We start from the raw sequence: 72,089 nt of genomic DNA, 5'->3' as shown, positions 1-72,089 counted from the left end.
TTTTAGATAACGATGAAAGTTTACTGTTCAAACTCCTCTTGATAAAAAGCTATCCCCACCGCAGCTAACCTGCAGACTAGTTAAGACTAGTTAAATATATATATATATATATATATATATATATATATATATATATATATATATATATATATATATATATATATATACTAGAGATGTGCCCGTTCTACGCACGGGGATCTTGTAGTCAGTTGAAACAGTATCAGATTCGGAAGAGCAGTTGGTTTGCACATTTCCAGATATGCCGGCAAAACTACTGTAGGATATATAAACCTTCGCAAATACAATATCTGACAGTTTCAAGCCAAAACAAATGCTTCGCAATTAAATGTCAACCAGATTGTGTTGTTCCATGTTATATCCAATGATTCAACTAAAAAAAAAATGCTTTATAGATCTATGAGGTATAGCCCTAAGGTAGGCCTATAATTGAAAGTTACTTTCCACTCTGGTAAAAAGTAGTTAACATATTTCCTCAACCTCAATATTGATAACTTCATTCCGGTTGTCATTTTCACTAACAAAGGTGCTCTAATATTTTTCGTGAAACACTGAGAAGGACATTAATGCGTTACCAACAGACATACACACACAAACACAGAATTTAATTTGGGAATTTGCTACGCTTTAACTGTCGCAAAGTAAATATAATATTATTAGTATTTGAAATATTTGTTAGTGTGATCAAATTGTATCATAACAATTAATAATTGGTTAGTTCGAAGATAACCCGAAATGGTGTCAAAATGAAGGCATACTACGTGAAATGAAGTATTAAAGACGATTTAGATTGGTAATTTACAATAGGCCTACACAAGTACACAGGTCAAGAACATACTACAAAATACAACAACGTAAAGCGTAAACAATTCATGATGCTCAGCAAATGTTTTACTCAAATGTGTTTTAATTTTCATAGCATGAACTAACATTTTGGAGTCCATACAGAATACGCTAAACTTATACAGTAAGACATCAATTAAATTTAATACGGCTGTAATAAATAAGGTGCAACACCAACGATAGCTAATTTGTAAATAGTGACGTGTTGGTACGTAAAAATTATTCTTGCTACTACCACCGGTTCAAAGAAAAAGAACAAGTGCCAAAAACCAATATTTACAATTAAGAACTATAGTACATCCAACCAATTAAATGCGTTATTGAAGTCCCGAGGTTATTGATCTCCCTTGGATTTGGATTTTTTACACAAAAAGTTATCGGAAATCAAAGTTATTTCCCATTAATTGTATTATTTGTAAACATCTTTTAATGTAAACATATTGGTGACAGTTTGAAAAAAAAACATCCTTATCCAAACAACGGTTTGTCATTTAATATGTGACGTATTCCTTAAACAATGATTGGTTTATCTAGTAAACATTAGGAGATAATGTGACAAAAATCAAGCAAAGTTGGGTTCTTGGATGTTTGTAATGCTTTCAAAACATGATCGGGAATGTTTGCGGTATTTGTAAACAACATTTCATGTAAATATATCAGTGGAAATTCGAAAAAATAATCTTGATCCAGTAGCTGTTTGTTATTTAAAAGATGACGTATGTGATACACATGGGAAGAAAACTTGACACAAATTGCATAAATTTCGGTTTTTGAACGTCCGTTATTTTATTTGCAAAGTAGTGAGGCTATAATATAATGGCTAAAGACACTCTCGCCAATTCAGTGAACACATTAATATGAGGTGAATATTGATAGGTAATCTTGTTTCTCAGGAGAAGGCCGCGGGAAAATGCCTCTTGGGCCGTGACAGACAGACATACAGACAGACAAATTAAAAAAATTGAAATAAGACTTGTTTCGGCTTCTTTAATGTATAAAACGTAAAAATAACCTACATATATATAATTCTGTGCAATTTACAGACAAAACGCTATATTTATGTCAAAACTGAAAATGTTAATGGTATTGTATACATTATTTTACTCGATTTAAATACACCCATAAAAATTAAACTACAGCAGTGTTCTTTTTCCCATAAGTATAAAATCCAGTATATGCAATTAGGCATAAACAATATGAAATTTTTATTTCAAATCTCTATGACAAGCCGTCTCCATTACTTACTTGATTTTGCCGCGCCTACATATATATATCGTGTATTGACATGTATTGTATATGGCCTACGGTAATATCTTCTTCCCTATAGATTAAACTTACAAAAAAGGCCCAGAAAAAACTCATATCACTATGTTCTAGCTAAAATCTTGTTTTATGTTTATTTATTACACTTGAAGTTAAACTTTTTAAAGCCCGTATTTTTAATTTTAGAATAAAAATATTAAATGCACTCCTTGTTATTTGTACAATTTCATATCTTACTCACACGTAATCGTTGACATTACTTTTTGTTATTAAATAACACCTGTAAAAAAAAAAAAATAAAATTTTGATTTTTTTCAACAAGAAGAGTGGCTTTAGCTACAGGCGATGAAGCTATATATAACTGACACATTTATAACACACATCACTCGCAATACTAAAAATAAACAAAACATGTCCTAAGCTCTTAAGTTAGCTAGTGAAAAATAACAATCCAGCAGTTTAATAATTTCTCTGACAAGGTAGGATAATAGAAAACAAGAAACTTTAGGAACGTCAACCGCAAAATCCAACTTCATTCATCAGCAAATTATATTAATGATAAATTATAGAATAACTGAATCAAGTTTAAAGGTATTTTTTTGGAAAATGTAGTTTCAACAATTAGTTTAATTTTCACTCAAAGGCCTGTGAGACAGTTCCAATTAATAAAAATAAATGATCAACTGAAAGATAAAACTAGTGATTCTGACAATAGTCAAGTTTAACAATGGCTTTGAAGAGGCGTGTTTGAATACGGCCTTTCATCTATTGTGGCTTATTCATACAAGTTTGCTTTACTTATGATATAGGTGTATTTATTATTTGTTTGAATAACACCTCTTTGATTATATCTTGTTATTAGTGCTTTGTAGCTCACAAACTGTTAACGAATAAACACACTGTTTAGTATAACAAATAATTTGAAAAAATTATGTTACTGCTTTGATGAAAATAGGTAGTAAAATCTAATTAACTTTTCACTTTACCAAATTGAATGAGACCGCAATGGCAAGGTCGACAGATGTCAAGGAGACATTCTGTTGAGTGACCAGAAAACTGGTCGTGATCCTGCTTCTGTCGCTGACAGCCTCATTTCCGCCTCCGATCGAGGTCTATACTTTACTATGGCCCTGAGAAGTCAACATGAATCAAATGTGTGCACTATGTACTGAAAAATACCATATAATGAGTAATTAATTGTTTTTGACTGTCTGATTAAACGGAATCACATAGCTTAGGGTTCTATAAACTTGTTTGTAAGTGCGCCTACATACTTGGTATAAAACATAAACGTTTGGTAAATCTTAATTTGTGCTATATTGGAATTTGGATCAACTTTAGTTACCGTTATTAGATCAGTTGGTATAACAACTCTAATTACGTATGTATACTAATTATGTTTGTGGAAATGTTGCATGCATATATTTAGAATTAGTTTCATGTTAAACATTTTGTTGGGAGGGTTTCTACGAACGTTAATAGTGGTCAATTCTGACTGAGCTCGTGTTTCATGCGAGTTCTGCGTTAAGCTCCAAATTCACAACTCAAAACTTCCAAACTTCCCTCCTCTTGTTTGTTATTTCAGTTATATTAGGGACGCCTTTCTTGCAATTTAATAAATAGCTATAATAATGCAGTCATATTCATAGGCTCACATCAACCTGTGGCTTTGGATTGGAAGCAAATATGGGACAAAACAAAAACTGCGTTAAACAGTTGAAACAATAGATTTTGTTTATAAATTGTAACACATCGGTTGACTCTCTTCTACACTAACCTAATTATTTGGCTGATTTCGTGATTTGAATTACAATTTAACAAGTGTTTCCATATTGAGAATAAATTATTTGCTTTGATGTGACCTATTTCGGTGCCCAAATGTGATATCGGTGTATTACAATGTGGATTTCAGCGTATAATATGAATTGTTTATTAAAAACAGTTTTCTTCCATATAGAGTATTTTGAATATTCATAATTTAAGCAGAATATCAGCCCTAGGAAAACAGGGTAACCGGCTTAATGCATGTTTATGTTAAACCTAAGCCGCGAAGTGGAAAGTTGGTTGCGATCAATTCTATTTAACCTCTTTTCTAATTCGCTGTCTCGTTTTTCGCAAAGGAAAATGATACTTGTTTTATTTGATGATATGATATCTATATTTACGTAAAAAATAATATAACTTTCTTAAAGAGCAGATATTAACTCAAGATTAACATTTCCCCTAACTCTAAGCATTCAAATTATGCTCTTTGACACATAATGTACGTAGTTTATTGTTTATATTACATATTACATCCATTGCCTATAAAACCTATGTAAAATAAACGGGCAGCAAATAATACTGATGGAGTACGTCTGTTTATTGCTAAACATTATACAGCTTCGGGTTCTGTTAACCCCGCAAAGGGTTTACAGCCAGGTTATTCCAGAGATGATCTGTGGTCCCTCGGGTGCGATAAAAACTGAGAAGTGTTCACGGTCAGTCAGCAATCTCTTTTATGGTCATCTCTTTGACCTTTTTTGAAATGTAACAACTAATCGACTTTTTAATTTTAGTATGGTATAAATAACACTTACTTGTAATTATAAAGTAATTAGGTGCTAAATCTCACAAGATTTGCTAATTGTCTACCCAGTGTCATTGTGGTATATTTTTCAACACCTACTTACAACTTCAAAGTAGTTAGGTACTAAATCTTATAAGACAAGAGCTCCAAGGAGGTAATTATATGATTATGTAGAAGACAAATAAAAAGTGCGCAGTTTCTTAGGTTTACGTGAAAAAATCATACAACACTCAGTTTTCATTTAATTGTTCTACTCTATACTATATCAAATTTGAAAGGTTAAAGACGTGACTTGAAACATAGGCTTAGTGAATTTCGAGAAAGTGCAACGAAAGTGTATATAGGGTATTACTTATTACACCTAATAATAACATACTGTTACAAAATGTATTGTACCGATGAGTTGTATTTTGTATGATTTCATATACAATATATTTATGGCCTAAATGTTTTAGCTATTTTTATTTATATATTTTGTCATGTAATACTATTTTGAAAAAAAAAAATATTACGTAATTTTATTTTGCATTAATTTTTTTGTATGTATAAAACAGCATTAATAGTGTTAGATCCGCACTTTATACCTCTAAATAGTTTGTAAAATGTTACATAAATATTTTTAAATGTTTGAGACAAACATATTTTAAATATGTTTTTTAAGTAAACAAATTCCAAGAAATACTAAGATTTAATAATTAGGTATACAAGTTAATCTCCCCCTCATAGAACGACATCAAAATGTAATGTTTTTATACTACAGATATTTTGGCAATGCCTGGTCCTTGAAGTGTTACAACTACCCTATACTATAAGATGCTACAAAGAATTTAGTACAACCAACTGACTTCCTTTGCAGTTTTGTTTAAAACCCCTTTGTAAAAGTTTGGTTTTATGTATGAGCTCTATTGTATTACTCGTAGGTGTATAGTTTTGTAAAATATTCCTCTGATATTTTGAAGCGAGGAAAACAAGGGTAAAATTGTTGTCTTTGGTGCAATTAAGTATTATCTAGGGGAGACAGTTGGGTCCTAAGCCTCTTATCTAGAATTGCCACTCGACATCACCACACTCGACCACTGCAACAATCGTCTCATGTTTGCTCAGATACTCACACATTAGAAAGTGGGACATTTTCAAAGATACCTTCAAGAAGTGTATAAAAAACATTTTCTTATTTGCATTGCTTTCAATTTTGGGTACTCTAAATGGAATAAGATATGTACTATTTATATTTCAAAGTAAAAATAAATTGCAGTAGCATTGCTATGTGGGTAATTAAGATATAATAATAAAAATATCTTTACTCGAATGTCTATGCATTAAAATTTAAACTGTTGCAATTTATTAGTTATTTTGATTATAATATATTACAGATAAGCCTGTACGAGTTATTTATTAATTAACGGAACAAATGGAGGTAATTTGTGTGATGAAATACATAACATGTATTCAGTAAAACGTTATCTCAAACGTATCTCTGTTACGCCAACATTCTGCAGCTCGGCAAACTATTGGTGGAATATAATAACAATTTTAAATAAGTTTTTTTATTAAGGTAGGCCTAGCGGAAATTAATTGGATTCTTTTAAGACTTGCATCACTTGACAAAACTTTTGCCCTTCTTGACTATCCGAAATAGTATTACCTCAGAGTAAATCTGAGGTATTACTAAAACAATAGTTATATGTACATATATCAAAGATAAAATAACAGTTATGCCTATTAGTAATTGGAGCATGGAACCTCTAACGTAGAGGTGAAATCCTGTGAATGATGAGAGTTGTTTATTGGTGACGATATTTCCGTAAACCTTCGTTATAGACCCAACAAAAAAACGGTATCAGCAAACTGACACATACTTCCTCCTATAAGCTTGTAAACAACCTTTATCATGGGTAAGCAATGGGAGTAACTAAGATATTCTATAGGGATGAATGACAAAAGCTGCAATACATTTTGAACCGTAATTGTTACAGCAATTGGGGGTTGCACTATTTTTGTTTAGAATTATAAGGACCATAACACATTAATTTGAATGAAACCCAGATTTTTTTCTAAAATCCGATATTTTGTTATTTTATGGGGTTTTAATGGGAATATCATAAGTTACAATAGCTTTGGAACCATAATTTGTACCATTTCGTTAAGAATATGAATGACTATAACATACTTAATATTGTATCAAAATCGTTTTAGCCGTTTTTAATAAAATCCAATTTTTCCGTTATTTTATGGGGTTTTTGTGGTAAAACCACCGTTAAAAATAAAGATTTTGAAAAAATGATAAAAAAACGCCTAGAGATATAATGAATAAAGTACCTACTTTGGTACGTACGAAATTTTATCAAATCGGACGACAGGTGGGGGCTTTAACACTGTACACATCCACACACACACGCACAGACATCACTTCGAAAACCACTTTTTATTCAGGGGAGCCCAAAATGGATATATCCACTCAAAACTGAAACTCGGAAATATTAACGAAACCAATACTTTCTCCATATACTATGTATAGGGGAAGAAGGTAAAAGTGACTTTTTGTAGTGGAGAACCTTCTCTCTATTAAAAATTCCCTCCAATATAACAAACAATAGTACATTGATTATGAATTATATCTTATTTTTAACAGACAGAACTTGTACTACTAGTTTGTGTTCTGGTTGTTTATTCCATCGGTATGCACATATTTCCTATGGAATTATACAGTTTACTTTGGGCCAGGAAATACTCTGTTACCGAGGCACAATTAAGACCAGAATTGTTCGTCTGTATTTCAATCAAATGTCAAGATAAGTCTGGGTTAGCGTGTCAGCCCCTCCCTGTTATTTGCACCCTTCACGTCTTGGATATCTAGATTACCAACTTGCAGGATGAAGTTAAATATTACGAATATATATTTTTTTATTATATGTTTATATTTAGTATTTCCATCATACCCTCCATATTCCCTTTTATGCAAATAGACTCGGAAATTTCCTCTAGTATAACATATAGCTAATGAAGTTTAGTTTTTTTATTCTAATAATAATGACCAAAATGACGCAAACATAATGAAACCCAACCCAACCCATACAACCCATAGCTATTTGGAATTCAAGTATAATACATGTCCTATTTGAGATAGTAGTGGTTTGTTGTTGGAAGTATGGGTCGATTCATTGGATTGTCGTACTTTAAATAACAATTGAAACTCAACAACAATGAGCAAATCTAAAATGAAGTGTTACAAAATTGTAATTTCCTCATGTGAACACGTCGTAACTATTCTGGACTGACCGGGAAACAATAAACTTACATTATACACATAGGAATCTGACAATACATACTCGTAGCTCTACAGCATGTGTTTCCCCTACAGAAGCAAAGAGCGGGAGATGTAGGCAGATGTGACACGGATAAAACTGGCGGGATTGAATTAAACATCGGGCCGAGGATTACGTGCCGACCTTCCGACTGATCTCTACCTCGCAATATTGCTTTACTTACTATATCGATTACAGATTCATTACAATTTTTTTGAATTTTTTTCTAACAATATAACACTAAGTAAAAAATGTTATGTTATAACATAGGCCTACTGTTAAATCTAAAAGTCTGTAAATTAAAATCAAAACAAGAATGCATAATAATCCCTAATATATTGGAAATTTTGTAGACTGAGAAAATTTACAGTATTTCCTAGTCCTATAATTCCGTTTGTGAATTCATTATTACACGTAATATAGTTAGAGATTATTTGGATGATCTTTTTCTAAGTAAATTTTTTCAAACATTAATCGGTACTTTCGTATACGGAGGCCACTTATTTCACAGCGTGCTGTGGCGTTTGTGTTAGGTTGGGTTATCACAAATATGTTTGTAGGTCTTTCCTCGTTCCGTTGTAAATGGAACGATACCAGATGAGTAACAAATTTAGATGAGGGGTTAACAAATTTATGATAACCCAACCTAACACAACCGCTGCAGCGCGCTGTCTAAGAGTGGCCTCCGTGTAATACGAAAGTACCCATTAATCTTTGAATAATATTTTAGATAATCAAATAGAATCAATTCCAAAAGGATATAAGATTGGTTTGGTAGTTTAAGGATGCAGTTTTACGAGTTTCAAGTTAGCGTAAGACATAAATATACTAAACTATTATCATTAAGGAACAAATATACTCACTGCTAACAAACTAATCTACTAACATAAAATTTGGATAATTTTGAACCTGAATTGTCTTACACTTATATGAACAAATTTTATTTAAATTTTCCGATAACTCGAAGTTTTACATCTGAAATCATTGTTCTTACAGCACAGATAATTCAAAATTAATTTAGTCTACAGGTATGCTGCGGCAGGGGTATTTTTGCATTCACAAGCGAATCATGCTAAGATGTGGCTCACGTTTTATGGATGTAAATTACAAGCTTTTGGTGACGTGAGGGTTTAAATTTGCCAGCGGTGCCTTCGTCTCAATGGCTGTAATCTTACACTGCGCACGCCAATGTCAAAAATCACTATAATAATACGAGTTTTATAGCTGTGTATGCCATATATTTCGGGATTCCCCGATCATTAAAGTGCGGGATATACAAATTATTTAATTATATACCTGTATAACGGAATAAACTGCAGACAAAATGTTCTTTTATAGACAAGAAGATGGCGTTAAGGAATAATTTGAACATGTCATATAAATGACACTACGACTGTATCGTATACATATTTTATTGTATACATTGGGGCTTTTGTACTATAAAAAATACACGTGCAGTACAATAGTACCATTTCTCAGTGTACATTTTATTATTTTAAAACTAGTAAGGGCTCCTTTATATACACTAAATGTGGGAAACTAGGGTGATTTAATTTAAAAGACTTAACCACCAAAATAATGAATGTGAGATAACGCTTACTAAGAAGATAAAGCTTTGTAAAAAATCTCTAAAAATCTATGTTTATAATATAATATAATTTTCAAAACTGTAGTTACTAAAAATATATGTTTCTATCACTAAAAGCATGAATATAAGGGCTGTTTTTATTTTTATATCCGTGTAAAATTTGTACAAGTTAATTTCCCTACACCAAATGTGTTACACGTCCTTTTAAAACCTTTATGGTCCGTTGAAAACCCTTGGTGTCCAGTGTGAGATATTATCCTTTTATAAGTAGATAAAGTAGGTAGATAATAAGATAAATGTAATAAGATAAATGTAAATATAAGGAACTATTCGGGCTAAAAGAGAATCATACCCTGAAGGTTTACTGAAGCTCTTATAACTTTTTGATCAGTAAATATTCTTTTCTCTTGACTTGACGTTATTTTTCACGATAGAATGTACTCTCACGATTGGAGGTGTTGTCCAAACGATGTTAAACGCAAGTAAAGACTTTGCAATTAATGTAACAGAAATAATACAAACTTTTGTTACCATTGTTATATTGTGCAGCATGCTGTTTTTTTTTTTTTGTTTTTTTTTTTTTTTTAAACTTAATCATTGTTTTAAAACGGATATGTATTTATATTTTTCCTTGGAGTTTGTAATAAGTTTAGGACAGATTGAACACAAAAGTCATATTTAGTAAAGATAGGTAGTTTACGTTGGTCAAAGTAGAATATATTATGCTGAATCACAAATCCTTCTCAGTATGGTGGCTGAACACGAGCCGCCTCAGCAGTCGGTGCTAGATCTCTCGTTTATTTGAAGGACATTAAAATACTTCAAGAACTTAAAGAGCGTATGAAATGAGGTAAAGATTCTAGAAACACACAGTGTTTATGTTTATTAAATCGCTTGAAGTAAACACTCTGATCCCTATAGCAGCTCCCGTTCCTCATCAGTAACTGGGGTTACTTTTGAGGGAACACCATTACCGTGACGAGACGCTTAGTTTCCATCGGTGTTCGTGACGTAGTTGATAGCGTCTCAGACTGGTAATCGTACTGCCTCCGGTTCGAAGCTCGTCGGCGACACTAACTTTTTGTCCATGATTATGCTTATTTTTTTACTTTTATCTTTACAGTATTTTTAAGAACTTTTTTTTTAATTAGTAAACCTTTATTCGATTTTTATTTTATATTTTTTATATCATCAGCAAGTTTGGTTAGTTCGGTTAGGTTAGGTTATGACAGTGAATTTTTTCAATAAAAAAATATTTTTTTTTTATATAGTAAATTAAAAATTACAAGTAAACCTTCATTCGATTTTTATCTTAACTTATATTTTTTAAATTATCAGCAGGTTTGGTTGGTTAGGTTAGGTTGTGACAGTTGAATTTTATCAATGCAAATTTAATTTAAAATTAATTTTATAGTTAAAAATTTAAATTAAAATAATTTTCTATTTAAAAATTATTTTATAATTAAAAAGTTAATTTTCTAACAAAAAAAATATAAAATAAATTTAAAGGTTTTCTTTATTTGGCGAGAGGGGCTCTCCCACAATCCCCCACTCCTTCGCACAAGAGGTTTTCGCCAGTTACTGATGAGGAACGGGAGATGCTAGTCTCTGATCCATGCCTTATCTCATATGGGTGATAAATCATAAACGAAAGTTGATCAGCTGGGTCTTTGCAGTGTTGGTTTTCAGAAGGTTATCATCAAACCACTGATGCAAGGTATTTGCCTCGAGGAATGCCATTTGCTCGAGTGACTCTAGGTAAGGGCTGGGTAGTATCAGGAAGGCAACATCTGCAAAAAAGCACAGTTTAACTTGAGCTACACATGAGGGGAGGTCATTTATGAAGATCAGGAATAGCACAGGGCCAAGAACGGAAGATTTGAGATTTTCTAGTATACGTTATTTATACTTGGTGTTAAAATATATGACAGTTTCATAGTTTAGGCCAAGTCGTACATCCGCTTTCACAAAAGCATATAAACTTGTAAACTTCCTTCCCTGTTGTTTCAGCCCTATCTCTAAACTTCGAACTTTACTCAGTCTTACAACAAGAATGTCAAATGTTCCAAGTTTAAACTGCACCTAGCGCTATTCCCGTATAATGTGTTAATGCAGTAAACCTTAATTACCACATAGTAGCCACACTAAAGAACTGTATGGCATGTTTTAAAATTAAACTACAATTTAACAAATTATTTTACACGACTTTTTCTCTCTGTTTAACACGTAGGGACTTATAAAACCTGTGAGTAATGTATTAAAATATGTTTATAACAATAAATACAGGTAGGTAATACTAGCAAGGAAATTATCTGAGTATTAAGAAAGAAAGTAACTAAATAACACAACAGTCTTATTTTATTGACATGCATTATTATACTGCAATCGTGTAGAAACAGACGAAAATGCAGCTTAAAATTTAACAATTATAATGGCCTAATAACAAAGTTAACGTACTAAATGAAAAAAGTGAGGGAAATAATGGGACGTGTTACATCCTAAATGTCTATCTTTACTTATTTACTTAAATTTATTCTATAACTATTATCAGCTGGTTATAATGTTTACATGTTCACTTTGTTTTTAATATGTGTTGAATAAAGTTGGTTAAAATTGTACCTTGATAAATACATTTATTATTTGTTCTAAATACATACAGAACAATTTGGCGACGATGGAGGTGAGTACAAGTAATTCAAATACCTCTCAAAACATTCAAATGATTAACTCAGCATTGATTGGGCCCTTCAATGAAAGATATGAAACATGGGAAATGTATATGGAAAGACTAGAGATATCATTCATTTATAACAACATTTCGGAAGATAAAAAGAAAATTACGTTACTTCACTGTATTGGATCAGACACTTACAGTAAACTTAGGGATATATTGCATCCTGTATCACCTATAACTAAATCCTATGCTGAATTAGTTCAAACTCTTAATTCACATTTTACACCGAAACCAAATGAAGTATCAGAGACATTCAAATTTCATTGTAGACATCAATATGAAGGAGAAAACATTTCTGAATTTCCATTGGATCTTAGAAAGTTGTCTAGATATTGTAATTTCGGCACATTTCTGTCAAAAGCCCTGAGAAATCAATTCATACTCGGACTAAGGGATGAAAAAATACAGACAAGATTAATTACTCTAAGTGACAGTGATTTGAGTTTTGAAAAAGCTGTAGACATGGCTCAAGTAATTGAAAAGGCTCAAAACGATTCAATAACAATCCAATCAAAATTCAATCATGAAAACAATGAATTGCCGGTTAACTTAAATGTTGTACAACAGAAAAGTTTTCAAAAACCTAAAAACAGTACCAATATTAAACAATGTTACCGTTGTGGAGAGTTACATGAATACATATCTGAATGCAAACACAAAAATACAACATGTAACTTCTGTAAAAAAATAGGGCATCTAGCAAAGATTTGTTTTAGGAATCCTAATGCACCTATCAAATTGCAAAGACAAAATAAGACTACATTTAACACTACTTCAAGAAATGTAAAACAAATAACAGACTCGTTCGAAGATCAAAATGAAATATTTCTACAACAAAATATGAACAATTCTGTTGGATCCCTCTATAAGGAAACTAATGTTATTGACATTTGTTCTATGAATACCTCAGAAGATAAATTTAGGAAAATTATGTTAAACATAAAAATAAATGGGAAACCTATTCCGTTTGAACTAGATACAGGAGCAGGAGTATCTTTGATGTCAAAAAGTAACTTTTCCAAGTTTTTTCCTAAACACAGACCTTTAATGAATCCAGACATAATCTTAAGAGATTTCAACAAAAATTAATTTGTTCCATTGGGTAAAACCATTGTTCAGGTTGGTTACGGTAACCAAACCAAATATCTTCCATTGTATATAGTCGATGGTAATAGAGATACGATATTTGGTAGGGAATGGCTGAGATCCATTAAAATAAATTGGTCAGACATACATAACGTTCACGGAGCTGACTTGGATAGAGTTAAACACTCAAATCCCAAAGTACACAATATTTTAATGGAATTTAAATCCATATTTGAACCAAGAGTTGGACGTTTCAAAGGGGGAGAAGCAATTCTTAACTTAAAGCCTGACACTACACCAGTTTTTAAAAAAGCTAGACCACTACCTTATGCTTTGTTACCAAAAGTTAGTGCAGAAATCGACAGACTAGAAAAAGAAGGTATAATTACAAAGGTGAATCAGAGTTCTTGGGCTACTCCAGTTGTACCGATTATGAAGGCAAATGGGAATATCAGACTGTGTGGAGACTACAAAGTAACCCTCAATCCCCATTTGGTAATACCAGAACACAACATGCCCCGCATTGATGATATTTTGGCCAGAATGGGTAATTCGACTAAATTTACAAAGATTGATATATCTGAAGCTTACCTACACATGCCAGTGAAAGAAGAATACAGAGAATTACTCACAATCAATACACATAAAGGTCTATATCGAGTAAATCGTCTACCATTCGGAATTGCAAGTGCACGTGCTATTTGGCAATCAGCAATGGAAAATATTCTACAAGGTATTGATGGTGTTGATGTTTTCTTTGACGATGTCAAAATAACAGCCCACAGTGATGAAGAACATTTGAAAAGACTCCGTGCTGTATTAAATCGGTTCAAAGACAACGATTTACACATTAATGTTTCTAAATCTCAATTCCTTGTACCAGAGATTGACTTTCTTGGTTACCATGTCTCGTCAAAGGGAATAAGTAAAAGTAAACATATTACTGAAGCAATAAGAAACCTGAAGAGACCAAGTAATGTGAAAGAAGTTAGACAAATCCTTGGTTTGATAAGTTACTATCGAAAGTTTATTCCAAACTTAAGTGAAAAGATGCAAGCCATTATTAATCTCACAAGAGCTAATGTACCTTTTAATTGGACTGAAGAATGTGAACATGATTTTCAATTGGTGAAGGAGGAAATGATGTCAGAGAATATACTATGCCATTTTGACCCACACTTACCACTCATTCTAGCAACAGATGCTAGTCAATCTGGAATTTCGGCAATTCTTTCTCATGTGTTTCCGGATGGAAACGAAAGACCTGTTGCATTTGCTTCCAAAACACTATCACAAACACAAAAACAGTACAGTGTAATACAAAAAGAAGCCCTGGCAATTTATTTTGGAGTTAAACACTTTTACCAATACCTTTATGGACGTCATTTCACCCTAGTTACAGACCACAAACCCCTGGTATCTATATTTGGACCGAAAAATGGAATACCACTTATGGCCGCAACAAGACTACAACATTATGCTATATTCCTTCAGGCATTTTCATTTGACATAAAGTATAAATCAACCAAAGACAATGTTAATGCTGATGCACTTTCAAGACTACCTAAAAATGTTGAAGAAGCTGCTGTTATTGACTCAGCCGATGTTCATGAAATAGAACAAATCTACACTTTACCTGTCACAGCTGAAGAAATAGCAAAAAATACACAATCTGATCCAGATCTTAGAGATATTTATCAATCACTAATCAGAGGGGAGCCAATCCATCACCCGATGTCTTCTAACGAACAAGAATGGTCAATTCAGCTTGGATGCTTATTAAAAGGGAATCGTGTCGTGATTCCCAAACAACTTCGTGCAAGAATTTTGAAAGAACTTCATGAGGCTCATGTGGGTATAGTTCGCATGAAGGGACTAGCTCGTTCGTATGTTTGGTGACCTAAAATTGATGCAGACATTGAGAATATGACCTTAAACTGTTTGGGATGTCAACGAGTACAGCATGAATCACCCAAAGCACCAGTTCACCATTGGGAATATCCTTCAAGGCCTATGCAAAGAATTCATGTTGATTTTGCTGGACCATTTTATGGCCATTATTTTCTCCTAATTGTGGATGCCTACAGTAAATGGCCAGAAATTGTAACACTTACAACCATAAATTCACATAAAACTATTGAGGCTTTGCGTAAATTCTTCGGCTCCTTTGGAATCCCTGACATATTAGTGTCAGACAACGGAAGGCAATTTGTTTCATTAGAGTTTGAAAAATTTCTTAAATCAAATGGAATTAGACACAAGAGATCAGCACCTTACCATCCTGCTACTAATGGTCAAGTAGAACGCTATGTGCAAGACTTGAAAGATACCATCAGAGCCATGCACTTTGAGGAAGGCTCTATCGAAATAAAACTGCAGAGATATTTAATGGCCTATCGAAGAGCTCCACATAGTACTACAGGACAATCTCCTTCACATCTCTTTATTGGACGTCAAATTCGATCAAGACTTGACTTATTGTATCCTGATTTGTCACAAAAAATGAACCAGAAGTTTGACACAGACTGTGACAGGCAAAAGTCCTTTAAAGCTCAAGACCGTGACAGGCAAAAGTCCTTTAAAGCTCAAGACCGTGACAGGCAAAAGTCCTTTAAAGCTCAAGACCGTGACAGGCAAAAGTCCTTTAAAGCTCAAGACCCTGTCGCCTACCGCCTCTATGGAACCTGCAACAAATGGGGGTTTGGAAAGATCAACAAAAAAGAAGGACCAAGAAATTATGAAATAACCACAAGCAGTGGCCCAATCAGACGACATCAAGACCAAATTAGACGCTCAGGGAGGGACTTGTGTGAATTTTCATTAAGGAATGAGCAAAATCAAGTATTCATACCAACAAATTTTGGAGAAGTCAGAGAGGAACCAACCGAAAACCACGCAACAAATTATCACAACATTAATCCAGAGGCCAATGATCCCAACATACCAGATGATCCAGAGACCAGTAACAACATGTCAGATGTTCCAGTGGCACCAGAGACCAGTAACAACATGTCAGATGTTCCAGTGGCACCAGAGACCAGTAACAACATGTCAGATGTTCCAGTGGCACCAGCTTCCGCTATGACAGTGAGACGATCAAAACGGACACATAAACCCGTCGATAGACTTAACTTATGAAACTCACTAAGAAGGGGAGGTGTTACATCCTAAATGTCTATCTTTACTTATTTACTTAAATTTATTCTATAACTATTATCAGCTGGTTATAATGTTTACATGTTCACTTTGTTTTTAATATGTGTTGAATAAAGTTGGTTAAAATTGTACCTTGATAAATACATTTATTATTTGTTCTAAATACATACAGAACAGGACGTTAATAAGATAAGTTAGTTAAACAAAATTGTTTTTAATATAATAATGCACACTTTTGTAGGGTAGCAAACCTATCGGACGTGTTTATAGCATGAGAAAGAACACATTATCTTACAGGAGAATGCTACTAATATTATTTCTGCCTAAGGTAATATGTACTTGCCTTTAGTTATAATGTTGGTGACTTACAATGATTTTTTAAAAATCTAAGTCGATGGAAATTTTGTTTTTCCTAGATGACTTAATTGAATCAAGCTCCTTATAGTAACTTAGCATGCATATTTAGTGATTTAACTATAAAATACTGAAACTTATGGAAACGAAACGGTTTTAGCTTTCGTTAACTAAAAATGATAATACACATAATGACTTTATTGTAAACAATTAAGGGCATGTATTTACTATACGCACTGATAACACTTTGTTGTTCTGTAAAGTACTATTAGGTAGGCTAAGTAAAATTCATATAGACTAATCAAAGGTTGACAAATATTATAGTTTCTCTTCCACTTCAAATGATAAACATGTAACCCTAGATTATATCGTATATAAATCAACACTGAATTTTGCTACATACCTAAAACTTCCATCTGATGCGTTTGACTGTTAGTTGGCATGCTCTTATTTGTAAATGTTAGTCAGTAAAATAGTTCATTTAATATGTGTTCATGTTCATATGTGTTCATTCAAATAGTTAGTTATTCATGGCAATGTTCTTCTTGTTAACATGGATTACTCATTTTTATCTCTTAATTTTTCATTAATACTCACAAACACTCCACACAATAATGTATTCCATAACATTCAAAGAAAGGAATATACTACAACAAAAGAATATTTACAACCCCCCTGCCAGGTTTTCCGATCATTACGACTGTGAGGGAGGTGGACGGCTCAGTTATAAATATTCCTAAGACAATATACTGAACTGGGGCACGCAGTGCGGTCTGATTTAAGAATGATCTAACGATGACTTGTGTTGTCATTTTTGTTCTTAAATATAAACTCATAAACCATTGGTTACTTAAAGTAAAAATATCTTTCAGGTTTTTATAAATTTTCATGAAATGTTAAGATTAAAAAATGTATGTATTTCTGTTAGTTTAACAGTTATTACTATTTGGATGTTTTTATTTTAATTTAAATTACAAGTACATTCACAGATATAAACAAATCATATTTGTAAGGTTCGTTTTAAACGATCATCTACAATAAGTAAATTAAAAAAAAACCTATGAAACCCTACCTATGAATTTCTTAACTTCATTTCATAACAAATCCATTTTCGGAAGAGATAATAAGGAAAACATAAACATAAGCTAAATCTTTTTAGGTGTTGCTTTTATAAATAGTTAACAATTATATAAGTTATAAACTAAGAGTTTAAATATCTCGATTCCTTCGTAGTAGTAATCGATAGTTAAGTCATCTTTGATAGTTTGACCAGCTTTATGGTTTTGACACATTTATGCGGTCTGTCAAGCAATTTTGTACGGAATTTGCTTAAAGGAGGTCGTAAGAAATTACTTCAATTATTATGAATAAAAACGAATACAAACACATTTCTTAACGAAAAATCGCTTCATAGCCACGAAACTAATTACCTCAAGGAGACGGTCCCGAGTTCAGGGTGTAGGTCTAGACAGGCACACTGAGTCACCTGCAAGTGCTAAATATAACTGACATCATCAATGCATTCCGAGGACAAGAGTGCCTGGGACCAGAAGTCAAATAAATTTCTGGAAATCAATGTTTTTTCGTATTGATTATAACACGATCAGCGCAATGAAACGTACATCATTTTCGTTGGAATAGTGAAACTCAACCGCTTATGGTATTTTACGAAAAATATTCTTACATTTCGAGTCTCAATCACGTATACAACGACTAATAAGTTCGTTGATGAATTAATAGATTTTAATTTGTGTAATAAAATAAACATTAACAGTCAATATACTACTTCATTAAATTGAATTTTAGCCTCCTGATCACAGTTAAATACTAAATAATGGTGTAAATACATGCATTCATGTGATCAATTTGTTGCTAAATTGCAACCGGTTTCGACTCACAAAGGAGTCATCGTCGGGCCAGTACAGATGTCTTCTCGCTTCATTTGAAGGTCGTAAATTCATGATAAATAAATACATTTAACACGCACACGTACACGAACATAAAAACAAACATTTAATTACTTCAATAAATAGGAATAAAAACGAATACAAACACATTTATTTCATAACGAAAAATCGCTTCATAGCCACGAAACTAATTACCTCAAGGAGACGGTCCCGAGTTCAGGGTGTAGGTCTAGACAGGCACACTGAGTCGCCTGCAATAGCTAAATATAACTGACATCATCAATGCATTCCGAGGACAAGAGTGCCTTGACTACTTCCTTCACCACTTCCTACGTCACGAACCTGTTTTCCTTCCTTCCCATAGCATTTTAGGATTGGAAATACCTCAATCTAATCGTCATAAACAGTTCCCACACTCCGGCCAGCTCGCCTTGACTACTTCCTTCACCACTTCCTACGTCGCGGACCTGTTTTCTTCCCTCCCCATAGCATTTTAGGATTGCATATACCTTAATCTAATCGTCATAAACAGTTCCCACACTCCGGACAACTCGCCTTGACTACTTCCTTCACCACTTCCTACGTCGCGAACCTATTTCCCTCCCTTCCCATAGCATTTTAGGATTGCAGATACCCTAATCTTATCGTCATAAGCAGTTCCCACCCTACGGACCGCTTGCCATTACTACTTCCTTCACCACTTCCTACGTCGCAGACCTGTTTCCCTCCCTTTCTATGGCATTTTAGGATTGCAGATAGACCCACACTTCGTACTGATTGCCTTTACTAGGCCTACAATGTATCGAGCAATCTTCAGTATAATCTTTGCTCAATAGTAACAAGTGATGCATTCCCTGTTGTACTGTATTTGTAATTTGCTAGTATACTGTGGGTAGTTGACTTATTATGAACACATGCTACAACTTCAAGTCTTTTGTTTACTTTTTCCATGTTATTTAATTCAACCAATATGGTTACTTAGCAACCCATTAGACTAATGTAAAAAATGTTACTTTCAGTTTCGTTTTTCTACGTAATTATATTTTTGTTGGCAGTTCTAACTGCATGAAACTCGTTTTAAGGCCACAAATAAACTATTCACAAGATTTGAAGAAAATCGTCGGAGCCGTTTTCGAGATCTTTTTGCAAGCAAGCAAGCAAGCATACATACAAGCAAACATTGCCCATATTAGAGTATAGGATTAATATGTCAAATACCACTTCCATTAGGATTTTACTAAAATGTTGATACTCATGGGCTGCATTTCTGGGAGATTTGGTGATATCATATAAATGTAGGCTTTAATCATGTTAGTCTTTATAATCAAGCATTATTTTTTTAAACGATTGCTTCAGCCATACACGATGCTTCATATCATACATCTTTTAGAATTGGCAAAAAAACTGTTATCTCCAATTTTGTTTAAAATATATTTTGATTCGAAGGATGATGTGGATAGTCATTGTTAATTCATGTTTCCTTGAAGAATAAATCCATGGTCAATTGAAGAAATGTAATATGTGAGGTTTTTATGTTTTTTCATTGTAATGTACAGTAAGAAAAACCAACAGTAACAACCTTTCAAACACATCTAAAGGGACAAGATATTTCTTCCAATATATTAAAGTCGTGATGGAATTTGTTGGATAACAGAGTGGTCGTTACAACCTTTGACATAGAATCTGAGTGACATTTCCTTCCGATCAATTCCAATATTTTTTAATAGTCCGTTACTATAGTTCCTAGGAATCCTACTACCTTGATTCTAGATAATAAATTAAACGAATTATATTTTTGTGGTGCATTCTTTACCACTGATTGTTAAAATAACCACAATTACAAACAAAAAATCCAAATACAGTTTAAAGCGACTTATAGCTTAAGACACAGGTCAAAACATAAAGATTAATAGCGTTTTTATAAACCAGTGTCAAGCAATGAACCGCGCGAGACGGTTGCCGTGTTGCAGTGACAGCCAATAACGCGCATGAGCTCGCTGGCCAGTGAACCGACAACATGTATAAACACTTTGTTTGAATACTTAAATATAACTGTCGCTTACTATATCAGTTTTCAGTATATTATAAAGATCTAGAGACAAGTCAAAGCATGTTAAGCAGCCCTCGGTTGAGAGACTTACTCAAACTAATATTTGAATAAATTGTTTATGGTATATAAAACGAATGGAACTCATTAGGGGTTTAGGTTTATTTCAATTCCTTTTTATTATTCCTTTTTGTTATTTTATAATTTTCCCCTTTTTGATTCACGTACTTAAGATTATACTTTTTAATATACGTAGTTAGTTTTTTTATTGTTTAAGCAAATTTGATAACTACAGTTCTGAGATATGTTTCATTATATGTTGAAGCCATATTACTCATTTCAAGTGAATATCTTCTACAACTATCATGATTCACAAAACCTATGACCTTATAACAAATTAAAAACTGTAGGCCTACAGAATAGAAACCTAGATAAATTGACATTTCAATAATTTGTTAAATTTATGAAATTTTAATTAATTACCATATTCATAGTTTACAAAGCAAACAGATTTCTATTGTGAACATATAATTTATATAAAAATAAAACTTGATGAATATTGGTAATTCCTCTCGAATTAAAAGGGAGAATGTAAAAAGATATTTCATGTGTGTGCGCGTGTGTTTGTATATGTTTTCGTTTATATCTCTCACTCTTCTATTAAAAATCCACACTATCCCATTCCACCACAAAATGACTTAATTTTATTAAGAAATAATTCATTAAATAATCTAATTTGTATAGTAAAAGAACCGATATAAGAAATCAATCTCATCCATGTGTAATTAAGTGAATTTGACGTTTACTTATTAGTTTAACTAGAATGAATTGCTGCAATTTACAGCAACAGAAAGTTGGATGTCAAAATTACAGAGGAGAGGCTCACGCTAACTTTTTATCTATTTTATCGTTAGTGACGTATATCCTAGTATCGTGTCATTGGCCTTATCAATGAGGAAATATGATCGTCCATCTACATAGCTATACTAGTTTGTAAATACAAACCAATCAATTATCAAAAACTATACCTAGCAAATAAATAACTAACTATTGAAGGAGATTAAATTTACATTTACATACTGTTTGACTATTAATAACCCAAGAGTTTGACAAATCAATTCTTGCTGGGATTCCTCTGATGGTGTGTGTTGATTTATTCAATAATTGCTTACTCTACTACGTTTTAGACAAACAATTTCAATGCAAAAATGTATCATTTTCATCGAGGAAATAACATCAAAAATGAGAGCTAATAATTATCTCCAATTTTATGGAATTTTCTTATTTTATAAATAATTAACATAAATATGGAGAAAAGATTATTGGGGCCCTGATGTTATCTAGATATCTAATATTCATTTTGTCAATAGAAATATAAACAAAAAATGCGTTGTATGTATGTTGGTTGGGTCATTCTAACAGTATAGGACGAAGATTGCAGAACATTGAACAATATTGTTGCGTAATAATATATAAGACTTACCATCTTGAAGCAATCCAGTTTTGTACTCAGTGTACAGCTGTTTCGGCTTAATCAAGCCATCTTCAGCACTTTCTTAGAGGTCAAATCATAATAAATAAGCGAACATTCTGGTTCTTGTCGACTTTTTACAACACATTACACAACACAAAAGATGAAACATAAAGTTTAGGAGGCCTATTTGTATGTCGCGACATAACCTCACTTTTGACATGCACAGTTGACAGTTTTGACATGTCAAAAGTGAGGTTATGTCGCGACATACAAGTAGGCCTACTAAACTTTATGTTTCATCTTTTGTGTTGTGTAATGTGTTGTAAAAGTCGACAAGAACCAGAATGTTCGCTTATTTATTATGATTTGACCTCTAAGAAAGTGCTGAAGATGGCTTGATTAAGCCGAAACAACTATACACTGAGTACAAAACTGGATTGCTTCAAGACGGTAAGTATTATATATTATTACATTTAAAAAAGCAAATCCTGGCCAGCCAACTACAAAATATTGTTGTATCTATGATCCCAGAACTTGAAATAGTATATTTAAGTTTTGATATAATATAAGACGATAAGCAGGAACAAACTAATGTAGTTGATACCCAACAGAATATTTAATAGTGTGTAAATGTAAATTACAAGTGAAATGTTTATGTACATCTTTAGAGACTGTACCGGTAAGTTGTTGACTGGTTGCTCAAATAGACATAAGCAAACGAAATCTAATAGCCAGAGTAAACGGGAATCTATTGGACAAAATGCTACCTTTCCATATCCAAAGGACTAATTGTTAATATTTTCAATTTTAGTTAAGACACTGATAAAGCACAGGGTCAGTTCTTAGCAAGGGTTAAATTTTACCAGCTGGATATTACCTTCCCTATCACATTTCCATTTTATGTAGCTGAAAGTCTGAAAAAACCCCTCTAGAGAGTTTATGCTATTTTGTAAAACCCCATTGAACAAGGTCAGCCCCGAAAATTTATAAAATACTTACAATAGCCTAAATATTGTTTGAATAGTTTTATTAATAGAGTGAGTGCCTCTAAAAGATACTTCTTAATATTTTATATATAAAACATGAACAATTAATCTAAAATTATTCTGAAGTTATTAATTTTTAATTAACTCCATTTTTAAATAACCCCTTGTTTTCGAGCAATAGGTAAACTTAGGAGAAGTACAAACGAAACTACTCATTCTTACATAATGACATAAAAACAATACAATTCCTTAGTAGAGTCATACTTTTTTAAACATATGTAAAAATAGATAAATTCTTGATAACACATCAAGATAATCTGAGAAGAATTACCAAGGCAGATATTTAACCAATATTCCATTATTTCATATGCATAATAAATTCCTAAAAATATCGTATGATTTAAATTTAAAATATTACATGTTCCGTATCGTGAACATATAACATTCTAAAGAAGGTGAGCAAATATCTTGTAAACATAGTCAAATATTTCTCACCGGAGTTACACATGTTGTTAGCTTAAACCAACGTCAATACCAACTTGTTTACGACCCGCTGGAAAAATCTAAGCTTTAACAATTTGATCCTCAGTTAATATTTATATAACAATATTGTATTTGTCAGAGATGTGAACTGGAATTTTAAATAATTTTAAATAATGATGTTGGTAATAAACCGTGACGACATAAATTCTAAGATTGATAGAAGATTATTTGAAACTATTTTTATGATTTACTGTTAGTTTTTAGCGAATTTCCCATATAGGGAATAAGCTATTACCGTAGTACTCATGGTAAGACCTGGACCCGGGACCGATTTTTTTTTTTTCGTTTTGAGGTCCCTAGAGGCCAAAAACACCATCCGTTCAAATTCATATATATATATATATATATATATATATATATATATATATATATATATATTTATTTATTTATATATTTATTTATATATATATATATATATATGTGTCCGTTAGCGCGATAACTCGAGCAAAAATGATCCGATTTTGATGAAATTTGGTACAAACGTGTAAACCTACGTTTATTCGAACGAGTTCGCGAACCAGCATGATCGGACCATGTGGACAGGGGTTTATGGGTGCTTTTATGGGGTAAAAATGGGTTTTTCCTATTTTTGACCCAAAAAACATACAATTTTGAAATTTCTTTCCAAACTATTTTGTAGAGCTTAAAAAAACAAAAAAATTAGTATATTGAAGCGTTATAATGCGCCTAATGGTTACGGAGAAAATTCCAAAACATTGTTAATTTAAAATTCCCATGTTATTCTTATGGAGAATAAGTAAACCGTTGTAGTGTGCTTGTTTATTAACATATTTTGCCCAAATTTGGAAAATGTTTTTATTTCTTACTAACGATTAACTTTTTACATAAAAAACACTTTTACCCTCCCTGTTGCAGCAAACCTAAGTATGTGTTAAACTGATTCTATTTAAATAGGGAATAAATGTGATATTTTTAAGGAGACATTTTAGTCTAAATCCAATCAGGCAAATGGAAATTCGCTTAGTCAGCAGGTTTGCTGCGGCGGGGGTATTTTACATCTTGTATTATTAATTTCTTAAGTTTTTTTTATCTAACGTTAATGTTATCATAAAAGAATCTATAGTATAATTTTTAATATTTATTGTTTGAAAAGGAAAATAATTTACCAATTTAGTAATTTTAACCAAAGGAGCAAAAATATTGATAATTAAATATTTTTAGTACATGCTTGTGTTTATCTTTATTTATATTAACAAAGATTGAAAATATTTAAAACATCTATATTTAATTGCAAAAGTTCTTCAGTTTCATAGAAATAAAAAAAAACTGTCATTGGGTTTTAATTTGGATTCTTTATTTTAACCATTTTAATGTTATTGAAAACTTACCTTATTTTTAATGATTTCAAACTTTCAACCTCAAAAATATTCTGTTTTTTTTATTTGAGCCCTAACTTATGTAACTGCACTAACTTTTTTTCGGATAATTATGGTCCTCTCAAAATGTTTGAAAAAATGTTCAATATGTTTGAAATATATGTTATGGTTTAAGCATTTCAAATGTATTTACTTTCTAAGAGGATTTATAACTTCTTATAATCCTAAATGTAATCTTTAATGAAATAAGCTATTTGTCATAATATTACATTTATATACAAATCAATATTTCAATTTCCACTAGAATGAAATCAATATATATTTTTTACCTTAAAAGCAAAAGTGTAATGAAGTCACGAGATCAAGGGCTTCTTTTAAGATTTTGATCTTTAGAAATTTATACTCTTAAAGAAAGATATCCAGATGATAACACAGTAATCTAAATCAGAACATAAGGTATCCGTGTCGGAGGGACTATAGCTGAAAGTCACGCTACTGGAGAAGTAGCCTACCCGCCGTCACTGCACTGTGACTTGTGAGCTTGGAAAGTGACGATTATTATTATATTAATTTGAATATCATGTAACTATTTGTATAAGATAAGTCCATAATATACGAATACCTAATACACACTTAATAACTCATTAAAAATTTAATATTTTATTGGCATCCAATTTGTATATGTGTTATTCTATTATCTGAGGTAAGTCAAAAGAACGAAAGAATAAACATGACTTTTTTATGTTGACGCGTAGGCGTTCATGACCTTTTTGAACTATGAATATTTCTCCGCAATTTAGTATGAAGAATTAATCTCGTAAAAAATCATATTTAACAAATAACGAGCCAATATTTTAGCCAAAACAATTTATGCAGCAGATCAACAAAGCAGGAGATTATTTTACTAAACAGTAAAATGTAATCATAACTACTGGTGTACCTACACCAATTGTTTAACTTATCGTGAAATAATCTGATTTGAAAGTTTGTTCATGACATTTTTATGATTTGAACTACGTAGACAGATCTCCCTCCTGTACTTCAGCCTCTCACTGAGGTAATGAGGCTCTTCCAGCGTGAGCACTTTGTGGACCAGGCAGCAGGTCAGCTTTCTGCACATGTCATCCATTGGGATGAGCTTGGCAGCATCTCGGTAGGAGGACACGTGGTCAAAGCGACTAAGGCCAAAAATGAACCTTATGGCAGAATTTTGAATTCTCTGAAATCTTGCCATATCCTCCTTAGAGATGATGTTTCCATATGCAGGAAAGCAATATGTGAAGGCTGGAAGGACTAAGGACCGCATGAGTTGCGTTTTGGCATATTCTGGCAGGAGAGTTTTAAATCTGCTAAGACCTCTCAATCTTCCCACTGCACGTTGGACTGCAGATGTGACGTGGTCAGAAAAAGAGAGGCCCTTGTCAAGTACAACACCAAGCGTGTTGACAGTGTCACAAACAGACAATCCCATGCCATCAAGGGTGACTTCAATGTTAGATTTTCTCAACTCCTGCATTAGAATATGTGGTCCAGTATGCATGACAACACACTTGTCAACGTTCAGTCCAAGGCCAATCATGACAGACCATTGAAAAATGCTATGCAAATCAGCATTGATGAGTCCAATTGCTGCGGATGTCATGTCTGGCTTGTATGACAAGTGCAGTTGGCAGTCATCAGCATACAAGTGTGCTGTACAATAATTTACACTTCTGGGCAAGTCATACGTGTATAAATTGAACAGCACAAGGCCTAAACAACTACCTTGAGGAACACCTCGCAATTTGCAAATCGGATCTGATGTCCCACTCCCAATTTTAGTAACCTGCAGTCGGGACTCCAAATAGGACTGAAACCAACATACAACCTTTTCGCTGCAACCATAGTACTTCATTTTTGCCAATAATAATTCATGATCAATAGAGTCGAATGCTTGAGAATAATCTAATATAGCTAATGTGCTGTAGAGTCCTTTGTCTTTGGCTTCAAATAGATCGGCAAACATATTAGTCAGTGCAGTACACGTGCTGTGGTTTTTTCTAAACCCTGACTGTAGCTTAGGCAGTATATTATACTCGTCTATAAATAAAGCAATTTGTTCGGTTACTATCTTCTCTAGTATCTTTGAAATTGCAGGTAACACAGATATCGGTCTTAGCTGCTGGATGGTTTTTGGCACAGTAAATTTAGGCGAAGGTATCACGTAGGCAATCTTCCAACTGTTAGGAAAAACACCAGAAGACAGGCTCATATTTAATAAGTGTGTAATTGTTCCTATTGCATATGGGCAAACAGATTTTATCATTTCTATGGATATATCATCAGCACCTAGAGCTTTTGATTTTATAGAGTTCATTGCCTCCTTAACATCATTTTCTGTAATAAGTTTGAAATTAAACCTATCATTATTACCGTGTTTTTTATCTTTCTGTAAATATATTTAGTATTTCAATATCCATATCGTTTCCAGATCCCATATAGGTGAAATATTCATTTATTCTGTTAATATCTAAATCAGTGGGGAGCACACTATTTCTCTTACTACTTATAATTTCACAAATTTTTAAACAATTCCAGAACTCTGCAGGTTTTTCACATTTTGCAAGCTTGTTAGAGAAGAACCTTTTTTTTAGCCTCTAATATCTTGGAACTCAAACTATTTCTCGAAGTCTTGTACTCATACCAGTCTGATGAATCTCTAGTCTTCCAGTATTTGTTACGGTGCTTATTTTTTACCAGTGACAATTCTTTAATCTTTTCATTTATCCAAGGAGCTTTTTTCCGTGTTGCCTTCTTACAAACAACAGGAGCAACCTCATCAAACACCATCTTTATATTATCGGTAATGAATTTCTCAATCTCATCAGGAGACTCTAGTTTGTACACATAGTTCCAGTTAATATCAGCAATTATATTTAGTGCAGTATCAACATTCAATTTGGAATAATCTCTATATGTGATAAGCTTCGAACCCCTTTTGTCTTTCTGACAAGATATACAACAATATATTAGTTTATGATCAGTCATCCTCATTCCTCTGTGGTCAACTATGCTGGGGGTGTCTATGACTCCAACACTTTCAATCTCGGCAGATTTGTATAATATGGTCAATCAATTTTGCCGAGGCTTCTGTCACTCTTGTAGGCTCGTTGACAATTTGTATAGTGTTGTATTCTCTCATCAACCTACACAAGTAATTTGTTTCGCAGGTTTGTGACAGAATATCAATATTCGTGTCCAACAAATAAATGACTGATTTGACTTCGACCGCAAGGTCAATAAAGAGGGAGCGAAACAGATCCGAAAGGAGAGTGTACCTTATGTAGGAAGGCCGATAAACCACACATATACCAAACTTACTCCCTTTAAAACTCATCACCACATAGAGATGCTTAATACCAGGATCGATGAAATCAGGTAGGGGTAAGTCTGAAAGTCGATGCCGTCTTTCACATACAATGCCACACTCCTTCCTTGGTAACTATTTCCAGCATTGCGATCGCAACGAAGCATAGGTAATAGTTTAAATCAATTGGTTGGTAATCTACTTTTTCTACATCTTTCTAATTTGGTAAATGACATCTTCATATAGGTTTTTTGTATTGTTTACATAGCTCATATTTCAATTATAGACACACCTTTTTAAGATTTAAATTTTCATCAAGTACAATGTAAAAATAAAAATAAAATTTTTACCCTATAAACATGCAATGAAATATATTAGGACTAAATGACTTTTATGGTTGTAATGACTATATAGCATGTTAACATATGTTTTATCTACAATTTGTTCTAATATGTGTTCAAATTTTTATTTTGTTTACTTGTTGAATTGTTTATGCTGACTTACAGATTGTAATTCAATAAAAACCTATTTTCTACTTTCTTATACAAAATGTGAACTTTATTAGTAAAATTAGTGGAATCAACATAGCACCAATGATTCACTAAAGTAATACGGTAAAATGAAATACATTGAAGAACCAAATACGGGGAATCTTAGGTCAGCGAGATGAATATTAGCAATGATAGATGAAATGCTCTGTGAATCCGTCCGTGTTGACGTAAGTCTAGGATGTTTTAAAGCATTTTTAATAATTTCATTTACTACTAATAAAAAATACGGTGTTTATGTGTGTAAGACATTTGACTCTAATCTCAATCCGAAATGCATTATACATAATGTTTACAATTAGTTAGAGATTTTTACATTACAAGAACATAGGTGGTTTAAAACATTCAATATTTAAAACAGCAAACTGACGTACAGTAAAAATCCATTTGTTGAAAAAGTCATAAGGCACGTTAGCCGTTGAACGGAGAAAGCACGTAAATTCTCAAAGTGCAGCCATAAATAACATGGACCATCTGGTGAAGTCACTAGAGCATTGTTCATTTGATATGTCTCTCCCCCGTGTATTGAAACACTCACTTAGCTCGTGTACTGAACTGGATCGTGTTAGAATTAAGAACAAGTACCTGACATTGCACAAACACAGACAAAAAATAAATAACTTGAACGACATGTTGTGTTCAGAGCAACTTGTAAGGGAGTTATGGTTGTAAGTGAATTTCCTATACAATGGTCTTAGTAACCACTGGCCGTTATTGTAGGAAAGACGGCACTGTGCTTCTCGCGGCGACTTAGACTCGCAAAGAATTTAAAACCAAAAGTCACGCAGAGTCATTCTACTCTTCTAATCTTGATACAAAAAATGTTGGACACCATGAACACACAACTTCGAATACGCAACCAACAATCTGTTATATATGCACTCTAAATATTATTTTATATTTTTGGAAAAAAAAAATAGATGGAAAGAAATTACTGTGCAAAATATTAGCATACCAATCCATCCTATACCCCGTTACTCTTTCTATGATTTCATTGACTTCTTTCAAAGTGCTAGGGCAAGTAGGTGTCGATTTTCACTCTGAATCTTTAATGCTGTATTTCAAAGACTGTAAATTTATTATCCTATTTAAAAATACCCTTGTAAAAAGGAAGCCAAACGGATATACAGGGTTGAGCAAAAGTAAGGACACCCCCAAAAAAAATTGTTATGGGTTATACCAGGAAAAGCACATTATAAACATACATATTTGGCATAAAAGTACACTTTTTGTTGGCATATTAAACGTAAAGTCCCATTAACAATACCTAGATCCAACCTTAAAAGCCATTAGTTAAAAGGAATATTACCATAAAAAAGTGTACTTTTATGCCATATAGAGTTGTGCTGGGTTTGTGTTATCAGCTGGTGCCCATTAACCAGTTAGTGAGGGGTGTACATATTATTTGTTTGATCCTGTATATAAAAAGTTCTAATATTAAGTAAAAAAACTCTAAATTTAGGACTTTAAACTTATAAACAATACCGAATTGAATCTTTGATAGTATTTTCTTTTCGTCTACAATTAACAGAACAAAAGATTTCCTTTAATAGAGCTAGAGGTAGAAGTGACGTAAATTAACAACCCCATGTTTACATTTACCTGTTACATAGTCAACGAGCTATCAGAGCACAGGTTCATTACTCTGCTATCAAACAGTCCTGTATCCCTCCCGAAATTTGTTTCGCAAATAATCGGGTTTTAGTGATGGTTATGTGTTCACGAACACGCTTGAATTATTGAGGTAAAAAAAATTCTAATATTCCGTCGAAAATACAATCAACTTTAAGTAAATACAGGCTTCAATCTTGAAGGATATTTATATTTAATATACTGTCTTAATGATAAGGAAACAGAAAAATAATAAATCGTAGGAACGTTTTCGGAACCATACATAGTATTTGTAGGAACATTACGTTGGTAGGCAAACTGGTTTAATTTGTCATATTATATATCTTAAAGGAAACACATTCTTTTTGTTTTTCCTTGTTATGGAAATATAAAGAAATTTTAGGCGACATAACACTAGTCAAGCTATGTGTAAATGGTAATTACCTATTGAAGGGCATTTGTAGTTACTACACAATAAGGTTGTATGCATTAAAACGTTATTTTTTTTACTCCAAAGACATTGAATCAAGCAGTAGACAGATGTACTCAAGTATGTAAACAAGATGATTATTCTGTCAAAAGAAATATATATTTCAGAGGAAGGACATGCTATGATCATTATTTAGATTTTTGGTATTCAGTTTTATTTTTGACTAAGATTTCATTTCTTACGTCAAGCATTGTAGCTAATAATTTAATTTGGTTTTAACATTTGACGATCCAATGGTTTGACAAACAGCTGTTTCTGTGAAGAGGCTCACTTTTTAAACTCTCTTTTATTCCTTCAGTTTCGTTCATTTAATGGACCACCTGTTATGAATAAAATCATTGTGCAAACTTTCATTGTAATTCTGTTTATTATTTGTTACAATTTAAGTCAATTATACATTAAGTGTGCGGATTTGTTTAGCTTTCAACAGTTACAGGATTTACTTAGTAAACTGTCGCTAAATTGTTAAATTTATTAGTGGTTTAATGGTCAATATTTTATTTGTTTGAATTTAAATGTTGAGCTAATTCAAAATGTCAACTAATCAACCAATAAAAAACCAGCAACCAATTAATAAAAAACCTAAAAAAAAACATATACAGCAATGCAATTTAGGTATGTTGAATTTTCAATAAAAGTCTTTTGCATCATGGTAAAACTTTGACTTAATTAATCATGACAGTAATTTTTTGATAGTAGTGATTATCAGTTGTAAATCTGTTTACCCCAAAACTGACCTTCATCCATCACCATAGCTGGCCAAACACGGTGTTTTCGGTATGTCGGTAAAATTGTAACTAGAGTGTGCATGCAAATAATTGAGGAAGGAGCTACTATCCTACAAATCGTAGGCCGACCTTTATTGGCTACATTTTGCTAAAGATGTGTTCCGTATGTTTGTCATATTATCACTAAAGGAATCATAGGAGTAATTGAATCGTGTGCTACTATCCATCATGATTACTGTCTAGTGTCTGCTCTGAGGCCGACCTTAATCAGTCTTCTCTGCTGGCTAATATTCTCCCTATTGGTCTTCATTATATATCAAGACTGTATTCATTTTTTTATTTTGGTGAAATAAAATTTTTACTTTTCAAATAAATTACGTCTCTAAAGCTAAAGATAATATTACCACCTTTTGCTTGTTCTTAGGTCCAAACAAATAGACTAACGTAATAAGAATTGAGTAAATATATCTAAAACTAAATTCCATATCCAAGATATAAATAAATTTACGTTTTCTGATTGAGCGATTCAGGATATCTTTAACTTAACTGATTAAAACTATCAATATCTCAAGTGAAAGGCTTTGAAGTATTTTAAGACCAAGACATATAAAATAACTTAAATAAAATTTTAGTTACGTATCTTAGATTGCAGTTAAGTACCTAAACGATTATAATTATTGTTGATTCGTGATTCAGCAGTGTGCTTTAGGTAGGATTATTAAGATTGGAATCGTAATATTCAAAAGCTCAAATGAAAGCTGGTATGGATTTCACAACCATTATTTTACTAAAGACCGGTGTATTTAACCACAACGGGATCTGTAGCTAGTAGTTCAATATTTTTGGTAATCAAGATAATAAATAACAGATCCTAATCTTCAGAAACGTAAACCACAAACGCCAGTATATCATTAGTCAGTAAATTAGAAAAATAAAATTGGAAATAACTTTATTACTATTATTATTATTGTATTTACAACAATTAATAATATTTACTTTATTGCATTTTAGCCTTTTAGATATTGTGGCTGATCTGTGTACATTTGCTTTAGCATGGGAAAAATAATTATGTATTGTTATGAACTCTCTGTAATTATTATGCTTAAATAATTTAATATCTCGGCCCAGATAATATTAAATGTGTCGAATGACCTGAAGACTGGTCCGGCCTCTGTTGCTGACAGCCTCATTTCCGCTTGAGATTGAGGTATGTGCCTTAATTTGTCTCTGGAAGGTCGTCGTTTCTTAAAATTATGTGCCAGTACAAATTGTACAATACCAATAAAATTCAACGTACCTTAGGAATACTCAATTGTATTTACAACTCCCATGATTAAAAAGTAATCACAAAATGTACAGTTCTATGAATCCAAATCTATCCCTTTATAAGGTGTTAACATTAAATTATTGTAAATCTTAAGTTTTACGGTTCTTGAATGTTGAAGCATTTTAGTTACTAGTATTACTAATATATATTGGGTAACAAAAATTAAAACACGATGTACGTATGCTATTGTTTATTATGTTTCTAGAAATGTTCCATCTATAAACATTTAGCAACCCTGGTGCTGAGACAGTTTATACAAACGTTAATGGTGGTCAACTGCCTTGCCGAGCTCGTGTTTCATGGGAGTTTTGCGTTAAGCTCTGAATTCACAACTCAACACCTCTAAGCTCCCCTTCCTTCTAATTCTTAATGTTTATAATTTCAGTTATAGGGAGACCTTTCTCGTGCTATTAAAATTATTCGTACCTTATTAATTTATTTAGATTATCTCTGTTTTTATTTTGTTTTCATATTCATGATTCATGAGTTAATGATTGTGTCTATCACATACAATCAGCTTAAATATTGCTTAGGACATTAAAAATATATGAGTGGTGACGTATCATTAGGGTTAATAAAACCTTTCTCGTTTCTTTGTTTTGGAACAATTTTAAAATATAAAAATCCGTTAACAAGACTAAGGGGCGTGTGATATTATTATATTATGTACGCTTTTATAAAATAAACCTAAGAGTTTATTTTTTTACTGCTGCACTTGTTAAATGCTATACTAGAATGCAGGTAATTTATAAATTAATCAGTTCATAGTCAAACTATATTAAACTTATTAGGGAGTATTATTAATAAATGGATGCATACATACATGGTGTCCCACAAAAGGGACTATGGTATATCAATAACCCATTGATGTTCCAAATGCTTTAAACATTTATAAAATGTTTTGAAATAAGTTTTGAAATCATCCCGTGAAAATCGACGTTAAGGGTGGGTAAATCTTTTGGTTAAAGCTTGAATTTTCACATGTGCCTGACATTGGAAAATTAACTATTAAGCTACAACGTAGAAACAACTTTGAACGTCTTGCCTGTGTCCTCATACACTTCCTAATGATAAAACCTTAATAGATCCTATTCAAACAATATAGTATTAAAAAGAAAATCATTGATTACCATACAATGATGGTAAAAAGTGACATATTGCCCAAACTAAAATCGACTAATGGTAAAAAAAATACATTTTTTTGCAAAAGTTAATCTTTCACCAATTACTTATGAAGCGCTGGGTAACATTTAACTTAATTTGAAAATAAATGTTTTACTGAAATGAAATACCAAAGCCAATAATTTAACAGGCTCGCTCATATATAGCTCTGCTTACAGCATATCCTTAACTCCATGTCCTAACCATCATACATGTGCCACTTTTCATTCATCCCTGGAATTTCCCCCCAAAAATCCATAATTGAACCTTGTTATAAAAATGCAAACCCAGAGGAAATTGCATTACTTGCGTATCTCTTTATTTTGTTCATTGTTTGACATTTTGTTTCAGTTATACATTTACAACTTACAAAATTCTGAAAATCATAATTGTATGGATGAGTTGCGACTCTTCATTCGGCGTCACCGCACGTGTCTCTTGTGTCTTCCATATTCTTGTTGTGTGTGTGTGTTATGGGTGATCTACAATGTGAACTGCGGATCTAGACAAATCGGATTGATGTCTTGATTTTGTCTCACCTAATGTAGGCGAGGTGATTTGTAGGATTTCAACTTAAGTCTGCAACTATAGTATTTTACTACTAAAAAGGATCACGCGCAGCAAGGTAACCTGAACCATGACCTTAAATTCAGTGATCTTAAAGCTACCAAACTCTGATAATAACACTATCCTCTGTGAAGTAGTCTTAGGTTTCATTTAGGTTTTTTTGTTATTACAATGAATGGCACCATTCTGTACATAATTTTGAATATGAATTAAGTTAATTAATAAATTAATTGATTAATAGACTTAAAACAATTAAAAACATTTACGAATTTTTTTTATTATTAATTGCTTAGTCGAGTAATTGTTGGTAGTCACTGTTAAACCCAAGGTTTGGTATTTGTTGACCATTTCACATTGGTTTATTAGTAAATAATAATTAGAAAGTCAAATTCCAATTATTGAGAATAAGGTTACTAGAAGATTTTGAACGTAACAAATTCAGTTATTTGTAAAAAATAATTTCCGCATATTACTTTCAACAGTGGACTTTTTTTATAAGAAATATCACCAAAACAATAACCATAAGAACCGTATTTAATTAATCATTGTTATGAGAAGGTGTTGTATTAAATATGGCTTTAATTAACTGACACCAAGTCAGGCATTGTACGGAGCTGCTAAGCCTCTTATCTCGGATGGCCACTGCAGTCTCGCAAACAATTATAACTGTGTCATTTTTTAACAATTTTTCTTTCAAGTAAAGCAACTTTAGTATATGTACATTGCATTTATAAGCAAGCTCATTATTATTGAAATACACTCACTAAGCAACGATAAAGAAGGCGCATAACACAACAATGACCCAAATTTCGTTTATAAAACCGTTGTCAAGTATCGTTAAAGGTAATAGTTAAGTTTGAAATTAATTCAATGTATATGTAAAAGTAATTCAGTTTCGGTGGTTTATATAATTTATTATTTAACAAAAACATTATTGTAAATGACATTTAAGCTAGTTCCATGACAGGGCTATTATTTTATTGTATACGTTAAACAGATGTTAATTTGCGCGTTTACTTTTTAAGAGAACATTCTTACTCGGAGAAAGCTCATTCAGTGGGTACCTTAACTCAGAAATTAAGATCACTTAACGTTAACAACAACACTTTGATAACATTACGTCGTCATAAAACATCTGTTTGGCTAAGTGCAACATTTCCTGAACCTAGCAATGTGTATGAACATTTAAATTAGCTTGTTTTGAAAAGTGAATAACCTTGCGGGACAAAAAATTTTAAAATGGAATGATGCTTTAAAGCTTTTTCTAGTGAAACCAGTATTATTTTGAATACATAAGCTGTCCGTTCAATAAATTCGAAAACAGGTATTTTGTTAATGTATGTCAAAGTCAAAATAATTTTGTATGGCTGCATTGCAAAAAAAGTATGGTCTTGCTGATTCTGCCCTTAAGGTGGTCAACTCCTACCTAAGTGACAAGACAACAGATTGTTAATCTAAATGGATCCAAATCAGCCCCATTGCCTGTTAAGTATGGTGTGCCCCAGGGTTCCATATTGGGCCCCTTTCTGTTTATTGTTTGCATGAATGACATATATTTGAGACTTGACACAAAGGTGCTGTTGTACGCGATGATGCAACGCTGTTTGCCAGCCATGTTGACCCTGTGGTAGCCATTGAAACTGTTGACTCTAACTTTAAACTAGCCGCAGAGTGGTTTTCTAATAATAAGCTTGCTCTGAACAAAGATAAGACACAGTCAATAATTTTTGATCTAATTAGAACCGGATTGAACACACAGAGTGATACTGTTCCTGTAAAACTGCTTGGCTTTACTCTTGACTCTGTCCTAAGCTGGAGTGACCACATAGACTCACTTTGTTCAAAGATAAGTAGTCATTTTCTTGTTGCGTAGACTTAAAAGTGATATGCCTTTTGTTTTCCTTAAATATGCTTTCTTTGCTTTTTTCCAATCTCACATTGGGTATGGTGGGTGCTAGGCTGTGGGGTCATTCTAGCAGGACCCACAACGTTCTTCTGTTGCAGAAAATAGCAGTAAGAATTGCATGTAATGCCCAACACCGAGCCCATTGCAAACCATTGTTCAAACTGTGTGGTGCAATGACTATTTAATATTTACATTTTTCAGTGCCTAGTAGCAATCAAAGATAATGAGAGTGTATTTCTGACAAACAGCTACATAAATATGTATAATACAAGGAATAGTAATAACTTTCACATGAACAGATCTAGGTTAAGTTTGGTCTTGAATTGTTATCCTGTTTCAGGTATGAAATTTTTCAATCGCCTCCCAACATCTGTAAAAAACCTGTGTAAAACTAAGTTTGTGAAAACCATAAAATCATGGCTTTTGTCAAACCCACTATATAGCTTGAATGAGTTTTATGAAGCAGATCTCTCTAGCATGATTAAAGAAACAAGTAATGTATAGCTTGGTAAGATGTATGGTTTGCTGCTTTGCAGATGCCGTTTGCTTTGAGCTCTTGATTTATTTTTGTTTGCTTGCATGTTGCTTTATATTAATTGATGTTTTATTTGTGCATATTGAATTGTAATGCTTGATATGACTTAGCCTATTGTACAGTTTGTATTTAATGGCCAAATAAAATGATTTATGATTTATGATTGTTAAAATGTAGATAACACGTAATAAGGAAATACGTAAAAAACAATTTCTTGTTGCGCGATACATCACCAATTTCACGAGTAAGTGCTGCACAACTCTCACTGGGGGTGTTGTCTAGTCTTTAATGCAAAAGAGCTATTGAGAATGATTAGACAAAAGTTGTTTTTAATATAAGTAAGACAACCTACTAATTTAGACTACTTTTAGAGGTGATCCCAATGTATCTGTTCACTCGCCATCTAAACTATGACAATTATCATAGCGTATTAAGTACTATGAGCTTTCCGTCCACTCTTAAGAAATATACCATAAATGATTCTAACATGTTTCACCCCACCACCATGTAGCTCAATGTCAGTTTCAACGCGTTCCATACAAGACATCTTCTTGTCTTCTGCTGAGACAAGAAGTGGTTGCACGGTACCAAATTTGAAAAAAAAAAATAGAATTATTGACACATTCCTCACACTTGAGAAACTGTTGAGAAGACAGATCTTGTTGTATGATCACTATAAACAGTGTTTCTTCTATTCAAATCATCCAGTAACTACAATAATTAGGTTTGCCTAATGAGGTGGTATACTCAAGTCTAGTCTTAAGTTTCGATGGGTAACATAATAAAATTTCAAGAGATATCAATGCAGCAAAAAGCAATTTTTCCTTAAGACTTATAATAAATCCACGACTTCAAGATCAATACTTCGTGAAATACAAGGACAAGCATTGATGTTTTGTGTTCGTTGCACATTTTAACATCAACTCAACAGACATTAGACATAGCCTATCACAGTAATTCTCGATTCCAAAATTAGTGTTTTAGTAGCTTTTTAGGACTTTTCTTAAAAACTTATTCCTTTGGACTTTAAGGCAGTGATGCTATAGCTAGTATAGCAATCGCTCACTTTTCTTTGGCCGAACAAGTCACAAACCAGACGGTAAGTGTAGATAAGTTTGTAATAATTAGTTGGGGAATTCTTAAAATATTCTCTTCAGAGCTTGTAGGATCAACTGTTATGCTTTCAATTTTAAACCGCACTGTGTACAAGTAAAAAAAAATAATGCGCTAGTGGCGATGGATGATTGCGTACTGAATGTGTGATTGAACGTAGAAACATTATGATTATAAGAGATTGGTTAGATACTAAATAAGTTTACTATAGGACATTGCTTGCTCCCTATGGACCGATATTGCATGAGTGGTCAAGTTTGCTATTAGACCGACATATACGGGAACAATGGAAAAGCAATTTGGTAACTAATCATTGATAATTAATTAAGGTTATATTCAAAGTAAAATTATAACTTTTGTTTAAACAACTTGATTTAGACCTATTTACCTATTATGTGCTCAAGTTATGTAGGGAAGGTGACATTTTAGTAGAGGGAAGGACGGTTATTATCACATGACGTCATAATTAATGTGATTAGGTAAGTATCTAGAGATGGGGAGTATCGTAGTCAGGGCTGGGCATGTACTCTGGTGATGTGTGTGATCACAGATGTTGTAGATGGTATTGTTATTAGGTCAAGGTCGTTTGAATCTGTTTTAAAAAAATATTCTGCACTAATGGATAAATAGTGCAGAATATTTTTTATTTTTTCATTTATTTTTATTACAATCATAAATAGTAATAATAATGTACAGTAGTTATATCTAAGTTAAATCTAAGAAGTGTTGGAATCGTTCTTCGTCGTAGAGCTGCTTCCGTATAATATGTTGAATGCTGATGAATGGTCGGTATCAAATTTTCTTCGATTGGGGCATGGTGGTTTGTAAGCTCCGTAGTCTGGAAGCAGAGTGCTGTTAGCTGTTGTTGTTATTGTAATTGCATACCCACTTGCAATTAGAACTCTCAACTCTTCAGCAAAAACCTCAATGTCATGGTAGGTTGAAAGGTAAACATCGTCGTACTGGACAAACTTAACTTTGAGAGACATGATTGTTGTGTTGAGCTGAAGTTGCCTCTAGCAAGTCCTCAGAACGATTGAAAGCATGTAACTACCTTCATGTATTTATAGGTAAACTCACCCCCCCCCCTAGCTACCCCCACCACTAATCTTTTCGAAGGGGGCCTCGTATTACACCATAAATATTTTCATCACAGAAATAATGGGGGTTCTGCAATAAACACAATCGTCAACACTTAGAGCGCACATAATGCAGCTGCAAAAATGCTTGCAAGGTAAAAACACAATTTCCCTTTCTGCGGACAAACATACTATGCACTCCGAGCCTTGTTTTTGCACCGGTTCGTTTGTTCCCAAGCCTTTGGTTGAGCATCTCTTTTTAACTATCGCATTTTTATTTATTTGCTTGGAATGTTTGTCCACAAAGTCTTGTCCCTTGTTAACAATCACAAAGGGACATCTTGGAAACCATCGCGCATGTTCTTGCCATGGATCATCTTCTTCTTGCCAATCCTTTAATCCTCCTCCACAGTAGTAACATATAGTTTCATCATTTTTCCCCGTGTAAAAAAATCCAGCTTCGGATAATTCCCATTTGGAATTGTTTACGACAGAGTTAAGTAGACTTTTTTCAAAAGAATTCAACCTAGTTTGAAAGTGGGTATAGTTTGGAAAGGCAATCTTAATCTTCAAAATGGTTGCAGACATGTTAAGGTACTAGATGGCTTGCTACGATCCAAATGATTAAAGCCCAACTGTTAGCAACGTTTTATACGCAAATAAGAAGAGGGGTGGGGGTTAGCTCGTATGTAATCGTTTGTATAATTTTGTTTCTGATTTAGGCCAAGGTCATCCATATTAGTTTTTAAAAAATATCATGTTAGTATTTTAAACAAAATACTAACATCATACTTTATAACTTTTTATTTATATACAATCATATGTACAATATTCTAACAACAGTGCAGAGACAGTTCTGTAGAGTTGTTTCCACTAACTCCATGAGACACCAAATAGAGTGAGCCAGGTTCTATGCTGCGTAGATCCTCATTCTGTAACATGTTGACAAACCGTTTTGGAAGAAACATTTGGAACTTTGGTTCATCTCCTGGAGTAAAAGGTGCATCGCTTAAGGAGACTAAAATAGCATCCCCAATAGATGTTTCCATTTTCTTCATTGTATGCACAATATAATGTTTTTGTTCTTTAAGTTCCGAACACTTTTTAGTAATTAAAACACTTGACTTTGAATGAGTGTTGAACTGATCAACAAGGTTCTGGAGTTGAGATGCCATCTTTATCGACCAAGCTGTAGGTGTTTTCCTGTCCTAGGTTAGAACAATACTGATGTGTTGTCTGCACACTTTCCTCATATTTATACCCATCGATTCCCCCACTACCACAGCTCTCCTTTTGGTTTAGGAATGATGCTAAACGGTATGCATTTTTTAAAGCACAATGACCTTGACGATGACATTTGTTTTTGCCTGCAAGACAAATACTGTCATAACACACATTAAAATGTGAGTCAATCGGTACATCAATCACGTTGCCAATGGTATATTTTTGAATCCAGTTTCGTTTTTCCAAACCTTTAGTGTATATACGGTTGAATTCTGCACAATAGTGGTACATTACATCATCGATGGTGTTGTAATCTAAAAAACCTTCGTTCCATGCAATGAGATGAAAATTCCTAGTAAGCCACTTATTAGTTAACTTGGCTTTAGTATTAAGTTTTTTAAAAGGATGTGGTGGTTTAAACATAAAGGGATAGACAACGTATGTTAATAAATCTAAAATTACTAACTCCTTAACAACATATTCATTTGTATTTCCACGAAAAGCTTGGAACTCAATTACACATGGTTTCTCTTCTATTGTTTTAACTTTGTCTGCGAACCATACCCTCTGCTCCATGGTAAGAATGTTAAGTAACTGATTTCCACACCACGGTAGGTTTTATATCTATACCAGGCCGTACAGTTAAGGCGCGTTGATGTATATTTAACGTGGGCATCATCCCCAGTAGGCCTACCCCACGAGGTTAAATTAGTTTTTTTAAAATTTCAAACCATTACACACTTAGATGGGCTGTGTTTCTTCAATAGTTTCTTTTACTTCATTTGTTGTGGTCTTATTAATCTCGTAGTCTTTTATACTCCGCCACATTTCAACCTCATAGGGGATTCGATTAAAAATTGATGTATCGATCGGTCCGTGTAGAATCTGGGAGTCGGGGTATTGATCCATAGCATCCACTAAATATTCCTTTATTACAGAGCTTGAAAATGTTAGTTGTTTCATGTATCTAGTTACAGGTGAAGCGGCACAACTCAAAACATAAAATTCTTCCCTTGTTAGTTGAATCTTAATATCGTGTTTTGATAGGTCTCTGAAACGTATTTGCTGTCCTCCACGATACTTATAAATATCTATTTCTATGTCACAATCCAATAACCGAATAGCCGTTTTTTTACCAAACATGTTTTTAGCTAAATAACATTCGATTAAGTGCAAATGTTTTATGAATGAGTCCCATGCATGCTCTGAAAACAACAACATTTTTGATCCATGGTTTAAAATTGCGTTAGGTGTGTATGACAGGTCCTTCACTAATCCGATTGCAATGCCTTTAGTCATACATCTTGAAATGGGGTAAAATATACGGAGGAAAATATCCATCAACATATTAAGAGGAAGGTCGTCTTCGGGGGTTTTCTTCCTCTTTAGAACTGAGTTAGATGCAAAGACATTGTTTTCACAATTGTTCAAATCATTGTTATCTTGAGTATGGAATTTTAGAAACTCTGATAATTCATCTTCACAAAGCTTAACTTTTGCGTCATATTCTTCTCCTCCAACCACCACCTCTTCTTCCACTTTGGTACTGCTTTTATCTTTGTCCGTTACAGAATTCATGTCCACCGTATTATATGTTGCTTCAACCACTGACAAATATATACTGAATCCTTGTTTAAGTGCCTGCTATTTATACCTTGTCTTGCTGTGGTTTATAAAACCATCTTTACTATACCGGTTAAAGGAGTGTATGTCACAATTTTGTCATGAAGAATCAAACAGTACGCACTTGTATTAGAAGGTATGTTGGATTCAAACTCCATTTCTAATTTTATATCCACACTAGAAGATTTGACGGATTCATTTTGTTTTGAACAATCAATAACCACGATTGGAGCTTTTGAAATAAATTCAGTTGGCGATAGTAAAGGTGTGTTTGCCTTGCCATAATATGAAGATTGAAATCTAGCATACATATCGTATAAAATACTATACCGCTTCTTTCCAAAAGAAACATTTAAATTGTCGTATGGGAAGAATTGAGAGTTAAGGTACAGTTTACAGTTTTTAAGTTTACAATGATCGAATAATGTTGCATCAGCAGTTATGTTACTCCTTCTGTCTGTTTGCAGCCCAACTATCACATATCTAGGTTTTTCTAAATGATTAGAAGTCTTTACAGTCCATGTATGTCTTTCTGTCTCAGGTAGAATAGGGTATTCATGCAATTCCCAGCTTCTGAATGGTAGAACGATGTCACGATCAGCTTTCAACTGCCTTAAAAGTGTAATCCTGTGTTCATCTGCCAGTTTCAGGTGTGGGACTCTCCAGACTATCTTATTCAAGTATAATTTCCATTCCAAAGCTTCTTCGGTCGTTGATTGAGGAGCTATAATAAGGTCTTTGTCATTTGAAGATCGTAACAGGACCAATTCTTGTTTTACGTTAATCAATATCTTATTGTAATCCTCAGCAAAACCTAGTAACAGCTTTAACGGCACAGAAAAATCAAAATTACCATCTGCATTAGGTTTTATGGAATCTGAACTGGGATTAACCCATCCAGCAACCTCTAGTAAATTTCTTGTGTTTGGTGATAATGAGCATAGTCCTTTAAGTGTACTAGATATTCCTACTCTTTTTGTAGAGTCTATGGTAACTCCTGAAATTTCATACCTTATTTCATCAAAGAGAAAAGCCATTGGGTTACTAACGAAAGGGATTGTTGTTCCTATAGTTCCATCCTTTTTTGTTACTGTTCCTTCGATGTATAAACAACTCTCAGAAGGAAGGGTGTAGACATCTTGCTGTTGGATTGGGATTCTAATTTCATCGTTATTGTTTAATTTCGATGAAGCGTAAGGGTTGTGGGTGTGATACTCTTTTTCCCATAGAGTCTCGTCGAAAGTTGGACCGTGCGTTATATCCAGTATATCCATTATTGTTTACATGCAGACCAATATCCTGTAGAAATTTTATGTTTTCAACTGTTAACTCTTCTGATGCAGGTGGCCTACTAACTCTTAAATCACCAGTGCTCTTCTTTTTAAAGGATAGTCCCATTATTCATAAACTGGGTTAACATAAGAAAATGAACAGAAGTTTATCTTACCCTCTAGAGTTTAAGGGGTCCTGGTTTCATCTAAAATATAAATGAAGATGTTTGATATAATATAACTACTATTCATTCTGTAAAGTATCTGATTTTTATACTTATTATCAGGATATGTCAAGAATTTCCCTAATTTGATATCGAGGGTTCAGAATGATATTTCGATATATTTTTAAGTTGTTGACCATCATATTCAGGTTTGATCATGCGTTCTTCTTCATTCCAAACAAACTTTGATCCCATATATGTTATAAGCCGATCTTTTACCCGATATACATGTGTGGGAAATTTGTAATCTCCACCACGATAAGATGCAAATCCACTTATACTACTATCTTTAGCTATTATTACAGGAGTTAATGGATTATTTATAACCAAGTCGAATTCCTTATCACCACATTTAAAGATGTCTTTTTCCTGATCGTATGTCAATGTTTGGCTAACAGTGCTTACATCATCTTTGTTGATTCCTTGAGCAACATTAGTGATTCTCCTATTTTTAGCATCAAAGCAACATCCTTCAGGAGGAGAAATTGTCTTTTTTACTTCTTTTACCGCTTCCTCAAGACCATCATTAGAAGATTTCAAGTTTTGTGTTAATGTGGAAAATTGATCGCTTAATTCTTTCAATTTGTCCAACTTTTCATCTATTTTAAGAAGTTTTTCTTCCACACTTTTAAAATCTAGTTTATTAACATAGTAACGGTTTAAATAACCTTTTGTTACCGGTTGATGTGCTGTTTCATAATCAGATGCAACCCTAAATCTTTTTGTATCTTCTTCATCGTCATCATCTTCCAGCTCTACTTGTCTCTCACGTTTTTGTGTATACAAAGAGTGGCCAAATTTATCAATTATGTGGTGCCTTATCATTTCAGGTGTTCAACTTTCAACGTGTACAAACATAATAATGATTTTCCAAAAGAAATTTACTTATATATTAAAACACAATTGAAAAACAGTTTTTTCGCACTACTTATTTTTCTTTAAGTGTAAACAAACTGTAATTCTTTCATTTCTGAAATCTACCAGTCTATTGTCTTGGTCCATGATTTTTAGTGTAATGTTGCTGATTGTCCGGGTAGTGATTGGTAAGTAAATTACAGGATTAGGTATCTCTACCAGTTTATAACCAGGTGGTACAGCGGGAAAGAATTGGAAAATCATATGACCTTGTTTGTTGTTAATGAATGATCCGGTGGCTATATTACAATCTATTCTTACTGTGTTTACTTTAAAAATGTCTACAACGTTTTCTGAGTAATAACTGATTCCAGGTTCAGCTTTAATACTACCGAATCCTAATAGTTTTCCAATGGAATTAGGCTTAGAAAAATCTACTTCCACAGTACACTTTAACATAGATTTTAAAGTATTGTTGTTGGTTCCTAGTTGGATATAGTATTTCTTTTCCTTTGTTGTTATTTTTTGGAATTTTTCTTGTATATAGTCTCTTATGTCCTGCACCTCATATGCACCTTTTGGAATAGTTATTACTTTATCTTTATCGAAATGAAACAGGTTGTTTGTTTCATCAACGTTTGGTATTGAGTTGTACGATTCAAAACTGAGAAGACCGATTTCATACTCATCAAGAGAACTCAACTCAATAGGCGGGAAATAATCGATAGAGAGCACAGAGCTCCTACCTGATAGTGTTAGGGTCTGAGACATAACTGAATGCTATAGGTTAATTACCACTTATTTATAGACAACTAATGCTTTTCTTTAAAAATTCTAAACACAAATGGCCACATATTGATGTATCTTCTGGTTGTTGTCCTTCATAGTTATAGTATACAATTTTTGAAGATTTGAAATATTCAAGAAGTTCCTTCGGAGGTGGTAAGTTCCCAAAACTGTCAAAGTAGTAAACTATTTCACCAAGTTTTTTGTAACAAACCCAATGAGTGCCAGGACCTCTAGCATTATCAAGATTCACTATACCAGTCTCGTTATATTTTACTACAGATGGTAGTTCATCCTTCATAAAAACGCCTCTGAAGAAAGGTATGCGTAAACAGCTAGCGTATCGTAAAAGCTCAATATTGCTTAAGGATTTATCCGGAATTATCAACTTATTCTTCTTGTTTAATAAACACGGTATGGCCTTAGATATAACCCTCCTCCGTTCTTTATCATAGACCAAATTGTAGGTTTGTTCTTTTTTTTTCTATGAGAAGTTCTGTTTCGTTTCCTTCTTATATTTCCTCCACGTTTCTTAACATTACTATGTCTTCCTTTTCTCCTTTTTCCTCCACCAAAAGCTGTTTTTCCTTTCATTGCTGCCGCTACTGCTAACGCTGCTGCTTTCTCTCCAATACTACTATCACTTGCTTTTACACGTTGCCAAGCTTTCTCAGCAAGTATTTTGTCTGCTACTGATCGGTCTTTTAAATTACCAAATTTTGAATATGCTATATCGTGATCTTTACAAGCTTGATCGAGCTTATTTATTCCCGGATCTCCTCTAGCAAGGCGTTTTTTTAATTTTGTTCCAGGACCACAGTACTGATAACCACCAATTAAATGCAATTCCACAGGCAGTAAATCAATAGCTTTGTTGACTAATGCTCCAACTGGTTTAGTAAGTATAGAAAGTGCCGTCGATGTTATTCCCCTTCCTCTCTTGAAGGTCTCTCGATTGCGAATGGCACGGTTGTGGTTTAACATTTGTTTTATAGTAAAATCACAAATGAAGAGTACACTCTATAAATATGTATCAACGAATGATTAATAAATGGTTTTTCTTTTAATTTATATGATTTGTTTAATAAACACTGGTAATTAAACTGGTCTATGTAAGCTTTGTACACAAACAATACAGTGTATTAGCACAACAATTACTTCTTTGTAATTTTAATAAATAAATAGCAGTTATTAGTATTACTCAATTATCCCTCGATTGCGCAGTTCATCTACTAAAGCTACCCATTCGTTTTCTAACCCTGAATGACCAGCTTCAATAGCTTCACGTATCAATTTCATTCTATCAATTAATTTGTTTGCATTGTTGTAATATATTACGTTAGTGTTGGAGCAGTCTTTAAATAGTCCTTCGCCAGAATAAGTTGAAATGTCATCTTTCCTTTTTCTCTTATGAATTGTATCAATGTCGATTGATGACATTGCCCTTCTTTTAACTCTTTTGACTTGTGACGGGAATAGTTCTGAAATGATAGTTGTGTATTTAACAGATTGGTTTCTATGTATTGGTAAATTAGAGTTGTAACCTTTTCTATGAAGGTTTGTTTTAGCACAAATGTTTTTAAATAAAACTAAATCTTTTTTATTATATTTACCAGGCTTGTTTTTAAATATAAGTTCGAATAAACCAGGTGTCCCCTTATATTTTTTGTTTCCTACATGTATAACATCATTTTCATCAATGTCTAGCTTACTATTTCCAATCATTAGTCCTTTTTCTTCAAGTCTAGCACCATACACATGGTATTTTCTGTTAGCATTTGTAGAATGTAACATTTTTAATAAATACTTCCTTCCAAGCACAGATTTAGAAGTTATATCTTCTCCCAATTTACTTATTTCAGATGGATGAATATCTGCATTCTTAATACTTTCATATTCTTCAGGAATTTCTAAAGTTTGATCCCCTTCTCTAGAATCTTTATCCGATTCATCACTCTCCTCAGCATCCTCAAATTCTTCTAAATCCTCGTAGTCGTTATAAGTCGTTACTGGTTCTAAACCACCATCTTGTACTTCTGATTTCGATACAGGTAGTAACATTTCACTATCTTTAGTTTGAATTGATTTAGAAAATGTGTGTGACAAGTCTTTTATGGGTTCAATGATAGGTTTAAATGTTGTTTCTAAATACCTATCTCTTTCACTTATTCCCATTCTTAGAGCCCTGTTTTTTCTTCTAATGGAATCACTTAGTGTTTTTATTTCCTTTATAAGCTTTTCTTGGCTACCCATGTTCTCAAGATGAAATTCAATCTACTAATAGATAAGGTTTATAACTGTTAGTGTATTATAACGAACCTATCAAACCCTATTCGATATCGCCCGTTTTTTATAGTTTGATCCTTATCAATTACAACAAATCCATATTTTTCACCCCAAGCCTTACAACATATTGTTTTTAACATTTCAAATGGCATATCAACACCTACATGATCATTATATATGTGTTTTAAATTCATCTCATCTTGTTTAAAAATTATAATTACATTTGCATTATCCCTTATTAATTGTTTTGGAATTTTGCTATATGTTTGACCAATGTATATACAGTCTATACTGTTGTGTCTCCCCATGGAAAAATAGTTTCGTATCGTGTCATGATTTTCACACGACACGTCATCAAATATGAATACAGAATGAGGTTTAGCTTCACCAGGTTGTAGTATTTCACTGCTTGCATCAAATTTGAATAAAGATACCTCTTTTACGTCTGAAATTATTTTATCTAATAGTTGATATTTAGGTTGAGCCAATGATTTTGAAAATATATAAACATTATTAAACCGCAAACCATGTGGGTTTGTTAACAAGTTAAATACAACATTAGTTTTTCCACAATTGGATGGTCCACTTACAATAGCCCTAACACTATCGGGTAATAGTTTACCATGTCTTCCTTCTTTGAGTTTTACATTATCTACAGTTAAATTGTCTATATTCTCAATTTCAAAAGAATATCCATTGTGTATAATCTCCATGACATCACTCTGTGATAGTTGTTTCATAAATGACGTATTCTATATAATATTTTCTTTAGACACCCAAGTGTCTTCACTTTTATCAAAACCTAGCCAGCGAACCAAAACCTTATCTTTTTTACGCTTTAAAACTTTTTCAACAAGGTAAATATCTCCTGTAGAAGATTTTAACATCTCATGACCATAAAAACCTCCATGTAAAATTTGACCTTTATTGTCCTTCAAAATATATGTTTCTGGATATGTCGGTTGCACTCTATAAACAGTGAAAACTTCGTTAGTCCAGTTCGGTAGATATTTCTTACTAAATATCCCCTTATATTTACTTATACGAACTTTATCACCTTCAACAAATTTATGTGGTAAAATCTTTTCAACCTTTGGGCGTGTATTTCTTTTAATGTTGTTCAAGACTTGTTCTGAATTATTTTCATTTACCTCACTTGGGGTCATACCTATGGTTCTATGAAACCTATTGTTGTAGTTGTTCAACAAATCTCCAAGTATATTAATCCATACATAAGAACCTCTATTTGAAAATTCCTTAAACAAATCTCCTTTTATTGTTCTATTAAATTGTTCGATAATTGCAGCCTTTTTTTCAGATTTTGTTGAATAGTGATTTATATTATATTTTTTCATTAGCACTGAAAAGTCCTTATTGAAATATTCTTTTCCATCGTCAGTTTGCAAATGTTTGATAATATTATTATCCCTCCGGATAACTGTCTCCATAGCCTTGGTCACACTTTTTCCGGTTTTATCCTTCAAAGGCATGGCATCAGCAACTTTTGTGAAGCAGTTTATCACTGTCAGTATATATTTAAATCCCTTATTAAATTTACTGTAAGGTATCATTTCAATTAGATCCGCTTGGTATAAGTCATTAATTCCTTTTAGTATTGTATTCCTCCTTGGAAAGTTTTTCCTTGCAGGTTTGTGAATTTCAGAAACAATTTGCCATTTAGAAACCATAATTAATTTTAACATCCGTTGTACAGGTCAGTCGTAATAATGGACATCTCTGATAATTATCAATTGGTTATATAGGTCAAGGTCATTTGAAATATGTGTAAAAAAGAGGGGGGCAGTGTATAATGCCCCCCTCCTTTTTACGGGGAGGATATTGGGATAATCTAGGACAGGAAAAGTTTGGATGTATTAGGTTAATTTGTTACAATTGAATAGTGTCCAAAAGGAAGTGTATCAATACCATTTTCGAGTATATATCTTTTGTTATCATTGGATGTTAATGCAGTCTTCTCTTGCACAATTGTATATAGTCTATGGTTAAAGCTTCTGATTGTTTTGAAACTTGCAACATGAACTTGGTTTTCAAATAAACACTTTTTAAAATGTTCAAATTTGAGTTTCTTCTTCAAATATAAACTTTTGATTCCTTTTGCCTTTTTTATTACACCAATATCACTGTCAGTACTTCCAGTGTATAATTTTAATGAGTATAGCTTCGACATCAGTGCTACTACTTCTTCCAAAGGGATTCCATTTGTTTCGTCTTTGAACTTTCCTAACACCTTTTTGTGTTTACCATTGTCATAGTTATGATGATCCCTCGGGTAGTCAGAAAAGTCGAAATCGTCTTTATACATAAATGTTCGTAAATCTTCATACATATCATGAGTTTTGATCCAATAAAGGAATGCGTCGGTATCCATATATATAATTCCAATATTGTCTCTTCCGTAAAATGAAACCATCTTGTTATAATGAAAGTCGTACATGTGTGTTTTTGAAATGTCAAGTATACACATACCAACATACATAGGTCTATCCATTTTAATAGTAGTTTTGTCCATTGACACACAAACAAGATTTTCATTTATGATAATAGATGATTTAAAATTTGGTTGCCTTACAAGTTTTTCTACCTTTTTGGGATCCGATACTAACTTAACATTTTTATGTTTTCTTTTATTTTCTAAGGTCTTTCCAAATATCGCATTATTCATCAGCTTAAAAAAGTCCTTTTGGAAAGCTGATGATGCTGCAGCTCTTCTTTTTGTGTTTGAGTCAATATATGTTTTTAACCAACATGATTGATTAAACTGTAAAACACGGTGAACTTTTTTTAATTTTAGACCGAGTTCAATGGCTTGTTGGACAACCCAAAAATGGGCAACATAGCGTTTCTTGTCGTTAAGCGTCATCATCAGCTTAGGGTGTTTTCCCTCTGGTGGTATTTCGGATTTAGCTAATAGAGGTAAATCATAGTGATGATCATGAAGTGTGGATGGGTATTCAAAATCACACTCCATTATAAATCCGGTGTCGCCATTTTTTGGGATAGTTGTCACATCACCTAATAATATTGGATCAATCCATTGAAAATTACCATATGGAAGTGGGTTTGACATTGCCCACCCATATAAGTTATTAGCGTCAAAATACCCTAGATAAACTGATGGGTCCTCCTTCTTGAAGCCTGGAATGTGTTTATTATTTGCTTTTACATGTCGTGTAACACTCTGGGTAAGCCCTCCACGGATACTAGATTCAATCATGAGAACCATATCAATGTCTGTTAACAGCTGTAATGTACATTTTGTTTCTTTTAACATAGCTTGCCAAGCTAATCCAGGTGAGGTGTAAGAATGTAGTGGGTCTAATCCATAGGCCGCTATACAGGTGTTACGGAATTCCTCCATTATATCGCAAAGAAGTGTTACATCTAACTTCACATAAAAGTCACTATACTCGCCTAAGGTGTTCATTTTTAACTCGTTCCATACCTGGCAAGCATGTTGATAGTCTTCAGGGTCAATATTAGAATCATTTAACTGACTGTAAAATGCCTCAATGGGTGGCAGTGACGTCTCGTTGAATCTTTCAGGATTATCAATATAATCATAAGGGTACACTCCTTTACGAAGAACCAAATCCATTTTATCAGATGCAACAATCTTTTGAGTTTCAATAAAGTGTTCTCTTTGCAAATTAGCTGTCAATTTCTCTAAACTAGAAGCCATGAATCTAAAAGAGTCAACAAACCTTAATTTTATTTTACCCACTTTTTTCGAAAAACTTATAAATTTCTCCGTGCTTGTAGCTAAAACATCAATCGCCCCTTTGTCCCTACCTAATTCAGGAATTATGAAATGTGAGTCATATCCACTTAAATTGTGGAACACTACAGGGATAAACTTTGGTAATTTAAAATTAATGTTACACCTGTTGCAAGCAGGGCCTTTGTAAAAACCAGTCAGGTGATCATGATCACGCACACGCCTGTTGTCTTCTGTAAAACTACAGTCACAAAGGTAACATCTATCCGCACTTTCATGGAATGTCAATTCATCATGTTGAAGATTGTTCATCGGAACTACATAACTATACAGTTTTTCTACCTTATTAGCTATATCATACAGGTTATCTACAAATGTCTTAGCAGCATTTTCACCTCGATATACAAGTGGTTGGGTTGTTAACCCATACCGACGTAGATGATCTTCTTCCAAAGTTGATTTAAGCATTAAACAAAAGCTGTTTGGTTCATGAAATTGAAATTTTTTAATTTTACTTTGATCACACTCATCTATAACTAAAGGAACTAATGATGACTCAAAGTCTGCATATATAACAATTGGTATTCGATATTGTTGAGCGGTTTTGTTGAATTTAATAAAAGCTCTATTAGGGGGAGGTAATTTAACCCTTACTTCATCCTTACTATTGCAGAGACGTTGGTGGTCAAGTAACCATTCCTTACCACCCATCTGAAATGGTTTGGCAACATAGCAAAAACAACGTTTGCAAATAGTGAGTCTCATCTTCCTTTTGGATAGTTGTCTTGATAAAAGTGCATTAAAGTTTTTGATGTATACATAATGTGAGATTTTACCATTTGTGAGGAGTAAAAGATCAGTATGGTCTTTACGCTCATGAGATGTAACCTGAATGGGAAAAACATTATTAGACTCATCCAATCCATAGACATTAACTGATGAATTAAGATTCTGTTTTTCAAATCTCTTGATATCTTTTAAAGACACTGGGTAAGACAAACCTGAGAAATTATATTTATGAGCCACTTCACTATAATACCGGCTAGGTCTATAGGCATTCCTATCTTCAACAAACTTTGCTAAAAGTGCATATTTAAAACATTCATTGTCCTCATTTTGAACATTTATACAAGTTCTTGTATCAGCAATTTTTTTAGGCAGTGGAATGAAACTACTACCTCTATCACCATATCCATGTTTATGTACACGTATATCTAAACTGTCTACACTTAGCAAAGACCACCCAGATCCTCTTCCTTCATGTTCAGATATTTTAACAACAATTTCTTGTAAGCAACTGTCGACTTCAGCCTCTATATCACTGGTTACCATGATCGATTTATTTCGTGTTATAAACCCCCGCGGGGAAACCTCATTTTGCACATTTGTAAATCTAGTGTCCAAGAGCAAGCCGAATTTGATAAAATTAAGTCTGGTTAGTTCCTTTTCTAGTGTTTCTATGATAAGGGGTTTAGCTTTTAAAATAAAATCTGACAATTCATAATTGTTATTAGAAATTTTGAAATGGTTTACTATTGCTTTAGGAAATGCTTGAGCTAATATTTCTACTGACAATTGTTGGTTTGGTGGTGCATACTGTATAACTGTTGATCTATTCTGTTGCAAGAAGGGGTCTTCAACGAAATCTTCATATTCCATCGGTGCTGAAGATTCATTAGGTCTATGTAAGAGTTCATGATGAATATTTAAGAGCAATTCATCCTCAAAAGACTCCCAACAATTTTCACATTGATACATTTTTGCAGGTTTAAGACACTACTTAGAAAACTATCTACATTACACACTGCATGGTTGTATTCACAGTAATGATATGGGTGGGGCTCAGGACTCATATATATAGCACAGTGTATAACCCCCACTCCATTTTTATTCAATGAAGGGGCGTGTTAAACCCCCCACCAATGGCTTAAGTATTTTATAAATAACACCTGAAATAGGGGTTTAGCATACACATTCACAATGCCTCCTACAGACCACACATACCTTACTGGAGTAGAGCCCAGAATCTTACCGACTGATTTTGATGAAGCAGGGAATGTGGAAGAAAACAATACAGAAAGTGACGAGGACTTGCAAGAGATGCTAGAAGAACAAGTGGACGAAGAGTTTATTAATGAACAAATTCAACCCACTGAAGACACACCAATTAAAGAATTTCATTCGGACTATTGTGAAACACCAACGATTCCAGTTCAAGCAGATGAAGTTGAAAATGGTGAAAACAAACTTTGTCGAATATTACAGTTTTGTGGTAATGTTCGTAGAAGATTATCATTTAGTTCAGAGAGTGAATCATAAAACATGTAGCTATTTTATTGTTTTTTAAAAATTCTTCAGTTTGACCTTGACCTAATTGTTTGGGCACAGTATTACGCTTTAACAATATTCTATGACTGTATTGGTCTTAATTATGAGTACCTAAAATGATTTGGAATATTAACAATAGATAAGGTTTTCATAAGAAAAACTAAACATAAAATTCAAGCACATTTTATTTTTGTCTAAATAGAAAAAACAAATAATGACAAAATATAAAATATATTGTAAACAGTTTTTGTATTGAACTAATATGAAGTAAATTTTGTTTTGCTAAATAAATGCTATTTTGATTTAATTTGAAAGTCCAGGAATAATTTAAAGTTTAAGTATAAAGATAAGAGTTCAAAAACAATAGAATATATATATATATATGGAGGAATTAGCCTGAGAAAGTTACTACAAATAAGTATATATATGTATATATTTTACCTTGAATTGTTAAGTTATACAGCATGGCATTGAAGAAATATAATCTTTATTGTACAATATGAACGATTAAAATGTTAAATATAACTTGGTCTAAATATATTATACACAAAACTTTAGGAACACATTATAAGGTTATGACAAATGTGTTCCTAAACCTTTACGATAAAATAGGTTGAAAAGCTCAAGGTCACTCTTTGAATGCAAAAATTGGGAACGCATTTGTTATGATACAACAAATGCGTTCCCAATTTTTGCATACTAAAGGAAAATAAAGAAAATAATAAAAACACGTTAAAACTAAAAACCAATTTACAATGTTACTGTAACCAATCCCGAAGACCGATCACGAATTAAGTAGTATCGGTGTGGTGTATTCGGGATGGTCATGCCTCTTGGTAATTTAAGGCGGAACCTGTCATTTCCTTCTTTTAAAATGACTTCACCACTAGGTGTCATCATTAGAATTTCTAACTTTTTGTTTTTGGGCAACCTATTAATTCTGGTTTTTTTGGCAATAATTTGTGGTGGACGACAGGGTCGAGCAAAGCCTGACGTCCGTGGTTGGCTGGGTAAGATCTTGTTTATCACAACAACACGGGAGGTGCTCGGTGCCGGATCAGATAAGCAAGATTTTTCCTGAGCCTGATTTTGTACAATAATTGATGGTCTTGATCTTTCAAATGATGGAGGATTTTCTGTGACAGGATTATTATTAACAATTTTAGGTTGGGCGGGTACCATCCTGCTTTTCCCCTTAGTGTGGAGGCTACACACATTGGTATCGGAAAAGCAGGATTTTTCACAGCGCTCACCTTTTTTCACCCCTTTTTGGAAAACATAAGTACATTGAGACTTGATCTTAAATGCTGCTCGTCTTTTTGCCATAAGTTTTTGCATTTTTTCAGAAGGGGTTTTTTGTGAGGGAAGGGATTCTTTTGAGGACTCGGGTTTTGCAAATAGTTTTCTTACAACAGCAGGTGCAGCAGGGAGGGATTTGGGTGGAGGTAATGGAATGGTTATTTCAGGAGAATCTATGTTGGTAATCTGGTTTGAGGATGGATTTAAATTAGGAAGAGTTAGGTTAGGTGTTTGAGGTTTTGGAGATGACTTATCTTTGTTAGGAGATGACTTGTTTTTGAGAGGAGACGGCTTATCTTTGGGAGGAGATGGCTTTTCAGGAGATTTGATAGGGGATAGTAAGGAGACAATCAAGGGAGAAAGTAGCATTGATAGGGGGGACATATTTCTTTGTTTTCGGGGGGATGACGTAGAAGACGAGGACGAGGATGATGAAGACAAGGAGTCAAAAGACGAGGATGAAGAAGAAGAAGACGATGGCGATGATGGAGGCCTAGGTTTCAAAGTGTTGGCAGCAGAAGAAGAAGGTCCAGGCTCTTGAATATTCTTGACGATAGAAGTTGACGATCCAGGCTCTGGAGAAATCTTGGAGACAGGCAGAGGCTTTGAAGTGTTGGCAGCAGCAGAAGGTCCAGAAGAAGTGTTGGCAGCAGCAGAAGAAGGTCCAGGCTCCTGAATCGTCTTGGAGACAGTACATTCTTTCCTTATTTCCCCATTCAATGCCTGGAGAAGTTTGGACCTTTTCACTCCAGCCACCGGCTTCATCGGCTTAGTGGTCTTTCTGAAGCAGGGGTCCATGGCTCTTCTGCAGGCAGGCAACAGAATGATGTTATTAACCAAAATGCTCTCACATATATACCCACTCCAAGTGGTGGGGGATATAGGTATAGGACAGAGTGGGGGAAGTTAGGAGTGTTGTAAAAGGGTGGGGAGTGGGAAATAATTATATCTAATAGGAAGAGTTTGGCTATGGAATGATAAACTATTTTCAAAGATAAAGTTTCAACTAACCAATCATAAAAGTAGGTCAAGGTCATCCTCTATTAAAAAAAAACCGAAAGCCATGCAAGAAAAATAGTAGTGCAAAGATTCAAACTACCAACACCAAAACACAACTACTGGTGCATAGTATCTACAAGACTATCTACAAGTAAGACTACAACAGTACATGCATGAAGAACCTGAAAATGATTAGACATATAGACAAGATTTGAATAGGGTATGGAGATCTAAGTACAATTGGTTTTCATGCCATTTTGCACTTTAAGGAAACACATAAGGTTTTCTTGCCTCTATGTGTGTTAAGGAAGGATAGAGTTTAACCTGAAAATGATTAGACATATAGACAAGATTTGAATAGGGTATGGAGATCTAAGTACAATTGGTTTTCATGCCATTTTGCACTTTAAGGAAACATCAGGTTTTCTTGCCTCTATGTGTGTTAAGGAAGGATAGAGTTTAACCTGAAAATGATTAGACATATAGACAAGATTTGAATAGGGTATGGAGATCTAAGTACAATTGGTTTTCATGCCATTTTGCACTTTAAGGAAACACATAAGGTTTTCTTGCCTCTATGTGTGTTAAGGAAGGATAGAGTTTAACCTGAAAATGATTAGACATATACATTGGAGGTCAACCTGCAAACAAAATAAACAACAAGTTAGTTAACCAGAAAACAAAACAAGTGAATATAGTAATGCAACAACAAGTTAGTTAACCTGAAAGGAAAAAACAAGTAAACATAGCAATTCAACAAAAGATTAGTTATTATTAACCTGAAAAAGAAATGAGCTGATATATGAATGCGGGCCCAACATTGCATAAGTTAGCTCACCGTTCATCACTTGATGTGCAGCTTGCTTGTGCACATGATGTGTACCTGGCAAGAGCACGTGATGAACAGTGAAGTTTGAAAGAACTCCAACTAGTTTTATGCGCTCTGGTGGGGGGCCGGGCTATATGGGGGTGTGGTCTACTCAGCCAATCACAGGACAGGTGGTGTAGTGGGGAGGGCTCACTGGGGGCGTGGTCTACTCAGCCAATCAACGGACAAGTGGTGTAGTGGAAGTCTCGCAATAATGAAGCAAAGGGGGGGGGGTGTAACTAACACGTGCAGCTACTAATCATATTTGTATCAATCCAAAACAATATACATGCTTAAAACTGAAGTAAAGTCCATTAAAAGGTATAAGTTGTTCGCTTAAGAATGGTATATAATCAGAGAAACAATTTTCTTCAGGCCTCAAGAACAAGATATTAAATCAATTAAATTACTAACCAAGCTAATTACAATATGAGAATACAACAACATTTAGCAGACACCAATATGTAACCCATGCAATATATTTAATTATACATGTAGATTTCAACTAATATATCACATCATTTCAGCTACGCAAACACAATATGGAACAGAGAGTAATTAGACCTACCTATTTCAGTAGAAATCAGGAACACTTGGTGTATAAAGTTAGGCCACGATAACTCTAGAAAAGAAAATGCACATTAAATTTATTAAGTATTGTAACCATTTTATGCATTTATTTTGAAAAAAAAAATCTTAAGCAAGCTATATTTTAATTTCAAATTATCAGAAGATACATAAAACGGTTTTGTTATTGCTTAAAGACCTATGAGATAGTTTGATTATTGTTTTCAAACCATTCCCAATAACAATCAAATAAGGAAATCACTGACAGTATTTTCTATCTTAAACAATCGTATAAGAATCATCTTCATCAAGCTACATTTTAACAAAGTCAAAATTCAAACCTTTGAATGATCACAAAAACAGTTTTATTACTGTCGCAAGAAGGAAAAAGTTATCAGTTATTTTCAATCATATACAATTGCAATTCCCAATAAAAATCAAATAAGAAAATCACTAACATTATTTCCATTATAAACAATCGTATAAGGAAACACCTACATTTTAACAAAGTCAAAAACATATATTAAATTAATCGAAAGATCACAAAAACTGTTTTATTATTTAAAAACCTAGCAGTGTGAAGCGATTCCCAATAAAGCTACATTTTAACAAAGTCGAAATTCAAACCTTTGAATGATCACAAAAACAGTTTTATTACTGTCGCAAGAAGGAAATAGCCATCAGTTATTTTCAATCATATACAATTCCCAATAAAAATCAAATAAGAAAATCACTAACATTATTTCCATTATAAACAATCGTATAAGGAAACACCTACATTTTAACAAAGTCAAAAACATATATTAAATTAATCGAAAGATCACAAAAACTGTTTTATTATTTAAAAACCTAGCAGTGTGAAGCAATTCCCAATAAAGCTACATTTTAACAAAGTCGAAATTCAAACCTTTGAATGATCACAAAAACAGTTTTATTACTGTCGCAAGAAGGAAATAGCCATCAGTTATTTTCAATCATATACAATTCCCAATAAAAATCAAATAAGAAAATCACTAACATTATTTCCATTATAAACAATCGTATAAGGAAACACCTACATTTTAACAAAGTCAAAAACGTATATTAAATTAATCGAAAGATCACAAAAACTGTTTTATTATTTAAAAACCTAGCAGTGTGAAGCGATTCCCAATAAAGCTACATTTTAACAAAGTCGAATTTCAAACCTTTGAATGATCACAAAAACAGTTTTATTACTGTCGCAAGAAGGAAATAGCTATCAGTTATTTTCAATCATATACAATTGCAATTCATAATAAAAATCAAATAAGAAAATCACTAACATTATATCCATTATAAACAATCGTATAAGGAAACACCTACATTTTAACAAAGTCAAAAACGTAAATTAAACTAATCGAAAGATGACAAAAACTGTTTTATTATTATTTAAAAACCTAGCAGTGTGAAGCGATTCCCAATAAAAATCAAACAAGGAAATCACTAACATTTACTTCCATCTCAAACAACCATATAAGAAAGAAGCAATTTATAATTCATCAAATGATCACAAAAAGCAGATATGTTACGATTTTAGACCTAACAGTATGTGAGGTAATTCTCGATAAAAATCAAATAAGAAAGAAGCAATCTATTCCAGCTATATTTTACTAAAGTCAAAAGACTTAATTTAGAAGTTATCAAATGACCACAAAAAGCAGTTATGTTATGATTTAACACATAACAGGATGAGAGGCTATTCTCAATAAATATCACTAACAGTTTCTTCCATCTTAAAAATTTGAATCAAACTATATCTATATATAAAGCCAAAAGCACCCATAAACTTTTGAGAAAACTAAAAGTCACACCCCCATTATTGAGCGAAGCTCACTTTCCCTCACTTTGTAACTTCTTTATAAGAGCATCAGAATGTAATGGCTTGACCAATTAATATGAAATTTGGCCAACAGCTAAACAATACTGAGTACAATGTTTTGGTAAAAAATATTTGCGAATTTCCTTCTGGATTTTATTTTACGGGTCACACAATTTCGCTTGTTATTTTAATGTAAGTTGAAATAAAAATTATATTGGGTTTATGACATATGGGTTTATCTCATTTCATTTAAATAAGATAAACATATATTAATTGTTTGTAACTGTTTTGTTTACATTTCAATGTTTACTTTCATCCTAGGTTAAAGTTGGAATGTAACAGTTTATCAATGGAAGTAACAGTTTTGCTATATTTGTTTGTTGCTCAAAGGCCCAACGTAATATTGGTCGTCGCACCAATAATGCAAATATTGTAAGAGAGTGGTGTCGTGAACAAAAAGAACCAGATGAAGCTGATAATGATAGGCAGATAGCTAATCAATTCCAACATGAATTAGATGCACTAAAATTTTACACTTTGGACTAACTGTCATCAGCAACGACTAACAGCTTCAAATCAATTACCAATTTGTTCCCGTTGTCGTTCAAATGCAACGTAATTCACGGCGTTAAATAATATGGATGTGTCAAGTGCCCCGAACGAATTAACTGACCTGGCGATTGTAGAACAAATTTTGATTGCACGAGTACATCCTGCTATGCACATTTACAAAGTACAAGCAAATGGTCAGGATGGCCAGTTTCACTACAAAGGTACAGTATGAACTATCAGATAAATTTGTCATTCTTTAGAACTTAAATAATATCGGGCAAACAAACGGTGCATCTGTTGAAAGGGAACATATTGTAGGGTGTTAGCTGCTTTAGCCATTGACAATCTTTAAATAATGCTTCGCTCATTTATGCGTCTAAAGTGTAACGGCAGACCACCTTAGTATTAGCGGGAAGTCTCAAATCAAAGAAATAAAATTACCCAAACTTAAATTACGCAACACAGGCTATCAGTTAGGCAACAGTTTTCTTTAATTCTCAATGCTGTAAAAACTTTGTTGTAACATGTTAACCCAAATTGAAGCAGATCGTTTAGCATTCATTGGAAGTTATCAGTTAAAACTGAGAGCAAAAAAAAAAATAATGTAGGCAAACCTTTTACAACACAAAAAGAGATATTTAAAATTATTTTCTAACAAGTGTTTAAACAACTCTAAGATATAGCTAGAATTACTCAAATTGAAGCACGGGTTCTCTAGTACTAATATAATAATAGTTATAAATATATGCCACAAGAAAGATTAATTGCCTGTATGAATAAAATCTATTACAAAATATGAGACATACATTAAATGATTAAGCAATCTTAATTCAACTGTCTCATATTGAAAAACTACTAATTTAATATATATAGAAATTTTCGTAAAACCACAAGCTCAACAACAGAACTCAAAATATTTTCCATACAAATAGCTTTATGTATTTAAGGTCTAAAACAGTAAGAACTAATATATTAAGAGAGTATAATTACCTGTATCAGAAAAATCCCCAAATCACAATATGTAGATGTGGAATATGTAGAACTAGAAACACTTGAACTTAAAAAATCGGCAAATATAATCAAAACGCTCGAAATTAAATAAAGCAACAAGATAATTGGTAATTAATGTTCACAGACTACAGTATTCGAGGAATAGGTTCACTAGCAAAGACAAGTGAATACTGGTTAGTTGACGCTGCAGACAGACCTTGAAGATTATGCAGTGACAATAAAAGTGCAACGCTACTTACCTATAAGATGCAAATAATTGCAGAACTGCATAAAGTGTCTAGATGCTACATTCCAAACAGAACTCAATATATCAATTATTCAATCCAAGTAGGCTGTTCACATTGTTCAAGCCAACACAGACAGGATGTCTAGGTACCTAAAGTCGTGCCTACAGGATGGAGCAAGTTACGTGACGCGCATGCGTACGTGCACATGTTTTCCTCCCGTCTTAGGCAAGACAATATTAAGACTGAAACCTATTACCCAAACTTCTATAAGCACTATATAAGTGTTAACAGTGCGAATTACCAGTCATTTGACTATTACCAATCACTAGGTGAACATGTCCTCTGGAAATGCTCCTTCTATTCAAGAAAACAAAATATCTTCGACAACGGACAACAATATATCTCCATTAACAGATAACTCAAATAGTAATCAAGGACAAAACACAGTAGACATAACTATGTTAATAATACAAGATCCCAAAGTTACCAGCACAACATATTTTTTAAATCAGGCGTTTGAAGAACTCATGCGGCAGCTAGTAGATGGATAGATCAAAAATGAAAATATACTACAATATTTTACCTATAAGTACAGAATATTTTTAAAACACATTCAGACGTCCTTGACCTAATAACAATACCATCTACAACATCTGTGATCACACACATCACCAGAGTACATGCCCAGCCCTGACTACGATACTCCCTATCACTATATTCTTACCTAATTACATTAATTATGACGTCATGTGATAATAACCGTCCTTCCCTCTACTCATTTTCATAGGACAAGTATTCAGGGAAAGAGCTTGTTTTTATTTCTGTAGTTTTTACGAATTGGCAATATGAGGAACACACTGTTATTTTAAGGCATGGACCTAACCGATATACTTTTACGTTTCAATGTCCCCAGAGGTCATTGAGTAAAAATTAGTTTTTTGCTATTGTTGACTGTTCACCCCCAAAAATAATATTTTGCAAATACTTTCTTAGTTTTTTGTTCATAGTATGTCAACATAATGTAGTATGATTAATCGCTGACGTACACCCAATGGTTAGTGAGAATTTTATTTTATTTTATACAAACAAGTAAATGGAAATTTGTCTTTGGGGGGGGGGGGGTTGTTATTATCTATTAAAGTTTTTCTTCCACTAACTCCTTCAATATTTTGCCATAAGCTAATAAAATATGTATAATTTACAAGTTTGAACATTTTTTTATGGTTTTAACTTGAAACAAAACTGCATAAATGTCGCATTGATTATGACCAGACATAAAATGTATAATTGACCTAAATAAGTGACAAAAAATAGAAATTTGTCATCTAAAGAAGGAGAAATATATAAAATAAAATAGACGACTATATAAATGTACTGCAAATACTGGCATGCATGTAGATTTATGATTAAACCCTGCATATCAAATGAAACCTCATTAAATTTGTTTTAAAATAATGTAAATTGCATTTCTAAGCCCTTTCTGTTTGAGGTTGTAAAGATATATTGTATATACACAAATCAATCACCCTGTATGCGACTAGTATCCCTAAGTCAAACATTTTGCACAATAAATAAATCAATACCAGGTACATACATAAATTTTAAATGTTCACGTGATCAAAAATTCAATTTTTTATACTGAGTAGAGGATATTGCTCTTAGTATGGATGCCTTTGTATTTTGTAAACTATTTGTCAGCTTTTTATTGAGGAGTTAATCATGGACAATATATTCTAATGTATTAATACGGTACATGACCGTTAGTCCGTAAGTAGGTTTACTATTTCTCTAATTTTATTTGGGATCGTGTATACATTACTTACATATAGATAAGCTTGTGTAAAATACGAGCAGGTTACCTATGAGTTATAAGTTCCCCAGACAAATACAATGAATTCAGTAAAATGCTTTCAACATCATGTAAATTAATGCACGTTAGTGTTTTGGTGACAACTAAGGTCATTGGATATTTTTTTCAAATTTTTCAGAAGCCAACTTAAGATGTCCATTAAATTATATAGAAATAATATAAAGGATGGAGAGAAAATATGACGACTGGCTTTGACAGTCACAAAAATGGACAACAATGGGATAAACAGGCGTGTCAGTCTTTGTCCATTGTGACTGATTTATAACAGCACATCTATACCTACTGAAAAATATGTCTCTTCTCATTTGTGCATTGTAAATAGTAGTATAAGCCACTGTTAAAATAGTTGGACAGAAATTCATTTGTTTTTCATGTTTGTTTGGGGTTTTATCAAACTTTGATTTCTAGCGACAGCTCTGCCATAACTGTTGTCCGTAGTTGCTATCAAAATATAACCATATTTCAACCGTAGCATACTTTTCCCAGCTACCGAAATACTTCCATATTCCCAAGCAGAGATTTGTTTATGCTATTTTTACATATTATATTATTAATTAAAGTCCTGTAATAGTCTTAATCTTGCTATAGACTTAAGCATCTAAGGCATCTAAGGGCATGGTAAGGGCTTTCTCTGATATCTATTTTTACCAGCCATCCTACTAAAGCCGTTTTAATGATTAAAGATTCATATTAGAGCCATAGCACACCTAAGAATTCTGTAAACAAGTTATTAACTTCCTGTGGGGATTTATTTAAATGTACGTAATTAACTCTAATAGGTTGGATCTAAAATCAAGAAATACATTGTAAATTAGTAGTTATATTCATCTAACAACTGTTCAAAACAAAAATAATCTTGAAAATGTAAATGGGTATTGCACTGAATTCACTTTGCCTCGGCAACAAGTTTTGGGCCCTATTAAAGTTATAGGTAATCTTATATATCTTAATACAACTAATACGGTATTATTTTACATATAAGAAGCTTAAGCATGACCAGTTTTTACATTGTCATTCTTTTCTACTCTTTGTTGTTAGTTACCATTCTTCAGACGAACTTAAAGCAAAATCATGTTTATAAAAGCCACGGTTAAGCAAGACACATTATTGTAGAACTACGGTTTAGTAGAGGGATCAATATCTACTTTACTCTCTGATAGGTATGTTGATGAATAATTAAATGTTTATACCAGTGTTAAAATAATGTATTCATGCTGATGAATGTTTTACCTGGGGTACCGTTTAACTTATTTACAACATAAACAAAACATGTATACCATTGAAAGACTATAATGGTACATATACCAAAGACATATGGTTACCAATGCATATACTACCTCACTCAAACGAACAACATCAATATCAACTCCATTTCAATTATCCATAAATCCCTTACCTATCTTAACTACTTAATATGTATAAATAAAAACGGGCTTATGAGATATATTTAGGTGATAGCATCAAATTAATTTAGACTGAACTCTTTAACAGATACATACATATCTTCAGAACAATGATTAGTAGGTCTGTGAAAACAAATTACCCGATAATACAGAGTGCATTAGCAGTTATTATCGTTCCATAACTTACTTTGGTGTTTTTACATAGTATTGTATGCTAATACAATTAACTAGAATCCATAGCAAACTCTTCAATGTGCTGCATAGGCCTATTGAGTGTAAAATAAATCCTCACTTCCATCAGTGGTAAAGGAAAGCTCCAGGTTATATTTCGCATTTGACCTACAATATGTTGACGTTTTAGAAGAGAATTGGTAGTCTCTTAACTACACGTCACCCGACCTGTGTGGCTGACAAGCTAATTTCCTCGACTTTTCTTCTTTTTAAAGTGAAAACCACCAGAAAATTGTGCTCTGTATTTTATACCTACAAATCTTTGTTATAAATCAGCTTATAAAATATAACTTATATGACATCTTTATATTGCATTATATTTCCTTTTATAATTCATTTTAATTTCCCGAAGAGGTGTTCTGTATAAATAAAATGTAAAAAGCAAACCAAGGAAGTGATACATCTAAATAGTGGTTTACAATTCAATTTTGTACTATACAAAAATATGTGCAAATAAACAAACATTACGTAGTTAACGGGATATAATTAAAATTAAATCCAGGTTAAAGATATTGAAAATATACGAAAATAACGAACGTGATAAGAGTTATAATTTAGTTATGAACTATTACACACTAATTTTAAATCCTGATGAATATAATATTTATTTTATATTTTTGTTTATCTATTCAAAAACAAGTACGAATGAGTACGGATATAATTAACGGTATAATACGGATATAATAATAATAATAATAATAACGGATATAATACTTTGGTAAAAGCTGTTTTGACAAGCTCTTACGACGCCAAAACATCTAACATGAAGCACTTTGCGGTGTTGTAAACAACGACATAAAACCACTGTAGGGGTAAAGTGTCCATTACCGATCAAACCCCACCTGACCTAAAGTGTTAAGAGTCTTTGTTAAAATTTAAATGTTAAAACCGCTGGGCTATACAGAAGTATCTAAACATATAGTGGAAAGAGATCAAACATGATAAACTACTGGTAATTAGCTTTCTTTTTACAATATGGAATAATATTCTACAATCTATACTTTGTTCACTACTAAAACTGATCATCGCAACGATCTACACTTTGGGATTCTATACTTTGGGCTGAACTCTACATGAACCTTCACGATGCTATTCGAAATCGCGCTGAAACTTATGTTGGTCGGCAGGTCATACTTCCAAAATCATTTAAGGGCAGCAATCGAAATCTACATAGCAACCACTTGGATGCAATGGCAATAGTTCGTCAACAAGGTAAGCCTGATCTGTTTATTACCTTTACTTGCAATTCAAATTTGGAAGAGATTAAATCAAATCTGAAGTACAACGAACCCGCAAACATGAGACCAGATTTAGTAGTAAGAGTATTTCATGAGAATTTTTGGGATCTCATAGAAGAAATAACAGAAGACATAACAGATAAAAAGATTTACGGTACTTTGATTGATAACATTTATACAGCAGTCGTTTTGTCCTATTAGCGTTTGCTAAAGCACAGGGCCAATCACTAACTAAATCTGCAATTTACCTACCTAAGCCTGTATTCACTCACGGCCAACTTTATGTTGCCCTCAGTAGGTTTAGGTCATTTATTGGCACTAAATTTTTCATCAACGAAACTGGTAACCAGAGGTACTTCCAGATGGATGTTTTCTACATCTAAGAGTGGTGTTCGAAGAAGTGGTACTTGACTGGCACCATTTTTGTTCATTTAAGTTTGTATTAGTTTATTCTCCTTTTATTTTTAAAACGATTTTTCGGTGCTTAGAGCCGCAAGGGTGCACTAGTATATTTTTATACGTGATTGATAATATTTATAATATTGCAATTGATAATATAACAGTGTTTCAACCTGGAATTATGAAAAAATATTTTACGAAGGTGTTTTATAAAAAAAATGGTTTGATATAAAGTAGGCTAATTAGGAAGTTTATAAATATATGCTCTTAGGATAAGGACAATTCATTAAAAAGTATCATTCAGATTCAATAGTCTTGTTCCATCCCAAGGTTTTTTTTATTTTATTAATAAATAAGTTTAAGCCTTCTTTATTTTCTACTTCTAGCCATGTAAAAAAATCGATGTAACTTTTTGTATTTATGATTCTACCTAGTAATGTAGATTCAGTCTTTTATGGCCTCAAGTTGTAGTGAGTTTTTATATAACACAATAATTTCAAAGAATGCGTTGAATATACATTTGTTTTTTGTTTAAAATAACAAAAAACATTTTTGGTCCATGCATTTTGAGAAAATCCGTATGTAAATCAATATTTTATCTGGCATAGTTCTATGCCATATTACTTCAATTTAACGGTTCAAAATAAAATTAATGGCGTTATGACCGATTCAAAGACATAAAAGAGGAATTATTTCAGCCTTTTGTTAGGGTCTGCTCGTCGAGAAGAGTTATTGCTTTACCCACCATTTTAATACAATATCCATTGTTATTGATGTTTACACCCTACAGTTGAAATCATCTGGATCCAACTGACTTTGTTTTTATCACAAAGAAATTAAGTAAATGAAGTGAACAGAAAAACGGATAAGACACCTAAGAACACCTGGCCATAGACCTACAGATTATTTTGACGAAACAATGTTGTTGTGTTTTAAAACAATTTAGCCCAGTAAATTTATGATGTCAAGATGAGTACCTTGCAGATGATTAAGCTTCACAGTAATAATTTGTATGGTGGTTTTTGTAACTGTGTAAATATGTGTTAAACGTAATTAGTTAAAATATTAACACAAAGTCCTTGGTCTTTTGGGTACGACCACGTCGAAAAACTAGGAGAAACACTAGTTGCTGACATTTCGGCTTCGTTGCATGTTAAAATATTATTTACTTTACAATAATATTAGTGGTTTATTCAAATATTGTTTTATATATATTCATATTTGTCTAGTAATTGATGCACCTTTCCCCTTTTAACTTAGAAAAATAGACGGGTTTTAACTGTATTTAAAATCACAACCTAGTAAGTTAATACCAAGATTGTTGTTAAATGGTTATTTCATACAAACAAACAAAAAATAGCTATAACTCTCAACGTAAAAATAAACGTTTATACAAGAACCATAATTTTGTTTTTAAATAAATAGTGTATAACATTATTTTAGCATAAAAAAATTGAAAGGAATAAAATGTTGGTATAGAGTGAGGTTGTAAGTGAATATCGTTTATTTGAATATCTCAGTGGAGAAATATTTTCCGATATTTATGTGTTTGGGAGATTTCGTAGTCAATATCAATACTACATACGTCTTTTTAAAGTTTTACTGAAGATATTCAACCCGATTTATTACTTGAGTTATACAAAATTAACAAGGACGCTTTTATTTTTTATTTTTTACTTATTATTTTTATTCTCCAACATTCTTTACTACGACATATTAATATTTTCTTTGTGACAACTTTTAACTTACTATTTACACGTACTTCTGACACAGAAAAAATAATGGTTACATTAGACATTCCTGTAATATGTACACTATTATTCTTTGTCTTAGTAGGCCTATACAAACTAATACGACCTATTACTACTAGTAAAGTTACCTTGTTTGGGGAAAGACTTTGTTGTGTTGACTGGAGTAGGGTCCTTGTGTGGACAAATGCTGAATCCAACTCTGATGCTTTTTTTCTATGCATTTTTAATGAAATTTTCCCGGAGAGAGTTGTTTAGACTAAACAAAACCTATCCAAGAAAGTTGTTTTACCGTCATGGGTGAATCAATCTCTTAAGGAGAAGAAGAAATGGGTACTCTATGCCTATGATGTCTACATAAGTACAAAAACAAAGGAATCTAGGAGTTACTACAATAATCTTAAGAAATGCTATAAGCAAGACTTGATTCAAGCTAAACTTGAATACAATATGCACAAAATTAAGAGTGCGGCAGCGTGGGGTGTTATTAGGTCACAATCAGCTACCCCGAAATTTACAGGCACTCTAGTGGATCCTGATGTGTTCAACTCCCATTTCATTGACTCTGTCCAGGTGGCTAGATAAAGTATTGGAGCCTCTGAAGCATCTCCTCAAGAACTTGTTCACCCTGCACCAACTGCGGCTGGCTGTCTGCGCACATGGAATCTGGTGGACCCGAACCATGTGGCGAAAGTTGTTGGAAATATGAAGAACACCTCGAGCAAGGATATTTACTCTTTATCCAGCTCTTTTGTTAAGTTAATTACTAATTATATATTATTTCCATTAACCTTCTGTATAAACAACTGCTTGATTGAAAGTGTTTTTCCATCTTGTCTGAAGGTAGCAAAGGTTGTACCTATACAATACATAAGGAAGGAAGTAGAGACTCTCCTGAGAACTTCTGGCCCATATCGGTACTTCCTATTTTTTCGAAGATGTTTGAAGCTATTGCTAAAGAACAGTTACATGAGTTTTTTCGTTAGCAACGGTCTGTTTTCTTCCTGACAGTTTGGTTTCAGGAGTGGCCTTGGCACCGTAGATGCAGTCGATAGCGTGGTAAGTGAGGCTCTGGGTGGTTTTGAGTCTGGGGGCCATCTTGTGTGACCTCAGCAAGGCTGTATATTGTGTGATACAGTCGACCACTCGCTCCTTTTGTCTTAACTTGGGCACTATGGTGTTTTGGGTGGCTCCATGGAGTTTTTGCTGTCTTATCTGTGGGAGAGGAGGCAGTCTGTGATTGTGAATGGACTAAGTTCGCAGGAGAGAGTCATCTCCCATGGCGTTCCGCAGAGTTCGGTCCTTGGGCAGGGGCTTTTCCTTTGCCTGTGTTGAACAGGGCTTTGCCTGTTTTTTTGCAAGTAAAAGCAGGGGCTTTTCCTGGTTATGATGAATGATGTCAGTTACAATATCGATGGTGGTGTTGTTTGCTATGCAGATGACACCACCCTCACATGCAAGAGTCAAAATTTTGAGAATCTCAATGACGCCATGAGCAACCATACAAAGTACCGTAGGTATTAGGTCCCTAGATTTGGCCGAAGGCTGGTTCCGGGCCAATTACTTTTTATTAAACAGAGAAAAAACACAAACCGTAGTTTTTACACTAAATTATGTTGCTAAGAACAGCGAACCTGTGAAATTATTAGGAATAACACTTGATAGCAAACTCACTTGGAGTTCTCATATTTCTGGTGTTTGTAGTAACTGATCTAGAATCATGTGTTTTCAAAGAAACCATACTGTATGGACTGCGATTGTGGGGTGGATTTTCTAATGTTAGTAGGGTTCTCTTGTGGCAAAAGAAGGCCCCTACTGGCTGGTGCTGGCTACCTTGCACACAGTAAACCACTGTTTATTAATGAGGCCATCATGACTGTCTATAGCTTATATGTATTTTTGCTTTTACTTTCAGCTAAATAATGCCAAGGTACTTTAGTCAGTAGAAAAGATGTACACTGTCATAATACTAGAAATAAGAACAAATTTGATGTCCCATATGTAAGATTAAAAGTCAGTCAAATGAGGAGGTCACTAAATTATTCAATCACCTGCCAACAGAGGCACGGAACCAGTCTCCAAACAAGTGTGAGAAACCTGTTGCTGGCACACCCATTGTACTCAATCCAGGAGTTTTATAAAATCCCAAGTAATATTGTAAGTAGCTTTTTAAAGACTTGATTGATGTTTGCAGTTTTTTTTTTTTTTTATTATTATTGGGTTTGTAGTTAGCTGCATGGTTTGTTTTTGCATGGTGTGCTTTGTTAGGATGAAACTGTATATTTTCTGTACATTTTCTTTTTCAAAGAGTCAGAATCTTGAGCTACCTGACATTTGAGCAAATGTGAGTATAAACCTATTTTGCTTGCTGTGTTTGCTTGGTTTTTCTTAGGTTAAGTTTTGTATAATGATTGTATATATTAACCTAATTGTATTTTTTGACGATGTCTTTTGCATTTTGTACAGTGCTCATCTCATCTCTCTATCTCATTATAACTAATGCAAACCCTTTAAGTTGCCATCATCATACCACATAATAAAGGAAAATTATCCATTTGAAAATATGAGCTGAATCAACTGTTGATTAATTGAACAACTAATAAATATAGGACAGTTTACTATACCAACAATCTATATGCCCAAATTGAGTGTAGTTTAGTATTTAATGGCCTATAAGACGATCAATTTGAACTACTATGAACTTGGCTATCTTATTTTTGTTTAGCAATGAAATCAAGCTTTTTTACGGTTGTTAAAAGAAAATAAATAGAAGGCCTATTGTTAAAAATACTATCCTCTTATTTTAAACCCATCTGACATTAAATAAAATCAAAGAAATTTGAATCAATTAATTAAATAACTAGTGGCCTGTTGTAGGGGCCTTAGGCCCTAATTTAGACTACAATAAAAAACCATATATAAAAAGACAAATATTCTAAATATGTTTCTAAAATTATCAATTTTATGTTACTTAAAATTAACAGTGTTTCTTGTTTTTATCTTGGTTTTCCTTCCATTGGAGTCGTATATTAGTTGCTTTTAATGTGTCAATGAAATAAACTACAATTGTAAAATAATGATTAAATCAATAACACAACATATAGTGGGGAGGCAAATGTAGTAAAATATGTCAAATAACAAAGTTGGCTCACCCCGAAAGGTAACCGGTGAACACTATGCTAGATGATATTGTATAGTAGTAGGGATGATATTTTGACCGGTGTTCACTCTGTATGAGTGGGACTCTCTTTTCTGGACGCCATTTTCCAAAATGGCGGATGTCAACGTATGATCTTTGAATAACTCGAGCAAAAATGATCCGATTTTGATGAAATTTGGTATAAACGTTTAAACTTACATTTATATGAATGAGTTCGAGAACCAGCATGATCGGACCATGGGAGCGGGGGTTTATGGGGGGTTTTATGGGGTAAAATTGGGATTTTCTAATTTTTTGCCCCCAAAGCACAACATTTTCCAATTTCTCTCTAAACCATTTTAAAGAACTTAAAAAAAAATAAATAATTTAGTATATTAACGTTTTTTGTGCCCTTATTGGTTTCGGAGAAAATTAAAAAAGTGTTATTTAAAATTCCCCTGTTATTTTTATGGAGGATATTGTCAACTCTTGTAGTTTGCTTGTTTATGGATATATTTTGATCAAACTTGGTAAACTTATTTATTTATACTAAACTATTAATATTAATATTCTACTAACATTCACACTTTATTAGCCTCCCTGTGGCAGCAAACCTAGGCACTCGTTAAACCTAATTTTATTTAAATTGAATTAATTTAAATACAAATCAGGCTAATGGAAATTTACTTAGTCTGCAGGTTCGCTGTGACGGGGGTATTTTATCCTTGACATTTCTTCCTAACT

General features: G+C 33.0%; 2 protein-coding genes across 2 annotated transcripts; both read left to right on the top strand.

The window, feature by feature from the left end:
- Window positions 1-15,746: 15,746 nt before the first annotated feature.
- On the top strand, window positions 15,747-16,544 carry LOC128999956 (uncharacterized). The gene has a single exon (XM_054426759.1). The coding sequence runs from the start codon at window positions 15,747-15,749 to the stop codon at window positions 16,542-16,544; it is 798 nt and encodes a 265-aa protein (XP_054282734.1).
- A 37,062-nt stretch (window positions 16,545-53,606) lies between these two features.
- LOC128999951 (uncharacterized) lies at window positions 53,607-69,313 on the top strand. Its single transcript, XM_054426746.1, has 5 exons — window positions 53,607-53,862; window positions 55,517-55,758; window positions 55,811-55,944; window positions 68,780-68,902; window positions 69,229-69,313. Exons 1-5 carry the CDS (start codon window positions 53,607-53,609, stop codon window positions 69,311-69,313), a joined length of 840 nt encoding a protein of 279 aa, XP_054282721.1.
- The last annotated feature ends 2,776 nt before the right edge of the window (window positions 69,314-72,089 follow it).

The sequence above is a fragment of the Macrosteles quadrilineatus genome, unplaced genomic scaffold (genome assembly GCF_028750875.1).
Source record: "Macrosteles quadrilineatus isolate MER2022 unplaced genomic scaffold, UCM_ALF_1.0 Scaffold_1__1_contigs__length_201487025, whole genome shotgun sequence".
Taxonomy (NCBI): Eukaryota; Metazoa; Arthropoda; class Insecta; order Hemiptera; family Cicadellidae; genus Macrosteles; species Macrosteles quadrilineatus.
This window is presented reverse-complemented; position numbering and strand designations above follow the sequence as displayed.

Excerpts from the sequence above, each read along its gene's own strand:
- LOC128999951 (XM_054426746.1), top strand. The coding sequence starts at position 53,607 with ATGCCTCCTACAGACCACACATACCTTACTGGAGTAGAGCCCAGAATC. Across the intron at positions 53,863-55,516 it reads AGCAGATGAAGTTGAAAATG|GAGATGACTTGTTTTTGAGA; the intron begins GTGAAAACAAAC and ends TATCTTTGTTAG. Across the intron at positions 68,903-69,228 it reads CGAACCATGTGGCGAAAGTT|GAGTGGCCTTGGCACCGTAG; the intron begins GTTGGAAATATG and ends GTTTGGTTTCAG.
- LOC128999956 (XM_054426759.1), top strand. The coding sequence starts at position 15,747 with ATGCACTTTGAGGAAGGCTCTATCGAAATAAAACTGCAGAGATATTTA.